Source organism: Natator depressus, chromosome 1 (assembly GCF_965152275.1).
Source record: "Natator depressus isolate rNatDep1 chromosome 1, rNatDep2.hap1, whole genome shotgun sequence".
Lineage (NCBI taxonomy): Eukaryota > Metazoa > Chordata > Testudines > Cheloniidae > Natator > Natator depressus.
In genome coordinates, this window is record NC_134234.1 from 2,612,076 (window position 1) to 2,684,164 (window position 72,089).

The 72,089-nt window shown below is 45.5% G+C and overlaps 2 protein-coding genes and 1 pseudogene across 2 annotated transcripts; all 3 read left to right on the forward strand.

Annotated features, from left to right (window-relative positions):
- Positions 1-14,270: 14,270 nt before the first annotated feature.
- On the forward strand, positions 14,271-15,269 carry LOC141997907 (olfactory receptor 52E4-like). Its single transcript, XM_074970517.1, has one exon. It carries the CDS (start codon positions 14,271-14,273, stop codon positions 15,267-15,269), a length of 999 nt encoding a protein of 332 aa, XP_074826618.1.
- A 26,945-nt stretch (positions 15,270-42,214) lies between these two features.
- Positions 42,215-43,213, forward strand: LOC141980858 (olfactory receptor 52E4-like). The gene has a single exon (XM_074942542.1). It carries the CDS (start codon positions 42,215-42,217, stop codon positions 43,211-43,213), a length of 999 nt encoding a protein of 332 aa, XP_074798643.1.
- A 23,373-nt stretch (positions 43,214-66,586) lies between these two features.
- LOC141980874 (olfactory receptor 52E2-like) lies at positions 66,587-67,524 on the forward strand (annotated as a pseudogene).
- The last annotated feature ends 4,565 nt before the right edge of the window (positions 67,525-72,089 follow it).

Below are 72,089 nucleotides of genomic sequence, written 5' to 3' on the forward strand. Positions count from 1 at the left end.
GACAGGTTGGCCTTTCCCCTTCCCCAACTCCCTCCATTCCCCCTTACCACTCTTGCCCCTTTCCCAAATGATGGGAGAAACTGTGGGTGGGGTCTCAATCTGGGCGGTGGCATGGTCACACCAACCCCTCCTCTTCTCTATCCCCTATCCCGGCCTGCTGCAACTGCTCTCAAACTTGGGGCACACATGAATTCATCCATCTGCTGCCAAGACCCTTGTGGTGGTGACCTGTGCCAAGCAGCTGTGCCGAGCTCCCATGGGTGCGCCCCCTTCAGAGGAGGGGTGGCCATCTTCCCTCCCAGTTCAGGGCCCCATCACAGATGCCATCATGTCCCACACCTTGGTTGTAGAGTTCCATGTGGTGTCTGGGCCCAGAGTCAGTGAGGTCTCCCCTCCTGTCACAATCCCCTCAGCCCCTGGACCCAGTCAAGAGATATTGCATCCCTTTGGCTTTGCTGCTGGGCTTCCCAGTCAAACTTCTGCCCCTGCTCTTAATCCCGTTCCTGGCCCCAGCCCCACTCCTGCCCCTGTCACATTCCTCATTTGTTTCCTTTCATCTTCTATGCTGCTGCCACTCAGGGGTTGTTTCATTTCCCCTGTCCTTGGACTAACCTCAGGGGGTGTTTTTTTTTGTCTCCATTCCCTGACTCTTTAGGAGCTGCTCTCTTCCCTCCCTATCCCTCCCTATCCCTTTCCGGGCACAGAGACAGTTTGCACAGAGCCACAGGTACAATCGCCGCACCAGTGGTCTGCCCCCTCTTTGCCCATCTCCATGGGCCACAGGGTCGTGACAGGGGCCCAGCGAGATGATGATCATGGGTCCGCAACCCTGTCCCCAACTGTGCTGCGGGATGAGCTTCACCATTTTCTGGTGGACACCTGTGGTTTCAAGCATAAGGTGAAGCTCCCTCTCCAGCACTGGGGAGACTTCTTTCTCATCGTCTGGGCCATGAGGGCTGTTTTGGAGGAGTGGAGGGTAACCGGGAGGCAGAACATCCTGGTCTACTGGTGGGCTCGCAACTTCTGTGACTTCCCCCTGCGTTTCAGGGATTGGTGCAAGGCCGGCTGGGGATCCTCCTGCCTGCAAGGATCATTCTCAGCCCTCACAATGAAGCCAACCATATTTTCAAAAATGAACACCAATTGAAAAAAAAAAAAGGAAATATGGAAAGGATAAAGAAAAACATAGAACCCCCTCTTCTTCTACAGGAACACCAAAACCAGCTGTCTCTGGAGTGTCAGGGCAGTTCACAGTCTGTCCCTCCCATGTCCCAGGCCTCTTGCCCAGGCCCTGGCTGTGCTGCAGGGGTGCTGTGGGTCAGACACTTGCTCTGTCAGTGGCCATATGTCTCAGGCTTTAGGCGGTAGGGCCCCTCTCCACAGCATCATCCTCACCCAACAGATTTACGATTCCCCTCCAATTCTGGCCTGCAAGGCCTCTTGACTAGGGGTATTTCCCTGCGCTGGTCCCTCTGCCCAGGGTCTTCCTTGCTCTCCCCAACTGTACACTGCACCCAGCCCCAGCCCCAGCGCTGCTGCTGCTCAGCCTCCAGCTCCCTGGGCTGCTTCTCTGGCCCCTCTGCTTCGGGCTGCTGCAGCTCTGCACCCAGCTCAACTCCCTGGGCTACTTCTCTGGTTCTGGTTCTGGCCGGCCTGTCTCTGCTCAGCTCTGCCCAGGCCCCTGCTGTCTCCTTAGTTCAAGCAAGCTCTGTCCCAGGCAGTCCCAGCTCACACAGACGACGGGAAACTCCTGACCTTCAAACTTCCTCCCTGATCTGCCTACCCTCTCAATCAGGCTGACAGGTAATGCTGGCCTCTCCTCAATGACTCTGGGGGCTGGTTTGGACCCTTCTCCTTCCTTTTGGGACTAGGAAAGGGCCAATCAAAAATCCTCACTGAATTTTAGTGAGCGGCCAGTAATTTACATTCCTCCTTACTATAATTCTGCCACAGCCAGAATCTTCACACCAGCATATTTGGGCCCCATATTATCAACATTTATATATTAAAAAAATACATTTGCAATGAATAAAAGAACATTTATCATACTTAACATCCCCTGTCCAATTCTTTATACTATAGATAATATTCACTAAAGACTACATAGAACCAATAACATGATCATCTCTAAGTTTAATGATCAGTACACCCTTAGTAGTTCTCTGGGACTTTCTTAAGACTGGTGGCTCATTACCCATATTTTCTGTTTCCTTGTCCCCAGGTCACACCAGGTCAATTTGAGGGATCAGTCTATTTTCATCAGGGTTTGCATTTGCCCCATTGGTTTCAGTCTCCTCCGGACATGATGCTCTGTGACTCCTGTGAGCCCTGGCTGGACTAAAAGTCCAATGTTTTAGCTGGTCCCCATGGACCACTCTCTCAGGACCTCCACATTCAGGCTGGATAGTGCAAACTGGCAGTGCAGGATTATTGTGAGTGACCACAATGTGGGCATTTGACTCCCACTTCCCTTGTATTTTATTATGACCCAGCATCTATGGTTACAAACTGGTACCTGCTTACCACAGCTTATGAGAGCCTCACTGGACTTGCGATCATAAGTCCTTTTCCTACTTTGGGCTGCATCTTTAGTTTTACTGAGAGCAACTTCAATGGCTCTCTTTGGGCTGTCATGGACACCTTTGACACAGTCATTGAAATTGATCACCTCATCCTTAGAAAAGACTCCTTGACGCTTTTCTGGCAGCACCCTCAGTTAGCCCCCTGTGCAGGAACCAGCCCTTGGAGTGAGGCTTGAACTGGAACTGGCAGTCTCCCGCCACATCTTTAGAAGACAAGTAACTTGTACTCACTTCTTCCTCCTTGTCACTCACAGCTCATTTCATAGAATCATAGAATCATAGAATATCAGGGTTGGAAGGGACCCCAGAAGGTCATCTAGTCCAACCCCCTGCTCGAAGCAGGACCAATTCCCAGTTAAATCATCCCAGCCAGGGCTTTGTCAAGCCTGACCTTAAAAACCTCTAAGGAAGGAGATTCTACCACCTCCCTAGGTAACGCATTCCAGTGTTTCACCACCCTCCTAGAGAAAAAGTTTTTCCTAATATCCAACCTAAACCTCCCCCAGTGCAACTTGAGACCATTACTCCTCGTTCTGTCATCTGCTACCATTGAGAACAGTCTAGAGCCATCCTCTTTGGAACCCCCTTTCAGGTAGTTGAAAGCAGCTATCAAATCCCCCCTCATTCTTCTCTTCTGCAGACTAAACAATCCCAGCTCCCTCAGCCTCTCCTCATAAGTCATGTGCTCTAGACCCCTAATCATTTTTGTTGCCCTTCGCTGGACTCTCTCCAATGTATCCACATCCTTCTTGTAGTGTGGGGCCCAAAACTGGACACAGTACTCCAGATGAGGCCTCACCAGTGTCAAATAGAGGGGAACGATCACGTCCCTCAATCTGCTCGCTATGCCCCTACTTATACATCCCAAAATGCCATTGGCCTTCTTGGCAACAAGGGCACACTGTTGACTCATATCCAGCTTCTCGTCCACTGTCACCCCTAGGTCCTTTTCCGCAGAAAATTTCCATTCTCTTCAAATGTTACCTTCACCCAAGGAACCACTTCCTTATCCCAGTGTACCTCTGCAGTTCTATTCTGAGAATGCAACCCCAAACACTTCACACGTGAGATTAGAAGACTCACCAGCACTCTTCCTTTGATGGCATTAGTCAGTAAATTGGCTGGCTGGAGCCTAGTTTGGCTTGCTCCAGATGTATGGTCTAGAAGGGCTCAAGATCCATTGGTGTTTCCTGGTACCCAGCAGCGTTCTTCAAGGATCTTCCCTCTCCAAGAAGGAATAACTGTCTTCAGCCTACTTTAACATTTCCAATCTGTCCTGCCTGGCCCAGAGGATGACTCTGTTTCTCCTTCTGAGCAAGTACTTTACTCAGCACAAAATTCTTTTTAGAGTGCACATGATGGTTCATCCTAGTAGTTCCTTCTCCTCGCAACTTTTTTTTGCTATTACTTTCTGAGTCTTTGGCTAGCTGTTCTTCAAATTCTTTTTTTAACCTTCTAAATTATACTCTTAAACTTCATTTGCCAGAGTTTATGCTCCTTTCGATTTTCCTCAATAGGATTTAAATTCCACTATTTAAATGAAGCCTTTTTGCCTCTCATAGATATTTAGGTCAGAAGGGACCATTATGATCATCTAGTCTGACCTCCTGCACAACGCAGGCCACAGAATTTCACCCACCACTCCTGCGATAAACCTCTCACCTATATCTGTGCTATTGAAGTCCTCAAGTCGTACTTTAAAGACTTCAAGGAGCAGAGTATCCTCCAGCAAGTGACCAGTGCCCCATGCTACAGAGGAAGGTGAAAAACCTCCAGGGCCTCTTCCAATCTGCCCTGGAGGAAAATTCCTTCCTGACCCCAAATATGACGATCAGCTGTACCCTGAGCATATGGGCAAGGTTCATTAGTCAGATACTACAGAAAATTCTTTCCTGGGTAACTCAGATCGCACCCCATCTAATCTCCCATCACAGGCCATTGGGTCTATTTACCATGAATATTTAGTTACCAAAACCATGTTATCCATCATACCATCTCCTCCATAAACTTATCGAGTTTAATCTTAAAGCCAGATAGATCTTTTGCCCCCACTGCTTCCCTTGGAAGGCTATTCCAAAACTTCACTCCTCTGATGGTTAGAAACCTTTGTCTAATTTCTCGTCTAAATTTCCTGGTGGCCAGTTTATATCCATTTGTTCTTGTGTCCACATTGGTACTGAGCTTAAATAATTCCTCTCACTGCTTCTTTTACTTTGCTGTTCAGCTACAGTGACACTTTTTGGTTCTCTTACAATGTTATTTTAGATTGGGGTATACATTTAAGTTGAGCCTCTTGTAATTCCCCCCTTCCTCCCTGGGTTACTCGGGAGCGGGCAACACTCACCTGTCTGCCTGATGTTGTTGACATTAAAGGCGATCCTAAACATTCCAGTGCTGAAATCCCTTTACTCCTAAAGGTACTTGAATTTGGCAGTGCTTGCACCTTACTAGTCCTGTACACACTCAGTGGCATGCCTTGGGAACCTCCAGAAATAAACCTATTCTAATAATATTAATAGTATTCTGTGGCCTGGGTCTGTAGTAAGAAGGAGGCCTCAAAGAGAAACCCTTGTATCACAGACCATGAGCGCACACCCACAAACATGAATCTACACGCACATACACACACACACACACGAGCGCACACACACACGCATGGTCGTACATGGACACACATGGACCCATGTGTACACACACACACAGAGACATTCACACATACATTCATGACCTGCAAGGCCCCATCCAGGAGGCATGGTCAGAGAACCCCTAACAGAGCGGGTTTGCGGGGCAGATGGGTGAGAGGAACATCTCGTTGGAGAAACCCACCAGAATTGAGGCCTGAGCAAAGACTCTGAGCAGCTCGTTAGCTGTGGAGCAGCATCAGCATTCAGGTTACTTTGTGCAGGCTACTGGTGGAATCCTTATCTCCTCAAAATATCCCCCAAAATATCCCCCCAGCCTCTTCACCCCCATTTCCTGGGGAGGCTTGAGAATAATATACCAACCAATTGGTTAGCAATGTGAGCATAGACCAGACCCTTTGTCCTCAGGACACTGAAAATCAATCAGGTTCTTAAAAGAAGAACTTTATTTGGAAACCAAAAAGTAAAACAATCACACCTGCAAAATCAGGGTGGAAGGTAACTTTACAGGGTCATAAAAAGATTTAAAACACAGAGGATTCCCCTCTACCTCAGCTTCACAGTTAGAAAAACAGGAATAAAACTACCTTTGTAGCATAGGAAAATTCACAAGCCAAAACAAAAGATAACCTAACACATTTCCTTGCCTTACTTACAATTTCTATAATTTTAAATGGATCATTCCAGGTATGTTTTCAGGAGATGTTGTACCTGCTTGGTCTCTCCCTCCATCTGGAGAGGGAACAAAGCAAGAGAGCCACAAACAAATCTTCCCCCGCCCCACCCGCCAGATTTGAAAGTATCTACTTTCCTCAATGGTCCTTCAGGTCAGGTGCCAAATAGGTTATTAGAGCTTCTTAACCCCTCAGGAATGCCCAGCAGGAGGAAGGTGGAGGGGTTGGTGAAATCGGTTGTGTTGGAATCTGACATGGAGTAGGGGAGAAGGTGTCCAACTCTGAAGTAGAGTGGTGTGTCTTATATGTGCTGTACATTCCCCTGATTTCTTGTATGTGCCCAGAGTCTAGGGTGATGGTCGCAATACAAATGCCTGGATGGAGAGACAATGTGAATATGAGACACTACATGGACTACTGGAGCCTGTTCTCGTTGGTGAAGCAGATCGTTCATTCTTCACACACTATTAATGCCAATTCCATATTTAATGGTGCTCCATTGGTCAATGATTCCTACAAGTCATGGTGTGGGAAACCTTCATGGGCACCAGCAGGAAAAATGTGTACGGGTACAGTTTATCCCTCATTCTTCCTTAACACGATGAAACCCAGGCAAAAGTGTCCATGCTGTATGGAGTTCCCCATTACCCGGCTGCGCAAAATATGAGAGTGGTAAAAAATGAAACCTCTGCCAAGTCACGTGCCAGGGGGAAACATCCCAACTAGGACACACGTCAGGGAAAAAGCCTCACTGATAGCAGCTCCACGGAAACACCTGCTCATTTGCAGCACTAGCCAGACAGCGACAATGTTTGGATGCCTACGGAATAGGCTGGAGAATAACCTGCTCTGGATATGTGCTCAATTTTGGGCACCCAATCTCTATAAAGCATTCAGCAGATAGAAAGGGGATTTCTGAAACAGGCTATGGGAATGGGGAATGCTGCCACATGCGGACAGACTGAAAAGTGTTGAGTTAAGAGAAAAGACAAAGAAGGTGGCATATGATAGAGGAGAGAAAAATAAAGAATGGAACGGATTACATTCACATGGACAAACAAAGAACAGTTCCCAACCAGTAATATCGATAGATATTTAGTGCTTCAAAAAGGGTAATTGCCCAAAGCTGAGGAAAATTCTCAGCAAAACTAATGGCAGGAAATTCAGAAAGAAAAATGGGAATGAAAACTGGGAGTTATTTAAGAGGAGTTTATTAGACAGCTAAAGTGCCAGGAGTCCACAGTCAAGGAGGTGGACAACTTTGACTAAAAATCCAGTTCAGTAGTGAAGGGAAGGTAGCAATTGTGGCGGAAAGCGATATATTACACTTGGGGTGAAAGGGAAAATGGACAGTAAGTAATACAAATTGGAATTTATTAAAACTGATAAGGGACTTTAAAGACTTCAGGGAAAAATCCATGTTTAGCATGCCTAAGGAAATGAAAAAGGAGGTTACTAAGTATATTAACATCAAAAGAAATCCTTGAAAAGCTTTAGGCCGATTACTTGACAGAGAAAGGAAACTTGTTAATGTTGCAGAAAAGGTATATATGTTCCATTTTTTTTCTGCATTCGGAAAGAAGCAGTATGACACTCATATCACATGATACAATGAAGTGCTTTCCAGGCCATTAGCTATCCAGGAGGGTGTTAAAGAGCATCAATAGTAGAAAATTAGAGTTATGAATACCAGAGGTATGAACTGAACAATGACCACGCATCTCACTCGGAAGCAGAAGTGTGCAATCAGGCAGCAGCAGAGCAAACAAAAAAGAAAAGGCAAATACAGGGCAGTACTGTGTGAAATGTAAAGGCTGTTGTTTTTTTTTAAAAAAGGGAAAGTTTTAAAAAAATATTTGACAAGGTTAGGAAACAATGGAAACAGTGGTCTGGGATTAGTTTTTAAAAAGTCCAGGAATATAATTAATAGCAGTCAACAACTTGGTTTATGAAAAACAGGTGTTGTCAAAAAAAACACAATGTCATTGTTTAATGAGAATACAGGTTTGGTTGATCAAGGGAACTGCACAGATGCAGTAAAATTGATTTCTCTGAGGCACTTGATTTAGCAGGGGAAACATTCCGATAATAAAAGGAACGCGCTACAATGTCAGTGGAGCGCACGTAAAATGGACTGAAAACTGGCTGGCGGATATCGGAAACCAGCTGTCAATGGCCATTGTCAGTGAATGGGGCTGTTTCTAGTGGGGTTCTGCAGGGATCATTTCTAGGCTTGATGCTCTTCAGTATTTTCTTCAAGGATCTGGAAGGAAAGAGAAAATCACTGCAGATAAAATTAGCGAATGTCCCAAAGGCTGGCAGAGTGGTTGCAATGAGGCGGCCGGGGCAGGCATAACATTTGATCTGGAACATTTGGTGAGCTGGGCCCATGCAAACAATATGTTTTAATAAAGACAAATGCAAAGTGATCCTCTTGGAACAGGGAATGCAGGCCCGACCCACAGACCAGGGCACTGTATTATGAAACGCAGAGACCCTGAAAAGCACTAAGTGATCACTGTGCATAACCAACTCATCATGAGCTCCCAGTGCGATGCTGTGGCCGAAAGGGCTTGGATGCATAGACAGGGGAGTAGTGAGTTGGAGCAGGGGAAGGAGTTTACCTCTGCACATGAGATTTACTGATCTCTGAGCCCATAGCAACAGCAGAAAATGCTCACGTCTCCCCTCGATCAGATCAGATCTGTCTGTCTCCTATCTATCTATCTATCTATCGATCTAGGCAATTATCCCTTATTTTCTTTCAAATCAACTATATTTTATAAATATACACAAATACACAAACAGCCAATTCTTCTCTCACTCAGCACAGATCCCAGGAGCTCTCATCTCCCTTTGGGACTGTCCCTTAATGAATGTTTACTCCTAAAGCTGAATAATTAGCACAGAAGAAGAGACATGCTTCACTGCAGCCTGTTTACATTCAGATGCTCTCTTCTCCCCTCGAGGCTGAGCGAACCCCACTGGGATTGCACAGAGCTATATTATAAACGGTGCACACCCTTGGATTGGCTCTCGGTGTGGCATGTTGCTGCAGATGCTGGGGTGAGAGAGGTTTGGGACACGGCTACCTGAGGGGGATTCCCAGGGAAGACGCTTCCATCTCAGTAATCACAGGTACCCATTTCTTGCTGAGGAGATCACCTGCTCGACAAACACCGAGCAAGGTGGACGTGATGGGACAGAGAGGACGTCTGGGGTCCTTTCCGCTCTGCACAACCATGACACATCCCAGGGCCCTTCCCATAGGTGATGAGTTTGCTAAAGAATCACTGGCCAAAACATCACTCTTTTCTGGGCACCCCTGGTCATCCTGCCTGATGGACTACCGCCCCGAGGTGGCTGCATTTCAGTGGCAGAGGGGATCCTTCAGAATGAAAGGTGTTAGTAGATGTACAATAGAAGACCAAATTCTGAATCAGTGGCCTGTACTTTGCTCAGGCCCCAGTGAGGCAAAACTCCCCTTGGAGTATGAACTGAGTAGAGACATCAGGGGCCAGCTGTGTGTTAACGCACAGACACGGTCACCCTCTCCTCTTGCATTTCAGGGCTCTGGCTGTTAATGGGGAAGGGGGACAGGGGCTGTTACCTGACTTTTAGCTGCTGGAAAGCTTGGGGGTGCTAGCTCTCCTCACTAGAACAATAATAAGAATTTGTCAACGTGGGAAACACATACTTTCTCCAAGTTTCATTCGAGAAGTCGGCTGAACTGTTATTCCTGAAACTTTCAAAAAACAATTCTGTTCAAAGCAGCCACCCAGCATGGGAAACTTCAGTCCAAACACCTAAAATTTGGCAAATTCATAAGCAACTGAAATGGGGTCTTTTATTCAAGCATCAGACGGCCTTAACTACAGGTGATGACAGCAACTCCACCGACAATGTGATATGGCTGTGAAAAAAGCTAATGCGGTCATGGGATGCATCAGGAGAGATATTTCCAGTAAGGACAAGGAGGTTTTAGTACCGTTATACAAGGCCCTGGTGAGACCTCACCTGGAATACTGTGTGCAGTTCTGGTCTCCCATGTTTAAAAAGGATGAATTCAAATTGGAACAGGTACAGAGAAGGGCTACTAGGATGATCCGAGGAATGGAAAACTTGTCTTATGAAAGGAGACTCAAGGAGCTTGGCTTGTTTTTAACCTAACTAAAAGAAGGTTGAGGGGAAATATGGTTGCTCTCTATAAATATATCAGAGAGATAAATACCGGAGAGAGAGAGGAATTATTTAAGCTCAGTACCAATGTGGACACAAGAACAAATGGATATAAACTGGCCACCAGGAAATTTAGACGAGAAATTAGACAAAGGTTTCTAACCATCAGAGGAGTGAAGTTTTGGAACAGTCCTCCAAGGAAGCAGTGGGGGCAAAAGATCTATCTGGCTTTAAGATTAAACTCGATAAGTTTATGGAGGAGATGGTATGATGGGATAACATGGTTTTGGTAATTAAATATTCATGGTAAATAGGCCCAATGACCTGTGATGGGATATTGGATGGGGTGGGATCTGAGTTACCCAGGAAAGAATTTTCTGTAGTATCTGGCTGATGAACCTTGCCCATATGCTCAGGGTACAGCTGATCGCCATATTTGGGGTCAGGAAGGAATTTTCCTCCAGGGCAGATTGGAAGAGGCCCTGGAGGTTTTTCACCTTCCTCTGTAGCATGGGGCACTGGTCACTTGCTGGAGGATTCTCTGCTCCTTGAAGTCTTTAAACTACGACTTGAGGACTTCAATAGCACAGATATAGGTGAGAGGTTTATCGCAGGAGTGGTGGGTGAAATTCTGTGGCCTGCGTTGTGCAGGAGGTCAGACTAGATGATCATAATGGTCCCTTCTGACCTAAATATCTATGAATCTATGAATCTATAAATGGCCAATCCATTTGTGAATCCCTTTCAGCTAAGCTGTTCACTCCAATAATGTCGGTAGCAAGGTGTTCTACAGGTCAAACATGGATTATGTTAGCAATTTCTTTTCGCGTTGTTATATGTTCAGACGTCCAATTTAACTAAATGCTCCCTTGTTCATGTTAGGAGACACATTAAACATAAATGCCTGATCTACTTTCTTTATCAATAGATCCATAGGGTTTAAGGTCAGAAGGAACCATGTGATCATCCAGTCTGACCTCCTGTAAAGCACAGGCCCATTAATTACAACTCAGCTACCTCTGTATTGAGCCGAAAGGCTTGTGTGTGACGAAGGCCTGATCTACACTAGGATTTTGCATTATAGAATGATAGAGCCATAGAGTTATAAGGGAAGGCAAAGGACAGCTAGTCTAACCCCCTGACAAGATGCAAAATTTGTTTTGTCTTAGTCATCTAAGACTGATGGCTATTCACACGTCTTTGGAAAACCTCCCCAGACGGAAATCGGTTGTGTTGGAATCCTCCACAGACGGAGATTCCCTGGGTGTCTGTTCCATTGGCCTCCCGTACTTCAAGTTAGGAAGATTTTCCTGAAATTTAATTTAAATCTGCTATGCTGGAGTTTCAACCCATTGCCTTTTGTCCTGCCTCTCTCAATGTAAGACAGAATAACTTTCCTCCACCTTTTTATGGCAGCCTTTCAAGTATTTGAAGTTCACTATCTTGTCCCCCATTAATCTCCACTTTTCCAAATAAACATACCGGTTCCTACGGCTTGCATTCCATCCTGTGCATAACCTTTGTCTCTTGCCTATGGATCCTTTCCAGTTTGTCTACATCCTTTCTATACATTGGTGAGCAAAATTGGACACATTACTATTGAGACCTAACCCCCATCGAGTAGAGGAATACGATTACGTACTGTGACTGGCATGTTATACCTCTGCTCATATAACCTAACATTGCATTTGCCTATTTTGAAACACCAAAAAAGTCCACACCCCAGAGAGATGTAGCTATATCATCCTAACCCTGGTGTAGACCCTTGAAGCAGATCTTCCAGAAGAGCATCCAGTCTCGATCTGCCAACATGGGGAGTTGGAGAATCCACTACTTCCCTTCTCAGTGTGTCTCAATGGTTAATCACCCTCATTGCTAAATATGTGGCCCTAATTTATAGCTAGAATTTGCCTGGCTTCAGCTTCCAGCCCTTCAGTCTTGATCAGCCTTTCTCTGGTAGATTACAGAGCCATTACTAGGCATGGATTTCTCCCCATGAAAGTTTCCACCTGATCATCTTTTTGATAAGTTATAGAGATATACATCTTCAAAATCTATACATCTTCAGAGGTAAAATCCTTCCCCTGCTCCAACTCACCTCTCCCCTGTTTATGTATCCGAGGACCCCATCATCCCTTTATGCTACAGCATCTCACTGGGCTCTCAAGATGAGATTGCTGTCCACAATGTCCCCTAAATCCTTTTCTGGGTCCTTGCATTCCATAATACAGTGCTGTCGTCTGTGGGTCGGGCCTGCATTCCCTTTTCCAAGGATTCTGCATTTGACTGTATTAAAACATTTTGTTTGCATGAGCCCCACATTCCAAGTGCTCCAAATCAATCGGTATGCCTGCCCTGGCCACCTCATTGCAACCACTCTGCCAATCTTTGGGTCGTCCGAATATTTTATCTGCAGTGATCTTCTATTTCCTTCCAGATCATTCATGAAAGTACTGAATAGCCTCAGGCATAGAACCGATCCCTGCAGAACCTGACTACAAACAACCCCGTTCACTGACGAAGGCCTCTCAACAACAGCTTTCTGAGATCCGTCACTTAGCCAGTTTTCAGTCCATTTTGCATGTTCTCTACTGATATTGTAGGGTGTTAATTTTTTTAACTCAATATTTTCCCCCACTGACTCAAATGCCTCTGAGAAATCAAGGTCCATTGCCTCTGCATGGTTCCCTTGATCCACCACATGTGTTCCCTTGATCCACAAATGTGTACTCTCCAAAAAGGGTGAAATCAGGTTTATTTGACAAGATCTGTTTTGTATAAACCCTGTTGTTGACTGGCATTAATTACATATCTAGACTTTTTTTTAAAAAAAACTGATCCCAGACCAGCTTTTCCATTGTTTTTTAACCTTGTCAAATCTTTTATAAAAAGCACTTTCCCTTTATTTTTTAATACTTGACATTTAACACAGGAATTGCCATAACATTTTTCTGTGATTTCTCTTGTTGTTAACATACTTAATAACCTCCTTTTTTGTTATCCTTAGCCCTGCCAAACGTGGAGTTTTCCCTGATGTCTTTAATGTCCCTTACAAATGGAAAGTTATGAAAATTGATATTCTTGGCTCTCTGGTTTCCCTTTTCCCCCTTTGCTACATATTCTTTCCCCCCCTAATTGCAGCCTTCCCGTTGCCACTGAAGTGGATTTTTACCCAAAGTTGCTCATTTTGTTGACTGTGGAATCATGACTTTTTCCGCAGAAGAACGACCAATTTTCATTCATATTTTTCTGTATAATTTTTCCTCCAATCAATTTTGCTGACAATTTTCTTCAGCTTTGGGGAATTAGTCCTCTTGGAGCACTCAGTGTCTATAGATAGTACTGGTTGGGAACTGTTCTCAGTTTGTCCATTGGAAAGTAAATCAGTATCATTTTTTATTTTCCTCTCCTCTCTCACACGTTCCCTTCTTTGTCTCTTCTGTAAACGAAAGAGTCCCAGACTTTTCTGCATGGTGTCAAGTATCAGGGGGCGTAGCTGTGACTTTTCTATCTGTTTGCATATGGCAGCCTCCCCCATTCTCAGAGCCTGTCTTGGAAATCCCTTTTAGATATGCTATATCCTGAATGGAGACTGGGTGACCAAAACTCAGCACATATCCAGAACATGGTATTGTCCATCCCATCTCTTAGTGATCTGAAGATTGCTTTTGTTTTGTCCACTGTTCTGAATCAGCAGGTGTTCCTCTTGAGCTGCTGTCAATGGAGCCCAGGTCTTTTCCCTGAGGTATGTTCTAATTGGGATGTTTCTCCTGGCATATGTCTTACAAAAGTTTGTTTTTTTCCACTCTCACATATCAAGCCACTTGATGAATGGGGAACTCCTACATCATGGAGTCCCTGTGCTGGCTCTCATTGCATTAAGGAAACATGATGGATAACCAGTATCCAGACTTGTGTTTCCTGCTGGTGCCTCTTAAGGTTCCCCCACCACTAAGTGTCAGATTTATTAACACAGGGAGCCCCATAAAATGTGGAATTGGCTTTAATATGGTCATTGTTCATAGTTGTTTCCTCTGAATAATTCAAATGTCATTTTTCAGTGAGTGAAGAGAGAACAATCTGCTTCACCCATGAGAACTGCCTCCAGTAGTGCGTGTAATATCTCAGATTAACATTCTCTCTCCATCCAGGCATCCTGGGCACACACAGAAAGTCAGGGGAACGTACGGTACATGCAGGAAACAGCCTACCGCCTCAGAGTTGGACACCTTCTCCCCTATTCCATGTCAGATTCCAACACAACCAACTTCAACAACCCCTCCACCTTCATCCTGCTTGGCATTCCTGGCTTGGAGGCAACCCACATCTGGATCTCCATCCCCTTCTGCACCACGTACACCATAGCTGTGTTGGGGAACTTCACCATCCTGTTCATTGTAAAGATGGAGCAAAGCCTCCATGGGCCCATGTATTATTTCCTCTGCATGCTGGCCATCACTGACCTGGTCATGTCCACATCCACCCTGCCCAAAATGCTGAGCATCTTCTGGTTCAATTCCAGGGAGATCAGTTTCAGTGCCTGCCTCACGCAGATGTACTTCCTTCACTGCTTCTCAGCAATGGAGTCTGGAATCCTCGTGGCCATGGCTTTTGATCGCTATGTGGCCATCTGCCATCCCCTGAGACATTCCAGCATCCTGACAAACTCTGTTGTGGCCAAGATCGGCCTGGCCGTGCTGCTGCGCAGTGGAATACTCGCATTACCCTACCCCTTCCTGGCAAGGGGGTGGCCATATTGCAGAACCAATGTCATCCCCCACACCTATTGTGAGCACATAGCTGTGGTGAACCTGGCCTGTGCTGACATCCGCATCAGTAGTTACTACGGCCTGTTTGATCTTTTCTCTGAGATTGGAATGGACGTGTTTTTCATCACTGTGTCCTATACTCAGATCCTCCGGGCCATCTTCCGTCTCCCCACAAAGGATGCTCAGCTCAAAACTTTTGGGACCTGCATCTCTCACCTTTGTGCCATCTTAGCTTTCTACATGCCAGGTTTCTTCTCCTCTCTCACACAGCGGTTTGGCCATAATGTACCACTGCACTTCCTTGTTCTCATTGCCAATATGTACCTCCTGGTGCCCCCCTTGCTCCACCCCATCATCTACGGGGTGAGGACCAAACAAATCCGGGGCAGGCTGCTCCGACTCTTTACTCCTAAAGGGACCTAAATGTTTTCTCAGACTGAGGTCAGTGCAGAGCTGGCTGGTGCATGGTGCTGGGCCCTCTTCCCTGAATCATTTATTGAATGCATCCGATGAAGTGATCTGTAGCTCACAAATGCTTATGCTCAAATAAATTGGTTAGTCTCTAAGGTGCCACAAGAACTCCTTTTCTTTTTGCAGATACAGACTAACACGGCTGCTACTCTGGACAGTCAAGAGACATTAAGCCCTTTCCTGTCCTTACTGTGCTGTGTCAGCATGATAAACTGGGGAATCAGTCTATGTGCAATTCACTGGGTTGCCACCTTTCCAATTGCTGGTAGTTGGACTCCTGAAATGGCAATCTTGCCCCATCTGTTCTGTCAAGGCTCCACCCGTGCTGTGTGTTTTCTCCCCAAGGCCCTACCCCTGTAACTTGCTCCTGTCTTCCCCTCCCGTTGCCAGTTACAGGTGAAAGGGTTATTCCTCTGGCCAGGAGGGATTTTAAAGGGGTTTACCCTTCCCTTTATATTTGTGACAATATATATCTGGAAAATAAATAAATAGTGGATCTAGTCACCGCTAAAAGTAACATGTTCTCACATCTTGTGGGTCGTCACCTAAGGGACACTGGTTAGTGTTAAAATTTTAATGTTTATTCTTACTTTGCTTCTACCTCTGTGGAGGGAGAGACCCCATCAGGACTCCTGGGATGTATCTCAGCTCTGGGAGGGGAGTGGGGTGTAGTGGGTTACAGCAGGGGGAGATACATCTGTTATATATTTGCAACAAATCTTTTAACAATAGGTCTTGTGAGGTGTCAATATAAAAGCTACAGTTTGCTGAATATGATTTTCTTATTTGTATGCACGTCTCGTTTTTTTATTTGCAGTTACGAATATTGACTATGTGTTTGCTCCTGTGGTAAATCCCACAAGGCAGTTTACATCCAGTGTATCCAGCACAATGTGAATGGACTATTCAAGTGGATGGCCCAACAATGAACAGCATGTGCCACACCTGATGGACTTACCTAGGGACATTCTGGCTAGAATATAGTTTATGGTCCCTGCTATGACTCACTGAAACATGCAGAGGCATGTGATCAGCTCATGTGACACAGGACTCCATCTTGTGCCTGTAGTTTTCGTGCAGAGGAACCAAGGAGACTCTCTTTCATTCCTTCAGCCGTTCCTAGCAATTTTTGCTTTTCTGTTAGGGCCCCAGCGGAACACTCTTTCTTTCTGCGGGCGGACACTTTCGCAGCCTGAGCTACACAGAAGAAATCGTTGCCAATTAGCATATCAGTAGGGTTATGGTCTGCTACCCTCACTGATAATACAGCTTCAGAACTATCAGTTTCTATGTGCACTTCAGCCAAAGGCATAAGGATTGTGTAACCTCCTCCTAATAAAAGCTCAGAAATCTGTTCTGGCAGCGTGTCACCTTCTTGCACTATTCCCCTGCTACCCACAGAAATTTCTGTCCCTGTAACTTCCCACCCAAGATGTTCCCTGCCGTTGATGCCAACAGCCTTGATGTGCTTCATGCCTAGTTGTTCAGAGGCTAATTTCACAAACCCAGTGTGATAAGTGACAGGCACCCGAGGGACTTCTGTGCTCAGGTGAAAGCATTCCCAAGGACTACCTGCTTCCTCCCAGCACAGGGTGTTTATTCCTCAGGTGATCAGAGGAATAATAATGGTTGCACCTTCTGGAGTCATCTGTTTTTACAGGAGATTTGGGTTGTGAATTAGAGGAATGAGGTAAAATGGAACCCTATTTCCCACCATGTTTAAACCCCTGTGTCTGTAGTTTAGTCAGACTAGATGCCTCTGTTTGCTCAAAATCATCAGAGAGAGAAGCCATCCTGTAACGAAGTGAAGACTCACCAGCGCGGCGCCTCCTGCTGGTTGTCCAGGGAATTAGCTCAACTCCAACTTCGGAGCACCACCCTGCTGGCCAGTGTCTCACCTGCCTCAGGCCCCATGTCCCTCCCAGACCCTGGTGCCCCTTACCCTGGGGTTCTGCCCACTGCAGTACCCCCACTCATTGGGTCTCTGCTCCCAGGGGAAACCTGAACCCTCTACACCTACCTTGCCTCAGATGCCAGTTGTCATCCAGCACCCATTCACTGGGGCTAACTGCAGTCCGTAAAGGCCACTCATGATTGGCAAGGGGGTTGGACCAGCTGCCTCTTCCTATCCCCGCACTACACCTCTGCAGCCCCAGTACCTGCTTGGGGCTTTATCCAAGGCCTCAGCCTGGGGAGTTGCCAACCTAGGCCCTTCTCCCTGCAAGGCTGGAGAGAGACTCCTGCCTTCTGGCCCTGCAGACTTTTTATAGGGCCCAGCCTGGCCCTCACTGGCTGCCACTCAGCCTTTTCTGATTGGCTCCTCAGCCCCAGCCCTCGCCAAGGGCTGGCTTTTAACCCTGGCTGAGCCGGAGCAGGGTCACTGCTCCGATACACATCGCATCCACAGTTTTCATCTTTTTCTCCCCTCGACACTGTTTCACATCATCTTTACATATGGTTAAGAAACGCTCCTGAGCCACAAGGTCCAACATTCCTTCAGAGTTTGTAACACATTTGCCCCTTGCCCGCTTCGCCATCAAATCTTTCATTTTGTATTCAGATTCCACATTACTCACACCAGCACCCCTCTTAAGATTCCTTGTCGGGGATTAGCCATTGCCCTTCCCCCTCTGGCTCGGAGGGAGCCCCCTCCACCTCACTATTGCAACCGGCCAGTTTTATTTGGCTGCCCTGCCGGCTGGATGCTGCTGCTGCTGCTTGGGGCGCCCTGCTGGCCTGCCCTCTGGAGAGAAGCAAGGACCCCACAACCATTCCTGGGTCCTTCCCTGCTGGCCCTGGAGTGTTGTATGTTTGCCTCCCACACCATAGCTCTCCTGGGTTGGATAGTTTGTCTGCCCCACCCCATCTTCCAGAGCTTGTCCCTATGGTTTTCCTGCCCTGCTCCCACAGGTTTCCAGTTTGCCCCTCTTTTTCCCTTACCTTCCATTGCTCCCCCCATCTCTTGGACCCCTTGCTTATGCACCCATGGCACCTCCCTAAACACTTGTGTCCCTTTTCCATAATGCCCCATTTCCCTGCCTCGGTCAGCCTCCCCACATCCCCTGTCATTGGGGGGGTGCCCCACTCCCCTGCACCAATCCTAGCCAGGAGGACAGATTGGCCTTTCACCTTCCCCAACTCCCTCCATTCCCCCTTCCACCGGTGTTACCTCTTGCACCTTTCCCAAATGATGGGAGAAACTGTGGATGGGGTCTCAATCTGGGTGGTGGCTTGGTCACACCATCCCCTCCTCTTCTCTATCCCCTACCCCGGCCTGCTGCAACTGCTCTCAAACTTGGGGCACACATGAATTCATCCATCTGCCGCCAAGACCCTTGTGGTGATGACCTGTGCCAAGGAGCTGCGCCGCGAGCCCATGGGTGCTCCCCCTTCAGAGGAGGGGTGGCCGTCTTCCCTCCCAGTTCAGGGCCTCATCACAGATGCCATCATGTCCCACACCTTGGTTGTAGAGTTCCATGTGGTCTCTGGGCCCAGAGTCATTGAGGTCTCCCCTCCTGTTACCGTCCCCTCACCCCCTGGACCCAGTCAAGAGGTGTCGCATCCCTTTGGCTTTGCTGCTGGGCTTCCCAGTCAAACTTCTGCCCCTGCTCCTAATCCTGTTCCTGGCCCCACCCCCACTCCTGCCACTGATCCTGTCATCTCAAATATGCTTAGGCTTTATCAGGGGAAGCTCAAGCCACAACTTGTGTAAAGCTCACCATCTCTACCATTAAACTGACCTAAGATTTCTATTCATGTCTGTATGTTTAGTGATCTTTTACCCAGTACTCTCTCTCTTTAAATAAATCTTAGTTTAGTTAATAAGAATTGGCTGTGAACGTACATTTGGGTAAGATCTGAAGTATTTATTGCCCTGGGAAGTAATGTGTGTGATCCTTTGGGATTGGTAGAAATTTTTATATGATGAACAAGATTTTCAGTAATCCTCATCATATTTTACTTAGCTGTCTGGGAGGCAGCCCAAGGCTGGGTTTCTTTAAGGGATCCAGCAGTATCCAGTTACTGCAGGGCAGAGGGAGGCATTGGGTCATTAACTAGGGCTGCCTCCTACATACAGGCATCCTCCTTGTCAGGCTGCAACAGCGGACTTAGAATCATAGAATATCAGGGTTGGAAGGGACCCCAGAAGGTCATCTAGTCCAACCCCCTGCTCGAAGCAGGACCAATTCCCAGTTAAATCATCCCAGCCAGGGCTTTGTCAAGCCTGACCTTAAAAACCTCTAAGGAAGGAGATTCTACCACCTCCCTAGGTAACGCATTCCAGTGTTTCACCACCCTCCTAGAGAAAAAGTTTTTCCTAATATCCAACCTAAACCTCCCCCAGTGCAACTTGAGACCATTACTCCTCGTTCTGTCATCTGCTACCATTGAGAACAGTCTAGAGCCATCCTCTTTGGAACCCGCACAGGACTCCAGATGAGGCCTCACCAGTGTCGAATAGAGGGGAACGATCACGTCCCTCGATCTGCTCGCTATGCCCCTACTTATACATCCCAAAATGCCATTGGCCTTCTTGGCAACAAGGGCACACTGTTGACTCATATCCAGCTTCTCGTCCACTGTCACCCCTAGGTCCTTTTCTGAAGAACTGCTGCCTAGCCATTCGGTCCCTAGTCTGTAGCGGTGCATTGGATTCTTCCATCCTAAGTGCAGGACCCTGCACTTATCCTTATTGAACCTCATCAGATTTCTTTTGGCCCAATCCTCCAATTTGTCTAGGTCCTTCTGTATCCTATCCCTCCCCTCCAGCGTATCTACCACTCCTCCCAGTTTAGTATCATCCGCAAATTTGCTGAGAGTGCAATCCACACCATCCTCCAGATCATTTATGAAGATATTGAACAAACCCGGCCCCAGGACCGACCCCTGGGGCACACCACTTGACACTGGCTGCCAACTAGACATGGAGCCATTGATCACTACCCGTTGAGCCCGACAATCTAGCCAGCTTTCTACCCACCTTATAGTGCATTCATCCAGCCCATACTTCCTTAACTTGCTGACAAGAATACTGTGGGAGACCGTGTCAAAAGCTTTGCTAAAGTCAAGAAACAATACATCCACTGCTTTCCCTTCATCCACAGAACCAGTAATCCCATCATAAAAGGTGATTAGATTAGTCAGGCATGACCTTCCCTTGGTGAACCCATGCTGACTGTTCCTGATCACTTTCCTCTCATGTAAGTGCTTCAGGATTGATTCTTTGAGGACCTGCTCCATGATTTTTCCAGGGACTGAGGTGAGGCTGACTGGCCTGTAGTTCCCAGGATCCTCTTTCTTCCCTTTTTTAAAGATTGGCACTACATTAGCCTTTTTCCAGTCATCCGGGACTTCCCCCGTTCGCCACGAGTTTTCAAAGATAATGGCCAAGGGCTCTGCAATCACAGCCGGCAATTCCTTCAGCACTCTCGGATGCAACTCGTCCGGCCCCATGGACTTGTGCACGTCCAGCTTTTCTAAATAGTCCCTAACCAGCTCTATCTCCACAGAGGGCTGGCCATCTCTTTCCCATTCTGTGATGGCCAGCGCAGCAGTCTGGGAGCTGACCTTGTTAGTGAAAACAGAGGCAAAAATAGCATTGAGTACATTAGCTTTTTCCACATCCTCTGTCACTAGGTTGCCTCCCTCATTCAGTAAGGGGCCCACACTTTCCTTGGCTTTCTTCTTGTTGCCAACATACCTGAAGAAACCCTTCTTGTTCCTCTTGACATCTCTTGCTAGCTGCAGCTCCAGGTGCGATTTGGCCCTCCTGATATCTTTCCTACATGCCCGAGCACTATTCTTATAATCTTCCCTGGTCATATGTCCAACCTTCCACTTCTTGTAAGCTTCTTTTTTATGTTTAAGATCCGCTAGGATTTCACCGTTAAGCCAAGCTGGTCGCCTGCCATATTTACTATTCTTTCGACTCATCGGGATGGTTTGTCCCTGTAACCTCAACAGGGATTCCTTGAAATACAGCCAGCTCTCCTGGACTCCCTTCCCCTTCATGTTAGTCCCCCAGGGGATCCTGGCCATCTGTTCCCTGAGGGAGTCGAAGTCCGCTTTCCTGAAGTCCAGGGTCCGTATCCTGCTGCTTACCTTTCTTCCCTGCGTCAGGATCCTGAACTCAACCAACTCATGGTCACTGCCTCCCAGATTCCCATCCACTTTTGCTTCCCCCACTAATTCTACCCGGTTTGTGAGCAGCAGGTCAAGAAAAGCGCCCCCCCTAGTTGGCTCCCCTAGCACTTGCGCCAGGAAATTGTCCCCTACGCTTTCCAAAAACTTCCTGGATTGTCTATGCACCGCTGTATTGCTCTCCCAGCAGATATCAGGAAAATTAAAGTCACCCATGAGAATCAGGGCATGCGATCTAGTAGCTTCCGTGAGTTGCCGGAAGAAAGCCTCATCCACCTCATCCCCCTGGTCCGGTGGTCTATAGCAGACTCCCACCACGACATCACTCTTGTTGCACACACTTCTAAACTTAATCCAGAGACACTCAGGTTTTTCCACAGTTTCGTACCGGAGCTCTGAGCAGTCATACTGCTCCCTTACATACAGTGCTACTCCCCCACCTTTTCTGCCCTGCCTGTCCTTCCTGAACAGTTTATAACCATCCATGACTGTACTCCAGTCATGTGAGTTATCCCACCAAGTCTCTGTTATTCCAATCACGTCATAGTTCCTTGACATCACCAGGACCTCCAGTTCTCCCTGCTTGTTTCCAAGGCTTTGTGCATTCGTATATAAGCACTTGAGATAACCTGTTGATCGCCCCTCATTCCCAGTATGAGGCAGGAGCCCTCCCCTCACAGACATTCCTGCCTGTGCTTCCTCCCGGTATCCCGTTTTCCCACTTACCTCAGGGCTTTGGTCTCCTTCCCCCGGTGAACCTAGTTTAAAGCCCTCCTCACTAGGTTAGCCAGCCTGCTCGCAAAGATGCTCTTCCCTCTCTTCATAAGATGGAGCCCGTCTCTGCCCAGCACTCCTCCTTCATGGAACACCATCCCATGGTCAAAGAATCCAAAGCCTTCTCTCCGACACCACCTGCGTAGCCATTCATTGACTTCCACGATTCGACGGTCCCTGCCCTGGCCTTTTCCTTCCACGGGGAGGATGGACGAGAACACCACTTGCGCCTCCAACTCCTTCATCCTTCTTCCCAGAGCGTAGCAGAGGGAGCCCAGCTGGTGTGGGGCTAGGAGGTGGAGATTGTGTCGGGACATATCCCTGCGGTGAAGCCTGGAAGCTGTTGGAACTACTGTATCCCTTAAATAGTTAGCTCTTTTGGCCTCTCCCCCTGCTTTGCTAGTGACACACAGCTGACCTTCCAGGCCCGTTATCATCCAACACAAGAGTAAATGATGCGACACACCCTACTGAGTTAACAGAGTGCTTTACCTAAGCCACTCATGGACCAGCAATGGAGGCCCCAGTCAATTCCCCAGCTCCACAGCCTTGCACCCCTACTGGAGTGTAAACCCTGAATTACACCATCTTGCCTTGCATAGCAATCTGGAAGGATGAAAGCTCTTTAAAAAATCTGCTCCCCCCTCGATTGGGGGAACATATGCAACCTTCTTTGTTTACAGAGCTAAGATACACAAACTCTTTACTCAAAAACACACTGGTTAAGATAAAGCATAAGCCAGGTTTATTAACTGCAAAAGAATAGGTTTTAAGTGATTATAAATTATAACAAACAGATCAAAGCATGTTACCTAGGAAATCAAACGAAGTCACAATTTAAGACTTGTACAAACTAGATAGAATTTGGATCAGCAATATCTCACACTTAATAATGACACAAGCAGGCTTATAGATTCATGAGATGCAGACTGCGTCTGCTTTGCAGCCTAGGTTCCCATCCCTTGTTTCAAGTCCTTTGTCTTCGAGAGACTCTTTCAGGTATTGAGTTGTTCGGAAGTGAAGACAAGTGATGATGTCACTCACCCTCTTTTATACTTTCTTTCAACTTGCTGGAAAGTCAATGCATGTGATGTGAGGGCTCCACCCCCATTGGCCAAGCATTCTCCATTCTCTCCTTGCTATCTCTGGGAAGGCTTCCTTACACTGAGTTCCTGTGTTAGTGGGAAGTTCCACAACTGACTGAGCTGCATCCATTTTCAAGGGCATACATGTCTTACCATCCTCACAGAGAGTCTGCGAGATACCATTATCGTGCTTTGTTAACAATAAACCTGGCCTGGTGCCTTTGTCAATTAATGGATCTTATGGCCACTGGGAAGTTCGCTTAAATTCTGCCATGCTAGCTGTCTGCACAGGGCTGAGGTGGCACACAGAGGGAACACGCAGCCAAACATCTGTCAACATCTCAGCACACCCCGGAGTCCTGACTTCCCTGTCATAACCATAGTTTCTCTTTCACATGAAGGAGGAAATGGCTTCCCGTTCTGGCAGAGGCTGTTCGTTGGATGGGATTAAGAGGAAACACTGGAAGGATACTGATCCTTCAGCATCCTCTTAAGCTGAATCTGAGGTTTTCAGAACTAGCTGCAGATTGTGAGCTCCCCACTCCTGGGAAGTGTGAACCCTGGGACTCCACTTCCACTCCCTCTCAGAAAGCTGCCAACAGATCACAGTCACTGCGGTTGATTTGGGGGAACAGACTCATAGAATCATAGAATATCAGGGTTGAAAGGGACCTCAGGAGGTCATCTAGTCCAACCCCCTGCTCAAAGCAGGACCACTCCCCAACTAAATCATCCCAGCCAGGGCTTTGTCAAGCCTGACCTTAAAAACTTCTATGGAAGGAGATTCCACCACCTCCCTAGGTAACCCATTACAATGTTTCACCACCCTCCTAATGAAAACGTTTTTCCTAATATCCAACCTAAACCTCCCCCACTGCAACTTGAGACCATTACTCCTTGTTCTGTCATCTGCTACCACTGAGAATAGTCTAGATCCATCCACTTTGGAACCCGCTTTCAGGTAGTTGAAAGCAGCTATCAAATCCCCCCTCATTCTTCTCTTCTGCAGACTAAACAATCCCAGCTCCCTCAGCCTCTCTTCATAAGTCATGTGTTCCAGTCCCCTAATCATTTTTGTTGCCCTCAGCTGGACTCTTTCCAATTTTTCCACATCCTTCTTGTAGTGTGGGGCCCAAAACTGGACACAGGACTCCAGATGAGGCCTCACCAATGATGAATAGAGGAGAATGATCACGTCCCTCGATCTGCTGGCAATGCCCCTACTTATACATCCCAAAATGCCATTGGCCTTCTTGGCAACAAGGGCACACTGTTGACTCATATCCAGCTTCTCGTCCACTGTAACCCCTAAGTCCTATTCTGCAGAACTGCTGCCTAGCCATTTGGTCCCTAGTCTGTAGCGGTGCATGGGATTCTTCTGTCCTAAGTGCAGGACTCCGCGCTTGTCATTGTTGGACCTCATCAGATTTCTTTTGGCCCAATCCTCTAATTTGTCTAGGTCCCTCTGTATCCTATCCCTACCCTCCAGAGTATCTACCTCTCATCCCAGTTTAGTGTCATCTGCAAACTTGCTGAGGGTGCAATCCACACCATCCTCCAGATCATTTATGAAGATATTGAACAAAACCGGCCCCAGGACCGACCCTTGAGGCACTACACTTGATACCAGGTTTCAGAGTAACAGCTGTGTTAGTCTGTATTCGCAAAAAGAAAAGGAGTACTTGTGGCACCTTAGAGACTAACCAATTTATTTAAGCATAAGCTTTCGTGAGCTACAGCTCACTTCATAAATTGGTTAGTCTCTAAGGTGCCAGAAGTACTCCTTTCCACTTGATACCGGCTGCCAACTAGACATGGAGCCATTGATCACTACCCGTTGAGCCTCACAATCTAGCTAACTTTCTATACACCTTATAGTCCCTTCATCCAGCCCATACTTCTTTCACTTGCTGGCAAGAATACTGTGGGAGACCCTGTCAAAAGCTTTGCTAAAGTCAAGGAATAACATGTCCACTGCTTTCCCTTCATCCACAGAGCCAGTTATCTCATCATAGAAGGCAATTAGATTAGTCAGGCATGACCTACCCTTGGTGAATCCATGCTGACTGTTCCTGATCACTTTCCTCTCCTCTAAGTGCTTCAGAATTGATTCCTTGAGGACCTGCTCCATGATTTTTCCAGGGACTGAGGTGAGGCTGACTGGCCTGTAGTTCCCAGGATCCTCCTTCTTCCCCTTTTTTAAAGATGGGCACTTCATTAGCCTTTTTCCAGTCGTCCAGGACTTCCCCGGATCGCCATGAGTTTTCAAAGATAATCGCCAATGGCTCTGCAATCACATCCGACAACTCCTTCAGCACTGTCGGATGCGCACATCCTGCCTTATGGACTTGTGCTCGTCCAGCTTTTCTAAATAGTCCCGAACCATTTCTTTCTCCACAGAGAGCTGGTCACCTCCTCCCCATGCTGTGCTGCCCAGTGCAGTAGCCTGGGAGCTGACCTTGTTCCTGAAGACAGAGGCAAAAAAAGCATTGAGTACATTAGCTTTTTCCACATCCTTTGTCACTAGGTTGCCTCCCTCATTCAGTAAGGGGCCCACACTTTCCTTGACTTTCTTCTTGTTGCTAACATACCTGAAGAAACCCTTCTTCTTACTCTTAACATCTCTTGCTAGCTGCAACTCCAAGTGTGATTTGGCCTTCCTGATTTCACTCCTGCATGCCCGAGCAATATTTTTATGCTCATCCCTGGTATTTGTCCAGTCTTCCACTTCTTGTAAACTTATTTTTTGTGTTTAAGATCTGCAAGGATTTTACTGTTAAGCCAAGCTGGTCGCCTGCCATATTTACTATTCTTCTACACATTGGGATGGTTTGTGCCTGTAACCTCAATAAGGATTCTTTAAAATACAGCCAGCTCTCCTGGACTCCTTTCCCCCTCATGTTATTCTCCCAGGGGATCCTGATCCCTGAGGGAGTCAAAGTCTGCTTTTCTGAAGTCCAGGGTCCATATTCTGCTGCTTTCCTTTCTTCCTTGTGTCAGGATCCTGAACTCGACCATCTCATGGTCACTGCCTCCCAGGTTCCCATCCACTTTTGCTTCCCCTACTAATTCTTCCCGGTTTGTGAGCAGCAGGTCAAGAAGAGCTCTGCCCCTAGTTCATTCCTCCAGCACTTGCACCAGGAAATTGTCCCCTACCGTTTCCAAAAACTTCCTGGATTGTCTGTGCACTGCTGTATTGCTCTCCCAGCAGATATCAGGGTGATTGAAGTCTCCCATGAGAACCAGGGCCTGTGATCTAAAAACTTCCATGAGTTGCCGGAAGAAAGCCTCTTCCACCTTTCCCCCCTGATCCGGTCTATAGCAGACTCTCACCACGACATCACCCTTGTTGCTCACACTTCTAAACTGAATCCAGAGACATTCAGGTTTTTCTGCAGTTTCATACTTGAGCTCTGAACAGTCATACTGCTCCCTTACATACAGTGCAACTCCCCCACCTTTTCTTCCCTGCCTGTCCTTCCTGAACAGTTTATATCCCTCCGTGACAGTACTCCAGTCATGTGAGTTATCCCACCAAGTCTCTGTTATTCCAATCACATCCTAATTCCTTGACTGTGCCAGGACTTCCAGTTCTCCCTGCTTGTTTCCCAGGCTTCTTGCATTTGTGTATAGGCACTTGAGATAACTCGCTGATCATCCCTCTTTCTCAGTATGAGGCAGGTGCCCTCCCCTCTCAAGCGCTAAGTAAAAGCAACACCAACAGAATGTTCCTATGGATAGAGTGCAGCTGGGGGCATGTCCTGGGGACAGAGGCTTCACCCTCCTCCCAAAGCTGCCCTAGAACAAGGGGTGTCCTGTAGGCAGGATAGAGACTGGATTAGTATTTGCAATGGATTTTTTCTCTCCCTCTTGGTTCATTTCCTCCCAGTGTCTCTTAGGTGGAATTGAAATTTAAGTTTCCAGACTGAGTTGCACTTTCCAGGAAAGCCCCAGCTGGAGGGCACTTGGATTCCCACAGCTGAAGTCTCTGCCTGCTCATCAGGTTCATCATGGTTATTTCTCTGGTGCGGGGTACCTGGGCTTTTAAGCACAGGAATGAGACTGAATGAATTCTCCTATCCAGGCTGAACCAGGGTACTGTCCCCACCTGTATTCAAGTTACTAACACTCTGTAGCTGACCAGCATGATTTGACCTTCATCTCTAGCTAAAGGTAAAGGGGTGGGGGCAGGCTCTGATTTGGCTGGATTATTGTGTTTAATATGTATGATCATTATTTGTATTGTTGCCCCGCTCCAGTTCAGGGCCCCTCGTGCTGGCCTTTTTGCAAATGCAGAAGGAGAAACAACTCCTGCCCCAAGGAGCATACAAATAAGATTAAGAGAAGACAGAGCTACTGTCATAAATATAAAGTGAAGGGTAAACACCTTTGAAATTCCTCCTGGCCAGGGGAAAGCTCATCTCACCTGTAAAGGGTTAAGAAGCTAAAGGTAACCTCGCTGGCACCTGACCAAAATGACCAATGAGGAGACAAGATACTTTCAAAAGCTGGGAGGAGGGAGAGAAACAAAGGGTCTGTGTGTCTGTCTATATTCTGTCTTTGCTGGGGATAGACCAGGAATGGAGTCTTAGAACTTTTAGTAAGTAATCTAGCTAGGTACATGTTAGATCATGATTTCTTTAAATGGCTGAGAAAAGAACAGTGCTGAATAGAATAATTATTTCTGTCTGTGTATCTTTTTTGTAACTTAAGGTTTTGCCTAGAGGGGTTCTCTATGTTTTGAATCTAATTATCCTGTAAGGTATCTACCATCCTGATTTTACAGGGGGGATTTCTTTATTTCTATTTACTTCTATTTTTATTAAAAGTCTTCTTGTAAGAAAACTGAATGCTTTTTCATTGTTCTCAGATCCAAGGGTTTGGGTCTGTGGTCACCTATGCAAATTGGTGAGGCTTTTTACCAAACCTTGTCCAGGAAGTGGGGTGCAAGGTTTTGGGAAGTATTTTGGGGGGAAAGACGTGTCCAAACAGCTCTTCCCCAGTAACCAGTATTAGTTTGGTGGTGATAGCAGCCAATCCAAGGACAAAGGGTGGAATATTTTGTACCTTGGGGAAGTTTTGACCTAAGCTGGTAAAGATAAGCTTAGGAGGTTTTTCATGCAGGTCCCCACATCTGTACCCTAGCGTTCAGAGTGGGGGAGAAACCTTGACAGCTACTGTGTGCAACAAACCAGAAAGGGGGCAGGTGGGGTGATGGGAGAGTAACAGCTCTAAGAACTGCTCATAGACTGCTGTGTGGGTCTGAAATGTACAGCCCTGCCTTTCCTGTTAGAAGTATGTCCGGGGCCTTTAAGAGCAGAACGCATTCAGGGGAACTAAACTGGGGCTAAAGAAAATGGGCCATTGAGTGCAGCTGCACCAGACACACAGCTGGGAGCATGTGGCTCTCCATTTGCTTTTGTAACTCTGCTTTAGTTCTAATCATGCCTCCCTTCTTAGAGTGGACACTGTGCCTCCTTCTTATGAATTCCCAACCCATGGTACCAGATGCGAGACCAGAGGAGAGGGCAGAGATAACAGGGCTGTGGTGAAGGAACAAAGAAGCCAGCAGAGAGATGGAACAACTGGAAAACCCCAAGGAGTTGAAACTCTCAGGTAGTGCATTGGTCTCCGAGAAAGGGATCCAGACAGAATTTTGAGATAGATCTATTCAAAGCTGGGCTTGGTGAGAAAGAAGACCAGTAGAAATTGAAATCTTCTTAAACATTGCAGGACTTGAGGCAGCAGGCTTCTTTACTAGCATGCAATTCAGGCTTTGTCTACGCTAACACTTTTGTCAATAAAACTTTTGTCAGTCGGGGTGTGAAAAAAGACAACAAAAGCACCAGTGTGGTGCATGCTACGTGACCAGGAAATCCTTGGTGGGGGTGGTGTAGTGATGTTGGTAGGAGAGGTCTCTCCCATAGGCCTAGAGCGGCCATGCGGGAGACCTTACAGCGGTGCATCTTCAGCGGTACAGCTATGCTGCTGTAAGGTCTCTGGTGTAGACATTACCTGCTCCCTCTGACTGACAGGCCATTACACATTTTTTTGCAGAAATTTGAAGAGCCTTGAGTACAGCAAAAGAGCAAAATATTCAAAGTGTAAAAGTTTCACCTTCGAAGAAAAAAGTAAAGTGAGTCCTTTCAAGAATTCCTAACAGATGTAAGGAGGTCAACTGTCCCACTCTTTTTGGAACTTTCCTGGCTTATGCACCACCCCAATGGATTTGGCTAGCAAAAGGATAAGAGTCCTTGCTCTCACTCCATTTACCCAGAGGCCTGCCTCACCTCGAGGAATCTAATTCTTTTTTGAATCCTGTTATAGGACTGGCCTTCAAAACATCCTCTGGCAAGGAGTTCCACAGTTGACTGTGTTGTTTGAAGATATACTTCCTTTTATTTGTTTTAAACCTGCTGATAACAAGAAAAAAGATCAGAACATGCAAAGGCACCTTATTTGCATTTCTAGTCTGTTGAGGTTCAGTAAAGAATAGAGACAACTGTGCATAATAGAGAGATTTACCAGCATTACATTATATATAAAAAAAAAAAAACAATAGCAAGAAAAGAACATTTAACATATTCAAAATACTATGTCCACTTCTTTATACTAAACATGATAATATTAATTAAAACACAACTTAGAACCAATAACAGATTCATCTCAATTTTAACAGTACACCCCTAGTAGTTCTCTGGGACATTCTTAAGAGTGTTGGGTTGAGTGGTGAGAGTGGTGGGTTGTTACCCATATTTTCCATTCCTCTGTCCCTAGGTACCACTAGGTCAATTTCAGAGATCTGGCCATTTTTGTTAGGGTTTGAGTTCGTCCCATTGGTTTCAGTCTTCTCTGGACATGTTGCTCTATGCCTCCATAAGCCCTGATCAGATTAAAAGTCCAAAGTTTTAGTTGGTCTCACCTTGGGACAGGCAGTTTGTGTTTGTGCTAGGTATGTGAATTGTGCTTGTCTTTGCGATCAGATGTATCATTGCTTTGTCTAGTGTTAACAGTGATGCCTCTGTAAAATGTTGCATTTTGGCTTCACAAATGCAACCTCAGGATCACAGTCCTCCTCATTTTCGCTGGCAGAACAGAACTGGCCTCAGAAAAGCAAAGAGGACGTTCTGTATGATTTTATGCAGCAATCCCTTGCTGAAAATCAAAAAATGCACAAGTGATGGGACAGTGAAAGGAGGGTACATGCCAGGAGAGCACAGATTGCTGGCAAGAAACCATGGAGCGGATCTTAAACATTAGGGAGCGCCAAGCAGACTTGATTCAGGTGCTTCTAATGCTGTATATGGAGCAACTCCACGCCTGCACCCCCCGTGCAGTCCTTGTCCCAAAACTCTTTCCCTTGTGCCCCTATGTCAGGGGTGGCCAACCTGAGCCTGAGAAGGAGCCAGAATTTACCAATGTGCATTGCCGAAGAGCCAGAGTAATATGCCCCTCGCTTCCAGCGCCTCCTGCCACTGGCAGCCCTGCTGATCAGCTCCTCCACCGCCCAATCAGCTGTTTTGTGGCATGCAAGAGGCTCTGGGGGAGAGGGGGAAGAGCAAGGGCATAGCAGGCTCAGGGGAGGGGTTGGGATGGGGTGGAGTGGGGGCAGGGCATGCGGAAGAGCCAGGGGTTGAGCAGTGAGCACCCTCTGGCACACTGGAAAGCGGGAGCCTGCAGCTCCAGGCCCGGAGTCGGTGCCTATACAGAAGTTAATATGCAGCTCATTGAAGAGCCGCACGTGGGTACAGAGCCACAGGTTAGCCACCCCTGCCCTATGTCACCTCCAACACTGCTTGGCCACTGTCCTGTTTCATATTGCCACCAGCTGCCCCAACACCTCCACCTTCGCCGTCCAGCCCTGCAGACTCCAACCGTTACCCACTTCACTCATCCTCCACCCACAGGCAGTTCAGCTCGGATGAAGTGTTGCACGGCGCTCCAGACAGCAAGGCTGCATATGACACCTGTATATACACAAATCTAGAATGATACTGGACCCCCCACCACCACATCCCTCCACTCTTCCCCCCCACTTCGCAGATGTGTCATCCCATGTCTGTCTCACTAACTTTTTTTTAAATGTTAATAAATGCATTTTTTTGTTTTGTAAGCATTCTTTATTGCATTAAGTGAAAGCAAGCATAGCCCAGAAAAGCAGCAGGCACGGCTCAACAGTGCATCATATGGATCAATCCCAGGCATCTAATAGCACTGGGACCACTGCACTCACGTGCATGGCACCAAACATTATTTGCTTTCAGCAGCAAATTGCTGCCTCAAGGCATTTCTGATCCTCACGGCCCTGCGCTGGGCCCCTCTAATAGCCCTGGTCTCTGACAGTTCAATTCAAATTCAGCCTCCAGGCACTGAGCCTCAGTGGTCTATGCCTGAGTGAAGCTTTCACCTTTCCCTTCACAAATATTATGTAGCTTCCCATACAGACTTCACCAGCGGGCTTTTAAAACAGCCAAAAGCACACTCAACAGTCATTCTGCACCAGCTCAACCTGTTGTTTAGCTGCTCCTTTCTGCTGTCAGTGCTTCCCATGTATGGCTTCATGACCCATGGCATCAAGGGGTAGATGGGGTCTATCAGGATCACAATGGACATTTCAGCTTTCCCTAGGGTGATCTTCGTATCCGGGAAAAAAGGTCTCGGCTTGCAGCTTCCTGAACAGGCCTGTGTTCCGAAATATTCGTCCTTCGTGCACCTTTCTGGACCAGCCTGCGTTAATGTCCGTGAAACATCCATTGTGATCCACAAGCTCTTGGAGAACCATCAAGAAATACCCCTTCCTATTAATGTACTTGGAGACTCGGTGGTCTGGTGTCAGAATTGGAATATGCGTGCCATCTATCCCCTCTCCGCAGTTAGGGAAACCAATTTGGGCAAAGCCATCCACACTGTCACACATGTTGCCCCGAGTCATGTTTTTTTTTTTTCTGAGAAGGATGTGATTAATGGCCCTGAAAGCTTGCATCAACATGAGTCCAACAATCGACTTGCCCACTCCAAATTGCTTAGCGAACAAAAGGCAGCTGTCTGGAATAGCCAGCTTCCACAGTGCGATCGCCATGCGCTTCTCCATCATCCGGGCAGCTCTCCTTCTCATGTCCTTGAGCCCCAGGGTGGGGGCGAGCTCCTCACACAGTCCCATGCAAGTGCCTTTTCTCCTACGAAAGTTCTGCAGCCACTTCTCATCATCCCAGACTTGCATGATGATATGATCTTCATTAACGATCTGGAGGATGGCGTGGATTGCACCCTCAGCAAGTTTGCAGATGGCACTAAACTGGGAGGAGGGGTAGATATGCTGGAGGGTAGGGATAGGATACAAAGGGTCTGAGACAAATTAGAGGATTGGGCCAAAAGAAATCTGATGAGGTTCAACAAAGTGCAGAGTCTCGCACTTAGGATGGAAGAATCCCATTCACCGCTACAGACTCGGGACCAAGTGGCTAGGCAGCAGTTCTGCAGACAAGGACTTAGGGGTTACACTGGACGAGAAGCTGAATATGAGTCAACAGTGTGCCCTTGTTGCCAAGAAGGCCAATGGCATTTTGGGATGTATAAGTAGGAGCATTACCTGCAAATTGAGGGACGTGATTGTTCCCCTCTATTCGACATTGGTGAGGCCTCATCTGGAGTACTGTGTCCAGTTTTGGGCCCCACACTGCAAGAAGGATGTGGAAAAAATTGGAAAACATCCAGCGGAGGGCAACAAAAATGATTAGGGGACTGGAACACATGACTTATGAGGAGAGGCCGAGGGAACTGGGATTGTTTAGTCTTCAGACGAGAAGAATGAGGGGGGATTTGATAGCTGCTTTCAACTACCTGAAAGGGGGTTCCATAGAGGATGGATCTAGACTGTTCTCAGTGGTAGCAGATGACAGAACAAGGAGTAATGGTCTCAAGTTGCAGTGGGGGAGGTTTAGGTTGGATATTAGGAAAACTTTTTCACTAGGAGGGTGGTGAAGCACTGTAATGGGTTACCTAGGGAGGCGGTGGAATCTCTTTCCTTAGAAGTTTTTAAGGTCAGGCTTGACAAAGCCCTGGCTGGGATGATTTAGTTGGGGAGTGGTCCTCCTTTGAGCAGGGGGTTTGAGTAGATGACCTCCTGAGGTCCCTTCCAAACCTGATATTCTATGATATTATGATCCCACCACCCCATGCTTGTTTCCTGAGCCCCCAAAATGGCTTTTCATTATGGTCAGCACGTCCGTGAATGCCACAAGCAATCTCATGTTGTCTCTACTAGGTGTGTCAACATCTTTGTCGGACTCCTCAGTCTCACTTTGCTGGTTAAGGAACAGCTGGGCTGCCATTCGTGATGTGCTAGTGAGAGCCATCAGCATATTTATCAACAGTTTGGGATCTGTTCCCGTAGACCGAAAAGGTGGACAGACCGTGCAGTACAAAAACTGTTGAAAGATGGCGCCAAATGCGGATGGAAGGGAAAGGATGGCTGGGATGCGAACCGATGAATGATGAGGCACTGGGACAGTTGCCCTGCAACCCCGCGACCCCTTCCCACAAAGCTTGGCAGCTGAAGGGGAAGGGGTGCTCTGTGGGAGCTGCCCAGGGTGCACCACTCCGAATGCCGCTGCAAGTGCCGGAAGTCTGGCCGTGCCATTGCGCTGGCCGCTGACAGTGTGAACACACAGCAGAGCGATCCCTGCAGCGCCCTCTGAGGGGGGGTTAACTCCCAGATCGTTACATCTGCAAGTGTGGACATAGCCTAAGTCTGGTTTCAGAGTAGCAGCCGTGTTAGTCTGTATTCGCAAAAAGAACAGGAGGACCTGTGGCACCTTAGAGACTAACCAATTTATTTGAGCATAAGCTTTCATGAGCTACAGCTCACTTCATCGGATGCATTGAACAGCCTAAGTCTGTTCCCCTGAAGCGACCACAGTGACCGTGATGCGTTGGCAGGTTTCTCAGTGGGAGCGGAAGTGGAGTCCCGGAGTTCCCACCTCACAGAAGCAGGGAGCTCACAATGTCCAGCTAGTTCTGAAAACTTCAGATTCACCTTGAGAGGATGGCAATGGCTCAGGCTCCCTCTTCCAGCCTTCCCTCTGCATCCCACCACACAAACAATCTCTAAAAGAGCGGGAGTCCATTTCCCTCTTGGTGTGACAGAGAGACTGTTGTTACAGCTGGGAAGTGAGGACTCCTGTGTTCTGTCTGTCATCGTGTCTCATTCTGTGTGTGACCTAGGTCAGCTCATATCTCCCCGTGCCTCGGTTTACCTATCTGTATACTGGGAATAATGACTTTCCTTTGCTAACTGTTTTGAAGATCCTTCAGTGAAGGGTTCTGCACATTATGAATATAGTGAGGAGATTTACTGATCTCTGATCCCATAGTGACAGCCCCATATGTCTGCAGAAAGTGCTCATGTCTCCCCTCAGTCATCTTTCTCCAGATTTGACCGTCTCCTATCTACCCACCCATCCTGGGCATTTACAAGATACCAGAGCCTGTGGACATCTAGGCATTACCCACTATTTTCTTTCTCATCAACTATATTTTATAAATATACACAAAACAGCCAATCCCTCTTTCACTCAGCCCAGAGCCCAGGAGTTCTCAACTCCCTTTGGGAATTTCCCCTAGTTACTACTTACTTCTAAAGCTGGATAATTAGCACAGAAGCAGAGACATGCTTGTCTGCAGCCTGTTTATGTTCAGATTCTCCCTTCTCCTCTAGAGGCTGAGCGAACCCCCCTGGGATTACACAGAGCTACATTATAAACTGTGCACGCCCCTGTGTCTGCTCTCAGCATGGGATGCTGCTGCAGATGCTGGGTTGAGAGAGCTGTTGGTCACAGATACCTGAGGGGGATTCCTAGGGAGGACACTTCCGTCTCAGAATTCACAGGTACCCATCTCTTGCTGAGAAGCTCACTTGATTGACAAACCCTGTGCAACGTGGGTGTGGAGGGATAGAGTGTAAGTCTGTGGTCCCTTCCACTCTGCACAACAATGACACATCCCAGGGACCTTGCCATAAGTGATGAGTTTGCTAAAGATTCACTAGCCAAAATCTCACTTATTTCTGTGTATCCCTGCTCATCCCACCTAATGGTCTCCAGCCCCAAGGTGGTGCATTTCAGTGGCACAGTGAATCCTTCAGGACAGAAGATGTTATTAGATGTGCAATACAAGGCCAAATTCTGAGACCACGACCCGTGCTGTGCTCAGGCCCCAGTGAGGCAAAACTCCCCTTGGAGAAAGAACTGAGCTAAATGTCAGTAGCCAGCTGTGTGTTAGCGCACAGACACTGTCACCCCCTCCTCTTGCATTTCAGCGCTCTGTCTGTTAATGGGGCGGGGGATAGGGGCTGTTACCTGACTTTTATCTGCTGAAATGCTTGGAGGCTCTAAAGTTGCTCAAAAGAACAATAATGAGAATTTTTTCGACATGGGTAACACATACTTTCTCTGAGCTTCATTCGAGAAGTTGTTTGAACTGTTATGCCTGAAACTTTCAAAAAACAATTCTGCTCAAAGTAGACACCCAGCATTCGAAATTTCAGTCCAAACACCTAAAATTTGGCAAACTTGATGCCACCTGCCGCACCTACAATGGCCAATCCATTTGTCAATTCCGTTCTTCTATGCTTTTCCCTCCAATAATGTCAGTAGCAAGGAGTTCTACAGGCCAAATATGAATTATGTTGGCAATTTTCTTTTCTCAGTGTTATATGCTCAGACTTTCAATTTAACTAAATGTTCCATTGTTCACATTAAATATAAATGCCTCGTATAATTTCTTTATCAATAGATCCAAATCAATAGGGTTTAAGTTGAAGGGACCATTTGATCCTCCAGTTTGACCTCTTGTAAAACACAGGCCCATTAATTACAACTCAGTTACCTCTGTATTGAGCCAAAATCTTGTGTGTGACTAAGGCCTGGTCTACATTAGGATTTTACATCACAGAATGATAGAGCCACAGAGTTATAAGGGAACGCAAAGGACAGCTAGTCTAACCCCCTGACAAGAGCCAGGATTTGTTTTGTCTTAGTCATCTAATATGACAGCTATTCACACATCTTTGGAAAACCTCCTCAGAAGGACCTTCTATGACTTCCCTGGGAGTCTGTTCCATTGGCCTCCTGTACTTAAAGTTAGGAAGATTTTCCTGAAATTTTATTTAAATCTGCTATTCTGGAATTTGAATCCATTGCCTCTTCTCCTGCCCCTCTCTGGTGAGAAAGAATAACTTTCCTCTATCTTTTTATGGAAGTGTTTCAAGTATTTGAAGACCACAATCATGTCACCCATTAGTCTCCTTTTTCCAGATAAACATACTGGTGCCTTCAGCTTGCACATACAGCTTCCTTTGCATCCCTTGCATAACATTTATCACTTGCCTATGGATCCTTTCCAGTTTCTCTAAATCCCTTCTACATATTAGTGAGCAAAATTGGACACATTTCTCCAGCTGAGACCTAACACGCACCGAGGAATACCATCACGAGGAATGTGATTTGCATATTATACTTCTGCTAATATAACCTAACATTGTATTTGCCTATTTTTAAACAGCAAAAAAATCCACACCCCAGAGCGATGTAGCTATATCATAGAATCATAGAATCATACAACTGGCAGGACAAGAACCATCTATAAAATCCCTACACAGGTATTTGTCTAAGCTGCTCTTAAAATTCTCCAATGATGGAGATTCCACAACCTCCCTAGGAAATTTATTCCAGTGCTTAACCACCCTGACAGTTAGGAAGTTTTTCCTAATGTCCAACCCAAACTGCCCTTGCTGCAATTTAATTCCATTGCTTCTTGACCTATCATCAGAGGTTAAAGAGAATATTTTTCTCTTTCTTATAACAACCTTTTAGTTATTTCAAAACTGTTATCATGTCCCCGCTCTGTCTTCTCTTTTTCAGACTAAACAAACCTAGTTTTTTCAGTCTTCCCTCATAAATCATGTTTTCAATACCCTTAATCATCCTTTTCTCCAGTTTTTCCAGATCATTTTGAATTTTTATTGTATTCTCCAAAGGACTTGCAACGCATCCCAACTTGGTATCATCTGCAAACTTAATAAGTGTACTCTCTATGCCATGATCTAAATCGTTCATGAAGATAATGGAAAGAACCAGACCCAGAACTGATCCCTGTGGTACCCCACCAGTTATGCCCTTCCAGCATCACTGTGAACCATTTATAACTACTCTCTGGGAGCGTTTTCCAACCAGTTATTCACCCACCTTATAGTAGCTCCATCTAGGTTGTATTTCCCTAGTTTCTTAATGAGAAGGTCATGCGAGACTGTATCAGAAGCTTCACTAATCTGTAAAAATACCACATATACTGCTTCCTCTCATCCACAAGGCTTGTTACCCTGTCAAAGAAAGTTATCAGGATGGTTTGACATGATTTGTACTTGACGAATTCATGCTGACTATCGCTTATCACCTTATTATCTTCTAGGCATTTACAAATTGATTCCTTAATTATTTGCTCCATTATCTTACCTGATACAGAAGTGAACCGGATTAGTCTGTAATTACCTGGGTTGCCCTTTTCCCCCTTTTTATAGATAGGCATATGTGCTCTTTCCCAGTCTTCCATGACTTTTCAAAGATAATAGCTAATGGCTTAAATATCTCCTCAGTCAGTTCCTTCAGTTTATTGAAGGATGCATTTCATCAGGACCTTAAGAGTTGAAGACATCTAACTTGTCCAAGAAACTTTTAACTTGTTCTTTCCGTATTTTAACATCTGAACCTACCCCCTTTTCACTGGCATTTTCTAGGTTAAGTGTCCAAACACCACCAACCTTTTTGGTTAAAACAGAAACAAAAAATTCATTAAGCACTGTCATAAATATAAAAGGAAGGGTAACCACCTTTCTGTATACAGTGCTATAAAATCCCTCCTGGCCAGAGGCAAAGTCCTTTTACCTGTAAAGTGTTAAGAAGCTCAGGTAACCTGGCTGGCACCTGACCCAAAATGACCAATGAAGGAACAAAATACTTTCAAATCTGAAGGTGTGGGGAAAGGGCTTTTGTCTGTCTGTGTGATACCTTTGCCGGGAACAGATCAAGGATGCAAGCCCTCCAACTCCTGTAAAGTTAGTAAGTAATCTAGCGAGAAAATGCATTAGGTTTTCTTTGTTTTAGCTTGTGAAATTCACTGTGCTGGTTTGAATCTGACTGCCTGTAAGATCATCTTCCATTCTGATCTTACAGAGTTGTTCTCTAATCTTTTTATGTTCTTCTAATAAAGTTCTGGTTTTTTTAAGAATCTGATAGGGTTTTTTGGGTGTTAAAAATCCAAGTCTGGTCTGTGCTCATCTTGTTTATTCTCAAGCCTCCCCAGGAAATGGGGTATAAGGGCTTGGATGGATATTTTGGGGAAATAGGAACTCCAAGTGGTCCTTTCCCTGTCTGTTGTCTAAATCACTTGGTGGTGGCAGCATACTGTTCAAAGACAAACCGAAGTTTGTGCCTTGGGAAAGTTTTTAACCTAAGCTGGTAAAAATAGGCTTAGGGGGTCTTTCATGCAGGTCCCCACATCTGTACCCTAGAGTTCAGAGTGGGGAAGGAACCCTGACAAACACCTCTGCCATTTTCACAATTTTTTTATTATAATTTTTCCCTCTTCATTTAGTAACGGACCTACCCTGTCTTTGGTCTTCCTCTTTCTTCTAATGCATTTTCAGAATGTTTTCTTATTTTCCTTTATGTCTCTAGATAGTTTGATCTCGTTTTGTGCCTTGGCCTTTCTAATTTTGCCCCTACATACATGTGTTATTAATTTATATTCCTCCTTTGTCATTTGACCTTGTTTCCATGTTTTGTAGGCTCCTTTTCTGTTTTTTAGATCATTCAAGATCTCCTGGTTAAGCCATTGTCATCTCTTGATAGACTTCCTTTCTTTCCTACGCAGAGGGATAGTTTCACCTTGTGCCCTTAATAACGTCTCTCTGAAAAACTGCCAGCCTTGCTTCCCATGAGATTTTTCCTACCAACTCCCTGAGTTTGCTAAAGTCTGCCTTCTTGAAATCCATTGTCTTTATTTTGCTGTTTTCCTTCCTATAGTTCCTTAGAATCGTGAACTCTATCGTTTCATGATCACTTTCCCCCAAGCTGCCTTCCACTCTCAAATTCTCAACCAGTTCCTCCTTGTTTGTCAAAATCAAGTCTAGAACAGCCTCTCTCCTAGTAGCTTTCTCCAGCTTCTGGAACAAAAAAATGTCTCTAATACATTCCAAGAGCTTGCTGGATAATCTGTGCCCTGGTGTAGACAGCATGAGATGAATTCTTCCATCCACCTAGCTACCACCTCTCGGGGATTACCTCTGCTGATGGGAGAACCCCTTCCATCTCTGTAAGTAGTGTCTATATTGAAGCACTATGGCAACACTTCTGTAGCATTTTAAGTGTAAACAACGGTTGAAGGAGATCTTCCAGAAAAACAATCGGGCTGGATCTGCCAACATGGGGTATTGGAGAATCCAGCACTTCCCTTCTCAGTATATCCCAGTGGTTAATCACCCTCAGTGCTAAAATTTTGGCCCTAATTTTGAGCTGGAATTTGCCTGGCTTCAGCTTCCAGCCCTTCGGTCTTGATCAGCCTTTCTCTGGTAGATTACAGAGCCTATTACTAGCCATGTTTTTCTCCCCATGAATGTCTCTGTTGATCACGTTTTTGATACGTTAAAGAGATATACACCCTCAAGTCTAACAGTCAGGCTTTTTTTTCTATCCTCCAATATTTATTATGGCTCTTTTCTGCCCCCTCTCCAAGCTTTCAACATCTTTATTTCAAATGTAGACCCCAGAACTGGATGCAGTTTGTTTCTCCAATCCCATATGCAGAGGTAAAATCCTTCCCCTGCTCCAACTCACCACCCCTCTGTTTATGCATCCAAAGACCCCATCAACCCTTAATGCTACAGCATCTCACTGGGTGCTCACGATGAGTTGGTTGTCAACAATGACCCTTTTCCAGGTCCTTGCATTCCCTAATACAGTGCTGTTGTCTGTGGGTCGGGCCTGCATTCCCTGTTCCAAGAGGATCATTTTGCATTTGATTGTAATACAACATTTTGTTTGCATGGGCCCAACTTTCCAAATGTGCCATATTACCTGGTATGCCTCCCCTGGCCACCTCTTGTATCTGCTCTGCCAATCTTTGGGTCATCGCAAATTTTATTTGCAGTGATTTTCTATTTTCTTTCAGATAATTGATTAAAATATTGAATAGCATCAAGCGTAGAACTGGGTTGCCTGCAGAACCCCACTACAAACAGCAGCATTTACTGACGAAGGCCTATTGACAATAGCTGTCTGAGATCCATCAGTTAGCCAGTTTTCAGTCCATTTTACATGTTCTCTACTGATATGGTAGTGTGTTAATTTTTTTATCTCAGAATTTTCCCCTACTCAATCAAATGCCTTTGAGAAATCAAGGTTTGTTACATCTGCGTGGTTCCTTTTGATCAATCAAATAAAAGAATGAAATCAGGGTTATTTAACAAGACCTGTTTTGCATAAACCCTGTTGGTCCTGGCATTACTTACATTTCTAGATGTTTTTTGAACTAATCCCATACCAGCTTTTCCATTGTTTCTTTACCTTGTCAATTTTTAGAAAAAAACCTTTCCCTTTATTTTTAATACTTTGCATTTAACACAGGAATTGACATAAATCTTTTCTATGATTTCTCCTGTTGTTAATATACTTAATAACCTCTTTTTTGTGATCCATAGACCTGCCAAACATGAAGTTTTCCATAATGTCTTAATGTCCCTAATCAATTTAGACAACTTCCAATTTCTATTCTTAGTTACATATTGCTTCTCCCCCGCCCCCTGCCTTCACTTTACCACTGAACCAGGTTTTTACCCAAAGTTGTTCACTTTGTTGACTGTGGAATCATGATTGCTCTCTAATAAAATCTTATCAAAGAACTACCAATTTTCATTCATATTTTTTTGTCTACATTTTTCGTCCCAAGCAGTTTTGCTGACAAGTTTCCTCAGCTTTGGGGAATTAGTCTTCTTTGAGCACTAAGTGTCTATCAATAGTACTGGTTGGGAACTGTCCATTTCAATGTAAATCAGTTTTATTTTTTATTTTCCTCTCCTATATCATATGCTCTCTTCTTTGTCTTTTGTATAATCTAAAGAGGCCCAGACTTTTGTATATGTTAGCATATGGCAACCTCCCCCATTCTCAGAGCCTGTCTCGGAAATCCCTTTTATATATGCTATATCCTTAATAGAGACTAGGTGACCAAAACTGAGCACATATCCAGAACATGTTATTCTCCATCCCATATCTTAGTGATCTGAACGTTGCTTTTGTTTTGTCCACTGCTGCGAATGAGCAGGTGTTTCTTTTGAGCTGCTACCAATGGTGTCAAGGTCTTTTTCCTGATGTTTGTTCTAGTTGGGATGTTTCTCCCAGAACATATCTTCCCAAAAGTTTGTTTTTTTCCACTCTCAGATTTCTAGGAACTGGATGAATGGTGAACTCCTTACGTTATGGACTCCCTATCTTGGCTCTCATTCCATTAAGGAACAATGATGGATAACCAGTATCCACACTTGGCTCCTGCTGGTGCCTCCTAAGGTTCCCCCACCAAAATGTGTCGGAATTATTAATGCAGGGAGCACCATAAAATATGGAACTGTATTTAGTAGGCTCACTATTCATAGTTATTTCCTGTTTATGATGAAAATGTAATTTTTCAGAGTGTGAAGAGTGATCAGTCTCCTTCTTGCATGAGAACAGCCTCCACTTGTGCATATAGTATCTCATTATTAATGTTGTCTCTCCATTCAGGCATTTCTACTGTGACCATCACCTGAGATCCTGGGAACACACAGAAAGTCAGGGGAATGTATGTTACATGCAAGAGGCACCCTTCTGCCTCAGAGTTGAACAAGTTCTCCCCCACTCCATGTCAGATTCCAACACATCTGACTTCCCTAACCCCTCCACCTTCATCCTACTTGGTATTCCTGGCCTAGAGGAAGCCCATATCTGGATCTCTATTCCCTTCTGTGCTATGTACGCCACAGCCATGTTGGGGAACTTCACCATCCTGTTCATCGTGAAGAGGGAGCCGAGCCTCCACACGCCCATGTTCTATTTCGTCTGCATGCTGGCTGTCACCGACATTCTCACGTCCACATCCACAATGCCCAAAATGCTGAGCATCTTCTGGTTCAATTCCAGGGAGATCAGTTTCAGTGCCTGCCTCACCCAGATGTACTTCGTTCACTCCTTCTCAGGGATGGAGTCTGGAATTCTCGTGGCCATGGCTTTTGATCGTTATGTGGCCATCTGCCATCCTCTGAGACATTCCTCAACCCTGACAAACTCTGTTGTGGTCAAGATAGGCCTGGCCGTGGTGCTTCACAGTTGCATACTCGCATTACCCTACCCCTTCCTGGTGAGGCGGTTGCCATATTGCAGAACCAACATCATCCCCCACACCTATTGTCGGCATATAGCTGTGGTGAACATGGCCTGTGCTGACATCCACATCAATAGTTACTATGGACTTTTTAATCTTTTCTCTATGATAGGGATGGATGTGGTTTTTATAGCTGTGTCCTATACTCTGATCCTCCGGGCCATCTTCCGTCTCCCCACAAAGGATGCTCAGCTCAAAACTTTTAGGACCTGCATCTCTCATCTTTGTGCCATCTTAGCTTTGTACATCCCAGATTTCTTCTCCTCTTTCATGCAGAGGTTTGGCCATAATGTGCCCCACCACTTCCTTGTTCTCTTTGCCAATATGTACCTGCTGGTGCCCCCCATGCTACACCCCATCATTTATGGGGTGAGGACCAAACAGATCTGGGGCAGGTTGCTCCGGCTCTTTACTCATAAAGAGAACTAAATGTTTTTTCCTTGTGGTCTGGCTCTCAGATTGAGCTCTGTGCAGAGCTGGCTAGTAGATGGTGCTGGGCCCTCTTCCTTGAATCACTTATTGGACAGTCAAAGTGAGATTAAACCCTTTCCTGTCCTTACTGTGCTGTGTCAATGTGATGAACTGGGGAATCAGTCGTGTACATTACACTGGGTTGCCACCTTTCTAATTGCTGACAGCTGGATCCCTGAAATTGCAATCTTACCCCATCTCCTCTCTCAAGCCTGGACCCTGCTGTGTGTCTTCTCCCCAAGGCCCTGCCCCTGTCACGTGCTCATGTCTTCCCCTCCCATTGTCACCTGTGACACAGTCATCTCTAAAACCAAGAAGTTCTCACATCTTATGGCCCGTCACTTAAGGGGCACTGGTTAGTGTTAAAATTTTAAAGTTTATTCTTACTTTGTTACTAACTCTGAGGAGAGAGAGACCCTGTCAGGACTCCTGGGATCTATCTCAGCTCTGGGAGGGGAATGGGGTACAGTGTGTTACAGGAGGAGGCAGATACATCTCGGGTCTAAGATCAGAATGGCCACAAAGGGTAAAACCAGTGGCCCATGTAGCCCAGTAGCCTGGCTTCTGACAGTGTCCAGTGCCAGGGAATGAACAAAACATGTTAATTATCATGTGATTCGTGTGGAGCAGGGGAGGGGAGAGGGGGAAAGAAGCCCTACTCATTTTGTCCGCCCATCTTCCACACCGCTGCTTCCTCATTTCCCCTGTCCTTGGACAAACCTCAGGGAGTGGTTTGTCTTCCCTCCCTGACCCTTTAGGGGCTGCTCCCTTCCCTCCACCTCCCTTTCCCTTTCTGGAGAAAGAGGCTCGTTGCAAAATGCCACCAGTATAATCACCGCACTGGTTGTCTGCTCCTTCTTTGCCCATCTCCGTGGGCCAAAGGGTCATAACAGGGGCCCAGCCAGAGGATCATCATGGGTCCGCTACTCCTTCCCCCACTGTGCTGCGGGATGAGCTTGACCGTTTTCTGGTGGACACCTTTGGTTTCAAGGGTAAGGTGTAGCTTCCTCTCTAGTGCTGGGGAGACATCCATCTTGTCCTCTGGGCCACAAGGGCTGTTTTGAAGAAGTGGAAGGGAACAGAGAGGCAGGACATCCTGGTCTACCAGTGGGCCTGCAACTGCTGTGACAAGCCTTTCAGGTTGTTCAGCGATTGTTGCAAGGCCGGTTGCGGAACCTCCTGCCTGCAAGGGTCCTCCTCAGCCCTCAGAATGAAGCCAACCATCTTTTCAACTTGAACACCAGAAGCTCTAGGGTGGGTATCTCCTGTTGCCAGGTGCTCTCCTTCGTTTGTGACATAGGGTACTCTGTGGTTTGCCTGCAGGAAACCAACAAGGATCCAGCCCCTGAGAGTAGTAAGTGGCTGGAATGGGGGGACATGGTGTATGTTAGACACTTCAGTGCTCATTTGTCTTGGGTGGCCACCCTCTTCTCCCCTGACATTCATCCTCAGATCCTGGGAGTTGCTGAGGTCGACCCAGGTAGCCTGCTGAACGTCCAGGCCTGTGTGGAGGGGCTGACATTGAATTTGTTGAATGTCTACCCACAAATGCAGACGCGGAGTGGGTGTGTTTCTGTCAACAGGCATCTGCCTTCCTCAGCATCTTGGATCCCCACTAGTGCCTGGTCCTGAGTGGGGATTTTAATACCATCTTTGAGGACCAGAATCGCTCAGGGATCAAGAGCAGCCAGGCCACTGCAGGCATCCTCAATGAGATCTTTAATCATCACTCCCTGGTGGATGTCTATCGCAACCAACACCCGGATGACAATTCCACTTTTACCTATGTCCAGGTGGAGGTAGATCGGTTTTGCTACTCTTGGTTGGACCCCATGTATGTATTTTGTTTCCATCTTCCACGGGCCCACTCCTACAGCATTCAGCTGGCTCAATTCTCAGCCCACCACTCAGTGGCCATGATGGTATCTTTCATCTCGGAGCTCACCTGGGGCTCTTCACACTTCAGACCACACTGTGCATACACCAGGAGGTGGGGGCCACCTTATTTTCTACTGCTCGGATTTTCCTTGAATGGGTCCAACAAGAGGGTGCTCCCCATCCACTCCTCTCCCCAGGACCTCTGCAATTCTTGATTGGGCTCCTGTCCCTTAAATTCCCTGAACGCCTCCCTTGAATAACCCGTGAGGTCTGCAAGCCCTGCATCCGGTTCATTTCTGAATTCCGCCAAGGGAACAAGTTCACATTCTCATGCTCCACATGCTTCACTTCCTCAGATGCCCTGACACCAAGTGGCGGGACCTAGTGCCTCCTTTGGAGGGTGAGAAAAGCCAGTGGGTTAGAAGTTAACAGTGTGCGCAAAGGATTCCTGTCTAGAGCTGTATTCCGTTAATTTAGAGATGAAAAGGAAATATTATTAAATGGAACTTGGGTGCAATAATATCATTTTCTATACATCTCTTTAAAGTTTCTGGGGAACTCTCTTTAACTGCTTAATGAATAATAACCTGATGTTAATCTGGGTAGTTAATCACAGGTGATGTTTAGGAAAGAGAAGGTGACTTCAGAAGCCTATTGTTCACCCAAGGACTGCTGTGCTGCCCAAGAACTGTGAAAAGGACTCTTAGAACCTGATACTTTTAATCTCAGATCTGATTAAGCATCATCAGGGGAAGCCTGAGTCACAAGATTCTGGTTTCCTGATATACCCTGGATCACCCTGATAATGAATATTTCAACATTGGACTATAATCTCTCGATAATTCTGAAAGAACTCTGTTGAACTCTGAATCCAGCCATCTCGACTATGAAACTGACTTTGAAATTCTAATCAAGTGTCTGTGTATAATTATCTTTTAACCAACATTCTCTCTTGCTTAATAAATCTCAGTTTAGTTCATAAGAATTGGCTCTAAGTGAATATTTGGGTAATATCTAAAATATTCATTTACCTGGGAGGTGATATGTATAATCCTTTGGTATTGGTAGATCTTTATTATATGATGAACAAGGTTTTCAATAATCATTGTCGTACTTGACTTGTCTGTCTGGGTCGAAGCCCAAGGCAGGGTTGCTTTAAGGGAATTGTGTTTTGGCTTCTGTGTAAGCAGTAAAGCATTGCAAAAGTTTTTTTGATGCTGACTTGGTTAGTCCAAGTATTAGAATAACCACCCATTTTGAAGATTGTCATCCCCTTTCTTTGCAGTTTGCCCTAATTGAGCAATCTCAGAGTGGGACCCCCTGGAAACCCATTCACAGGTTGCTAAAACAACTCATCTACCTTAGGCAGCAGAAGAGATACCCAGATCCAGGTAAACACAACACAACATCTGCACACCATTTCCTTCTTCAGTGAACTTAAGAACGGACATGTTAGGTTAGACCAAAGGTTCATCTAGCCCAGTATCCTGTCTTCCAGCTGTGGCCAATTTCAGATGCTTCAGAGGAAATGAACAGAACAGATAAATTATTAAGTGATCCATTCTCCATCACTCTTTCCCAGCTTCCAGCAAACAGAGGGTAGTGACAACATCCCTGCCCATCCCGGCTAATAGCCATTGATGGACCTATCCTCCATGAATTCATCTAGTTATTTTGAAAGCTGTAATACTCTTGTCTTTCACAACATCCTGTAGCAAAGAGCTTCACAGGTTGACTGTGTGTTGTGTGAAGAAATACTTCTTTTCGTGTGTTTTAAACCACTGCCAATTAATTTCATTGAGTGACCCGTACTTTTTGTGTAATGAGAAGAAGTAAATAGCATTTCCTTTTTTACTTTCTCCACACCATTCATGATTTCATAGACCTCTTTCATATCCCCCACCCTTAGTTGTCTCTTTCACAAGTTGAAAAGACCCATTCTTATTAATCTCTCCTCATATAGAGGCTGTTCCATATCCCTTATCATTCTTGTTGCCCTTTTCCATAATTTTTTAAAATTCCAATATATCTTTTTGAGATGGGATGCCCAGATCTGCACGCAGCAGTTTAGGTATGGGCATACCATGGATATAGATAGAGGCAATATGTTATTTTCAGTCTATTATCTTTCCCTTTCTAACTGATTCCCTGCTGTACATTGAGTAGATGTTTTCAGAGAACTATCCATAATGATGCCAAGCTCTCCTTTCTGAGTGTTAACAGTTAATTTAGACCCCATAATTTTATATGCATAGTTGGACTTATGTTTTCCTATAGCCATTTCTTTGTCCACACATCCCTGGAGGATAATTTGTCCCTCCTGCAACTCATGACTTCTCCTGTATCTGGAGTCTATCTCTCTTCTGCAGCCAAAGCCCTGCAACCCAAGATTCCTCATTGGCACCCTTGAGCCCCTCCCCTGCCCCAGCTTCTCCTGATTCATCCAGTCTCTCTGGTTTTGAAGGGCTGAACAACACTTCCTCTATCTGATACCTCTTCTGGGGAGGTTCCATTTCCTCCATGCCCACTTCTTAGCAGAGAAGCTGGAAGAAACTGGTTTAATCTAGAATGCAGTTAGTCTTTTCTTCTGTCCAGCTGAGATCTTGTTAGGGCTGATAATCTTCAAGACAAACCTATTTATAGACAGATGCCTCCACCCCAAACTCCTGCCTCTGATCAACAGGTGTGTGAGCAAAGAGAACAGAAGAAGACAAAGATCTAAGGATAGAGACAGTTCATGCAATTAGACGTGCATTAGTAGGGTTAAAATATCTCATCAATATGCAATGGCAAACAAAAAAGCTAACAGAATGTTTGGAGTCATTAAGACTGCTACGTCCACGCATTGATTAGTGTGTGCATATCTGGCCTCCCCATCTTAAAATAGAAAGCTTGGAATTGGAAAAGGTACAGAGAAAGGCACCAGAAATGACTAGGGTATGGAACACCTATGTTCTATTGATAGGTCAATCAATGGCTGTTAGCCACGATGGGCAGGGATGGTGTCCTTAGCATTTGTTTGCCAGAATCTGGGTGTGGGCGACATGAATCACTTGATGATTTCCATGTTCTGTTCATTCCCTCTGAGGCACATGGTACAGGGCACTCTCGGCAAACAGGATACTGGGCTAGATGGGCCATTGATCTGACCCATTATGGGTATTCTGATATTCTTATGTAGTCCCAAGATTTATCTGCGCCTCCCCTGACTGGAACCCACTCTCCTTCCTTAGCTGATATAGAATCCGAGAGTCCTGACAGGGTCCCTCTCTCCACGGAGTTAAGGATCTACATGAAAATTTTATACCTAACCAGTGTCCTTCAAGTGACTTGCCACAGAATTTCAGGACATGTTAGTACTAGAGCTGAGGGGGGGGGATTCATTATTCATTAATATTCTTTCTTTATTTAGGAATTAGATACAGTCCTTCTGCCAAAAAACTTGAGTTTTCAAAAGTCAAAGTAGTCGCTGGACTCACAGTTAAAGTTGCCACCCCTATCAAAAACTGAAATGTCCCTCTTGCAGCTTGGGGTCAGGGGAGGGATGTCAAAATAATCCAGCAAGGGACAGGGAAGCAAAGAGAGGAGCAAACGACAAGGGCAGGCCTTTGGGGGAGAAGAGGCAAAATGGGTGGAGTCTTGGCAGAAGAGTTGGGGCAAGGGGCAGGATTTTGGAGGTCCAGTTAGCAGGAAGAGGAAAGGTGGTAACCCATTATATTGTACATAGACCGGTACCTCAGCTTGTCATGCTGACACAGCACAGTGAGGTCAGGAAAGAGATTAAAGTGTTTCTTACTTTCTGGAAAGTGACTCAGGGAAGAGAGCCCAGCACCCTATCACCAACCAACTTGTCAAAGAACTCACTCTGAGATCTGAAGCACCAGGAGAAAACTTTAGGTCCCTTTATGAGTAAAGAGTAGGGGCAGCCTGTCCCGGATTTGATGGGTCCTCACCTCATAGAGGATGGGGTTCAGCATGCGGGGCAACAGAAGGTAGCCGTTGGCAATGAGAATTTGAAATGCAGAACCACATTGTGGCCAAACCTGTGCATGAGAAAGCTGAAGAGAGCTGGGATGTAAGAGGATCAAATCACACAGAGGTGGGAGCTGCAGGTCCCAGAAGTCTTGAGCAGGGCGCCCTTTCTGGGGAGGCTGAAGATGGCCTTGCAGATGTGGATATAGGACACAGCAATAAAAAACACATCCAGACTGATCAAACAGAATGCTCACATTACAAGTGGGGGATAATGTTTGTTCAACAATAGGGCCACTGCGTCACCAGGAAGGGATAGGGCCAAACAATCACACTGTCATGCAGCACCACATCCAGGCCCATCTTGGCCACCACACACAGAACACAACACTTAGGGAAGGATGGACCTAAACAGGACCAAGTCAGTGACAGGCCCGTGGAGGCTCAGCTTCCTTCTGACAATGAACAGGTTGGTGAAGTTCCCCAAGACGCCTATGGCGTACATGGTGGAAAATGGGATGAAGATCCAGACATGGGCTGACTTCCAGGCCAGGAATGCCCAGCAGGACGAAGGGGCAGGGGTTGGTGAAGTTGGTTGTGTTGGAATCTGACATGGAGAAGGGGAGAAGATGTCCAACTCTGAGGCAGAATCGTGTCTCCTGTATGTACCGTATATTCCCCGACTTCCTGTATGTGCCCAGGGATGGTCTCAATATAAATGCCTGGATGAACAGACAATGTTAATATGAGACACTGCATGCACTACTGGGGGCTGTTCTCATGGATAAAGCAGATTGGTCACTCTTCACACACTGATAAATGACATTTTCATTATTCAGAGTAACAAATTATGAATAATTGATACCACTAAAGCGAATTCCATATTTTATTGTGTTCCATGCTTCAATAATTCATAGACATCATGGTGTGGAAAACCTTAATAGGTACCAGCAGGGAACATGAGTGTAGATACTTATTATCCATCATTGTTCTTTAATGCAATGAAACCTAGGCTAGAGAATCCATGTTGTACTCCTTTTCTTTTTGTGAATACAGAGTAACACGGCTGCTACTCTGAAACATGTTGTTAGAGAGCTTATTCCTTCACTCTCCCACTTCCCTGGTCCTTCTCGCATGAACAGAGAGCAACAATACCCAAAGTCCGAAGGTGCAAACAATTCGATGTTTATTGGGGTGAACTTCCAGCAAGCTTAAATCCAAGTTCGTTTTTCCTTATTTTCGAATCCCAACTTACTTCCTGTTTGCCCCTAATTTATATAGTAATATTCTTAGCTATCCCTTAACCAATCATTCTACTGAAATTTAACTAACCAATCCTAACATATTGTAACATGATTAGCTAACCACTTATATCCCACCACCTTAATTAGTTTACACCCAGCAAAATTAATTATACAGCAGACAGAAACAATCACAGAACCAGACAGAGACCATGCAAATAAACAATAGCAAAGTGGGAACTCTAATGACAAAACAAGACACCAAAGCTGAGGCAAATTATCAGGAAAACTGATCAGGAGGAAAAATTTAAACACAAAAAAGGGAATGAAACATGGGAGTTCTTTAAGAAGAGATTATGAGATTGTCAAAAAGCCACGATTCCACAATCAAGAAAATGGACAACTTTGGCTAAAAACCTGGTTCAGTGGCAAAGTGACACAGCAATTAAGGAGGGAAAGCAACATATAATACATGAGAAAAATGGGGAAATGGATGGCAAGGAATACAAATTGGAAGTTATGAAAATTCATAAGGAATGTTAAAGGCATCAGGGAAAAATCCATGCTTGGCAAGGCTTAGGATAACATTAAGGAGGTTATTAAATATATTAAGAACAAAAGAAATCCATAAAAAGGTATAGGACAATGAGAGGGAGAAAGGAAACTTGCTAATGTGGCAGAAAAGGTAGATGTGTTCATGAAATCATTTTGTTCTGCATTCGGAAAGAAGCAGTATGAGGTACTCATATCACCTGAGGTGATGAAACACTTTCCAGTCCATTAGGTGTCAAGAAAGGTGATCAACAGTGTTTACAGTCGAACCTTAGAGTTATGAACATGCAAAGTGACCAATAGAACTGACTGATCCACCACACGTCTCATTCAGAACTAGTAGTATGCAATCAGGCAGCAAAACCAAAACCAAAACCAAAACCAGGACAGTTGTGTGTTGAATGTAAAGTATTAAAAATATAGGGAAAGTTTAAAAAAACAGATTTGACAATGTTAGTAAACAATGGTAAAGCTGCTAAGGGATTAGTTCCAAAAAAGATGAGGAATATAATTAATGCCAGTCAACAACATGTTTATGGAAAACAGATGTTGATTTCACTGAAGTATTTGATTTAGTAGGGGAGAACATTCAGTTAAAAATGCACAATATACAATATCCGTAGTGTATACAGTAAATGGACTAAAAGCTGGACTAACTGACAGATCTCAGAAAACATTTGTCAATGGGCCATCATCAGTGAGTGGAGCTGTGTTTAGTGGCGTTCTCCAGGGATCAGTTCTAGGCCCAATGATATTCAATATTTTCAACAAGAATCTGGAAGCAAATAGGAAATCATGACAGATAAATTTTATGGATGACTCAAAGACTGGCAGAGTGGTTACAATGAGGACGCCAGGGCAGGCATACAGACTGATCTGGAGCATTTGGTGAGCTGGGCCCATGCAAATAAAATATTTTTATCGCGTGAAACAGACTAGAGCATAGTATTATGGAAGTCAGGGACCCTGAAAAAGATTTAAGGGTTTTAATGGACAACCAACTCATGAGCTTCCAATTCAATGCTGTGGCCAAAAGGGCTGATGTGATCCTTGGACACATAATCAGGGGAATGGTGAGTTGGAGCATGGGAAGGATTTTACCTCTGCACATGGCACTGATGGCACCAACTGCATCCAGTTCTCGGGTCCACATTTAAAAAATGATGTTGGAAAATTGGAGAGGTTGTAGAAAAGAGCCACAAAAATGATTGGAGACTGGACAAAATGCCTGACAGCGGGAGAGAGACTGAAAGAGCTTCATCTATTTACCTTATAAAAAAGACAGGGGTTTCAACATAGCACAGCAGATTTCGGTGAAATCTCAGGAGAAACTCCATAACTGAAAGAACAGGAGGACAGTGGAACACACACCCGGTAGGTCATGGAAGTTCCTTCAGTGTGAATTTTCCAAAGGAGGCTGGATAGTCGTTTAACTGGGATGGTTTAGATGCAACAAATTCTGCATGTTGACAGGAGATTAGGCTAGCTGACCCTTGTGGTCCCTTCTCATCCTGTGGGTCTATGATTGTATGCCATAATATCATTGTGTAGACCAGGCTTTAGTCAAACACACGTTATGGATTTCAATACGGGGGTAACCGTATGAAATTAAATGGCCTGCATTTTCCAGGAATTCAGACTGGATGATCTAATGGTCTTTTCTAGCCTGACACTCTATGAATATATCAATAACGAAAGTAGAACAAGCATTTATATTGACTGTGTCTCATAACAGACAAACAAGAGAATATTCAGTTACACTGAAAGCCTGAACATACAATACTGATAAAAGAAAATTGTTTACATAATACATATTTGGCCTGTGGAACTCCTTGACACAGACATTATTGGAGCAAAGTCCTTAGCTGAATGGGATTCACAAATGAATTGGCCATTGTAGGTGGTGCTGGTTGCACCACCTTTAGGTAAGACCATCTGAAACTTTCAATTAGGAGATTTCATTTTCAGTTGCTTATAGTTTGTCAAAATTTTAAGTGTTTGGACTGAAATTTCCTACGCTGGGTGTCTGCTTCTGGCTCAATAGGATTTGAAAGTTTCAGGTGTAACAGTTCAGCCGACTTCTCGAATGTAGCTGTGAGAAAATATGTCTTGCCCATGTTGAAAAATTTTTATAGTTGTTCCAGTGTGGAGCCCAAGCAGCTCCATGTTTCCAGCAGATAAAAGTCAGGAAACCACTGTGATGGGTTGGATCACAGAAACCCCCTGGGGGTTGCCAACTGATGTGCCAAGACTATTTCTGCCCCTGCTTTTCTGCCCTGGCAGCTTGGGAGTCCAGAGCCCTGCCTGGTGTGAGCCAGACCCGCTAGCCTGCAGCAAATGTGGAGAGTGGACTAGATGATACATCTGAGGGAAGGGAACAGAAGGAGTCTCCGCTGGTTGGAAGGCATGAGATGCACTCTCCTAGGGATGGGGGTTCCACGACCACCGCTCCCAAGAGAAGGAGGCAGGTGGTGGTGGTCAGGACTCTCTCCTCAGGGGAACTGAGTCATCTATCTGCCGCCCCAATCGGGAAAATCAAGAATGTCTGCTGCTCGCCAGGAGCTAAGATTCACGATGTGATGGAGAGACTGCCGAGACTCATCAAGCCCTCGGATCACTACCCCATCCTGCTTCTCCACGTGGGCACCAATGTTACTGCCAAGAATGATCTTGAGCGGATCACTGCAGACTACATGGCTCTGGGAAGAAGGATAAAGTAGTTTAAGGTGCAAGTGGTCTTCTTGTCCATCCTCCCCATGGAAGGAAAAGGCCAGGGTAGAGACCGTTGAATCATGGAAGTCAACCAAAGCCTATGCAGGTGGTGTTGGAGAGAAGGCTTTGGATTCTTTGACCATGGGATGGTGTTCCAAGAAGGAGGAGTGCTAGGCAGAGATGGGCTCCATCTAAGAGAGGGAAGAGCATCTTTGCAAGCAGGCTGGCTAACCTAGTGAGGAGGGCTTTAAACTAGGTTCACCGGGGGAAGGAGACCAAGCCCTGAGGTAAGTGGAGAAGTGGGATACCAGGAGGAAGCACGAGCAGGAGAGCGCAAGGGGGAGGGCTCCTGCCTCATACTGAGAAAGAGGGATGATCAGCGAGTTATCTCAAGTGCCTATACACAAATGCAAGAAACCTGGGGAACAAGCAGGGAGAACTGGAAATCCTGGCACAGTCAAGGAATTAGGATGTGATTGGAATAACAGAGACTTGGTGGGATAACTCACATGACTGGAGTACTGTCATGGAGGGATATAAACTGTTCAGGAAGGACAGGCAGGGCAGAAAAGGTAGGGAAGTTGCATTGTATGTAAAGGAGCAGTATGACTGCTCAGAGCTCCAATATGAAACTGCAGAAAAATCTGAGAGTTTCTCGATTAAGTTTAGAAGCGTGAGCAACAAAGGTGATGTCGTGGTGGGAGTCTGCTATGGGCCACCGGACAAGGGGTGTAAGGTGGATGAGGCTTTCTTCCGGCAACTCACGAAAGTTACTAGATCGCAGGCCCTGATTCTCATGGGAGACTTCAATCACCCTGATATCTGCGGGGAGAGCAATACAACAGTGCACAGACAATCCAGGAAGTTTTTGGAAAGCATAGGGGACAATTTCCTGGTGCAAGTGCTGGAGGAACCAACTAGGGGCAGAGCTCTTCTTGACCTGCTGCTCACAAACCAGGAAGAATTAGTAGGGGAAGCAAAAGTGGATGGGAACCTGGGAGGCAGTGACCATGAGATGGTCGAGTTCAGGATCCTGACACAGGGAAGAAAGGAGAGCAGCAGAATACAGACCCTGGACTTCAGAGAAGCAGACTTTGACTCCCTCAGGGAACTGATGGGCAGGATCCCCTGGGAGAATAACATGAGGGGGAAAGGAGTCCAGGAGAGCTGGCTGTATTTTAAAGTATCCTGATTGAGGTCACACGGACAAACCATCCTGATGTGTAGAAAGAATAGTAAATATGGCAGGCGACCAGCTTGGCTTAACAGTGAAATCCTTGCTGATCTTAAAAACAAAAAAGAAGCTTACAAGAAGTGGAAGCTTGGACAAATGACCAGGGATGAGTATAAAAATATTGCTCGGGCATGCAGGAGTGAAATCAGGAAGGCCAAATCACAGCTGGATTTGCAGCTAGCAAGAGATGTTAAGAGTAAGAAGAAGGGTTTCTTCAGGTATGTTAGCAACAAGAAGAAAGTGAAGGAAAGTGTGGGTCCATTACTGAATGAGGGAGGCAACCTAGTGACAGAGGATGTGGAAAAAGCTAATGTACTCAATGCTTTTTTTGCCTCTGTCTTCAGGAACAAGGTCAGCACCCAGACTGCTGCACTGGGCAGCACAGCATGGGGAGGAGGTGACCAGCCCTCTGTGGAGAAAGAAGTGGTTAGGGACTATTTAGAAAAGCTCGACGAGCACAAGTCCATGGGGCTGGATGCGCTGAATCCAAGAGTTCTAAAGGAGTTGGCGGATGTGATTGCAGAGCTATTGGCCATTATCTTTGAAAACTCATGGCGATCGGGGGAAGTCCCGGACAACTGGAAAAAGGCTAATGTAGCACCCATCTTTAAAAAAGGGAAGAAGGAGGACCTGGGGAACTAAAGGCCAGTCAGCCTCACCTCAGTCCCTGGAAAAATCATGGAGCAGGTCTTCAAGAAATCAATTCTGAAGCACTTAGAGGAGAAGAAAGTGATCAGGAACAGTCAGCATGGATTCACTAAGGGCAAGGCATGCCTGACTAATCAAATTGCCTTCTATGAGAAGATAACTGGCTCTATGGATGAGAGGAAAGCAGTGGATCTGTTATTCCTTGATTTTAGCAAATCTTTTTGCTTTTGACACGGTCTCCCACAGTATTCTTGCCAGCAAGTTAAAGAAGTAGGGGCTGGATGAATGGACTATAAGGTGGATAGAAAGTTGGCTAGATTGCCGGGCTCAACGAGTAGTGATCAATGGCTCCATGTCTAGTTGGCAGCCGGTATCAAGTGGAGTGCCCCAAGAGTCGGTCCTGGGGCCGGTTTTGTTCAATATCTTCATAAATGATCTGGAGGATGGTGTGGATAGCACCCTCAGCAAGTTTGCAGATGACACTACACTGGGAGGAAAGGTAGATACGCTGGAGGGTAGGGATAGGAGACAGGGGGACGTAGACAAATTAGAGGATTGGGCCAAAAGAAATCTGATGAGGTTCAACAAGGACAAGTGCAGAATCCTGCACTTAGGATGGAAGAATCCCATGCACTGCTTCACACTAGGGACCGACTGGCTCGGCAGCATCTCTGCAGAAAAAGACCTAGGGGTTACAGTGGATGAGAAGCTGGATATGAGTCAACAGTGTGCCCTTGTGGCCAAGAAGGCCAATGGCATTTTGGGCTGTATAAGTAGGGGCATTGCCACCAAATCAAGGGACATGATCGTTCCCCTCTACTCGACATTGGTGAGGCCTCATCTGGAGTACTGTGTCCAGTTTTGGGCCCCACACTACAAGAAGGAAGTGAAAAAATTGGAAAGCGTCTAGCGGAGGACAACACTAATGATTAGGGGACTGGAACACATGACTTCTGAGGAGAGACTGAGGGAACTGGGATTGTTTAGTCTGCAGAAGAGAAGAATGAGGGGGGATTTGATAGCTGCTTTCAACTACCTGAGAGGTGGTTCCAAAGAGGATGGTTCTAGACTGTTCTCAGTGGTAGCAGATGACAGAACAAGGAGTAATGGTCTCAAGTTGCAGTGGGGGTGGTTTAGGTTGGATATTAGGAAAAACTTTTTCATTAGGAGGGTGGTGAAGCACTGGAATGCATTACTTCGGGAGGTGGTTTAATCTCCTTCCTTAGAAGTTTTTAAGGTCAGGCTTGACAAAGCCCTGGCTGGGATGATTTAGTTGGGGATTGGTCCTGCTTTGATCAGGGGGTTGGACTAGATGACCTCCTGAGGTCCCTTCCAACCCTGATATTCTATGATTCTATGAGATGACAGGATCAGGGCCCAAACATTCTTTTAAAGACCAGTGCTGCAGGCTATTATGGTGAAGAATAGTTGCTTTGAAGTAGAATTGCATGTTTCCTATAGATACACAGAGAACTAATTCCATTCATCAGCATAAATTAATTATCCATTAAGTGGTTCATAGCAGTTTACTACAAGCTTTAAAGAGATGTAGAGACAATGAAATTATTTTACCCAAGTTTCATTTAAATGTTAATATTTCCTTTTGATCTTTGAATCAAAAGATATAGCAACAAACAGGAACCATCTGTTTACATGGTTAACATCTAACAAGATATAAATAAACACAATAACTTCCAATTCTCTAACCATATATGTTTGCATTTCAAAACACTAGTCCATTTACAATGGCTATGCCAGATATTTAAAAGGAATAGCCCTAATTACCATTTATGTACTTCTCTGATGTCTTTAAAGGCTGAATATGGGTAAATTACCCTGCTAGTTGCATAACCCTTTCTAACCCTGTGTCACACCTATTAGCTCATGATCGATTGTATGAACTATCCTTATGACTAGATCCTTATATCTTTACACTATTCCGGTACTCTTTGCTCACATACGTTCTACTCAGAGGCAGGAATCTGGAACTATATGAGGGGGCTGATGAAGGCTGAGGAACACTGGGATGACATTTTCTATGTTTGTGTTCTCCAACATCTGATTCATATCATGGGGTACCATAAGATGTGGAGTAAGGATATTCGAAGCTGAGCCCAGAAACCACCCCTATTAGCTGTGTCTATTTTAGCAGTTGTCTTGCTACGGACACATTGCAATAGTGAAAGACCAGCAAACTCTGAAGTGAACATACCACAGAATGCCACGATACAGTCATCGATCATTTGGACACCAAAAGATTCTGGTGGCATTGCAAGACTGCCAGGGATGGACATAAGCCGAATAGAAAACCCAATGACCTTCAGCACTTTCCGAGAGATTGACCCAGGCAATGCTTGGTTTGCAAGGATGCTTGGTTTGCAAGGATGCTTGGTTTGCAAGAACACTACTTTCCTTTGGGGTTTGCCATAAAGATCTTGATGGTAACTGATGGGATTAATGGCTCCCCAGATACTGAGGGAAAAGGTCTGTTGATCCAGTAATGTGTGTGAGGCTAAGGTCTGAAAAACAGAAGTGCAGGTGACATTTGCTGAACAAGGAAAGTGAGGGACATTTTCAGGGGGTCATGAATTATATGTGTGATGGGTAACAGGGAAACACTCTCTCATTTTCCTTTGCTCTCTACCTCAACTTGCTTTTCTCCTGTGGTACAGACCAGAATGTAGTCATACATAGATGTATGTCTTATACAAAAATAAAAATTTAGATCTTACAGAGCACTATTTCTATAGATATATTACTATGATACTCTGTATCCCAAAACAATACCCTGGAACCTCCATATTACATGAACACAGTGAACACAATGGGTCATGGAAGAAGCTTATCGCCACTTAATCAACTTTCCTGTGGACATTTAAGCCAGAATAGGGTAATGGCTCCTACTATGATTCATTGACACATGCAAGGGCATGTGACCAGTTCATGTGACCCTTGAGTCCATTTTGTGCCTGAACTTTTCCATGAGCTGTGCTGTTCACCGTATGAGGAGAGATTAAAAAGACTGGGATTTTTCAGTTTGGAAAAGAGATGACTAAGGGGGGATATAATTGAGGTCTATAAAATCATGACTGGTGTAGAGAAAGTAGATAAGGGAGTGCTATTTACTCCTCATAACACAAAAACTAGGGGATTCTTGAAGGATTGGACCAAAAGAAATCTAATGAGGTTCAACAAGGACAAGTGCAGAGTCTTGAACATAGGATGGAAGAATCCCATGCACCACTACAGGCTGGGGACCGACTTGTTAAGCAGCAGTTCTGCAGGAAAGGACCTGGGGATTACAGTTGACGAGAAGTTGGATATGAGTCAGCAGTGTGCCCTTTTTGCCAAGAAGACCAACGGCATATTGGGCTGTATTAGTAGGAGAATTGCCAGCAGATCGAAGGAAGTGATTCTTCCCCTCTATTCAGCACTGGTGAGGCCACACCTGGAGTATTGTGTCCAGTTTTCATCTCCCCAATACAGAAAGGATGTGGACAAATTGGAGAGAGTCCATCGGAGGGCTACAGAAATTATTAGGGGGCTGGGACACATGTCTTATGAGGAGAGGCTGAGGAAACTGGGGTTATTTAGTCTGCAGAAGAGAAGAGTGAGGGGGGATTTGATAGCAGCCTTCAAGTACCTGAAGGGGGGTTCCAAAGAGGATGGAGCTCAGCTGTTCTCAGGGGTAGCAGATGACAGAACAAGGAGCAATGGTCTCAAGTTGCATTGAGGAAGGTCTAGGTTGGATATTAGGAAACAATGTTTCAGTACGAGGGTGGTGAAGCACTGGAATGGATTACCTAAGGGGATGGTGGAATCTCCATCTTTAGAGGTTTTTAAGGCCCATCTTGACAAAGCCTTGGCTGGGATGATTTCTTGGTGTTGGTCCTGCTTTGAGCAGGGGATTGGACTGGATGACCTCCTGAGGTCTCTTCCAACCCTAATATTCTGTGATTCTATTCTTCTACATGGAATGCCACTACATGGCCAGTGATCACTGCTCAAATATATAACCAGAGCTCCTTAAGCACCTTCCTAGAGATAGATCCAGATAGTGCTTGGTTTGCAAGGAGGCTATCCTCTTTTGGGATTTGCCATGAAGATGGAGATGGTGACCTACGGGATGAATGGCTCTCAAGATTCTGTTTCAAAAGGTCTGGTGTTCCAGTAATGTGTGTGAGGCTAAGGTCTGACAAACAGTAAGATCAGGTGACATTTGCTGAACAACGAATACGAGACGGACATTTTAAAAAGGTCACTTATTGCACCTGTGATGGGTAGCATTGAAATCATTCTTATATTTTCCATTTATCTATACTTTGGCTTGTTTTTCTTTTGTCGTAGAGACCAGAATGCACTCTTTTCCAGGACATGGATTTATGTTTTATATAAAAATACAAAATTAGATCTCACAGAGCTCTCGTTTTTTTGATATATTGCTGTGATATGCTGTAGCCCAAAGCAACACCCTGGCACTCCAGATTTACCTGTGTTTTAAATTGCAACAAATCTTGTCCAAAATCTGTCATGTGAAGTGTCAGTGGAAAAGTTAGCATTTGCTGAACATGCTAACCCCATCTGTATGCATGTACCATTTTTGAATCTGATGTTATGTATATTGACTCTGGCTCTGTATTTCAAATGCGTCTGCTCCTTTGGTAACTGCCACAAGATACTTTACGTCCACTCTAGCCAGCACATTGTGGATGAACCATTCAAAGTATTGCCCCATTAAGAAACAAAATAAGCAGTTGAAGAAGCCTGTACACACCTGATGGATTTTCCTTTGACTGTTCTAGTCAGGATATGGGAATAGCCCCTGCTATGACTCATCAGAGCATGTAAGGGTATGTGACCAGCTCATGGGACACTGGACTCCCTCTTGTGCCTGACCTTATTCACTAAGTGTGCTGGGGGCTTTGTTTTGGCCAATGAAGTTCCCTCCACAAGGCAGAAGTTATAACAGGGAAAATCAACATCATCGCCTTGCTGCATTCCCCAAGAACTCAGCACCTGGAAACACCGTTGGAACAAAGGACTGAACTGAGGCTGTGGTCCCAGGCTGAAGGGATTTCTAGCCTGTGTATGAAAGACGGGTGGACTGTTTGTCCCATCAGGGTGAGACACTTCTTGATTCAAATTCTGTCTAGTGTATCAAACTTAGATTGCAATTTTATTTATTTCATAGGTAGCCAACTTCGATCTGTTCTCTATTACTTATAATCACTTAAAATCCATATTGCCATAGTTTTTTTATTAATTATTATTATTATTATTATTATTTTATTACCTATACCAGTGTGTTTGAAATGCAAAAGGGAAATCTGCTCAGGAACCAGGGCTGGTGAATTGGCCTCTCCACACTGAGGAAGATGGAGAGTGGGCAATAAACTTACACCCATGAGGCTTCTGACCAGGTCAAGACTATACAGCTCTGGGGTCCTCAGCTGGGAGCTTGAGGGAACTGGCTTCAGACTCTCTATTGTTGGTTCATGAGTTGCTAGTGAAAGCATTCATGTACCTGCAGCTGGGTGTGTCCCTGTCTGTGTATGGCTGTGTAAATGCAAGACCTGCAGATGTTTACAGCTTGTCACAGCCCCACGTGTGAGAGGGGGCCCAGATTGCTATGCCAGAGGGTTTAGCAGTACCCCAGTTCCAGGTTCCACCCCAGGGAAGTCCATCACACACACACAGTGAACAGGCCCGGCTAGACTGCGAGTCTATTTCCTTCTTGTCATGCACTCAGTTATTGATGGAAAGTCAGTGGTTATGGAAGGGAGAACAGGACTCCTGGGTTCTCTCTGTCATTCTCTCCTGGCCTCAGCCAAGTCATGTTTCCCTTTGTTTTAGTTTTCCTATCTATATAATTACTTTTCTTTGCTAGGTGTTTTCAAGATCCTTCAATGAGAGGTGATGTAAAGTATTGTGATAGTTACTGTGACTAAGTGGGAATGTTCTTAATGTTTTCTCTGACTACTGTGTGAGTGCCTCAGTTTCCCCTATGCATTTCTTAAGTATCTAGGTGGTGAGATAGGGGTGTGTGATTGTTGCAGAGCCCTAGAGGGCTAGTGTGATGCCGTCTGCACAGAAAATTGCCGACACCCTGTCCCCTGGCAGTTAATGGCCTTGGCCCCTCCCCTGCAAGGTGCCAACTGAAGGTGTTGTGGAACAAAGAGATTAGGTGGCCTCCTGTCCTGGGAAAGAGACAAAGTCCAGAGGAGGGGCTGGAGGGAGTTTCATTTTGGAGCTGGCTGGGGAGACAGGGGTGGGGGAAATAAAGAGGCCCAGAACCGGTCTAGGCTCCTCATCCCTCTTCTGTTTTACTGGCTGGCTGAGAGTCATGGTGAATCATAGGAAGTTGGGTGAAAGGCCCTGACTCCCCCACACTCCGTGACAGTTACTGATGAGAATTACTTATCTCTGATACCGTAGTGATTGCCCCATGTGCCTGCAGGAAGTATTCATGTCTCCCCTCATCCTTCTCCAGATATCTCTGTCTACTATCCACACATCCATGCTGGTCATTTACAAGGTGCCAGATCCAATAAAGAGCTAGGCATTATCCCTAATTTTCTTAATAATCAACTATCATTTTTAAATATACAAACAAATGCAAAGAGCCAATTCCTCTGTGACCCAGAGTTCTCATCTCCCTTTGGGAAAGTCCTTTAATTAATGTTTACTTCTAAAGCAGGATAAAAGATTCCAGAAATGCAGACAGGCTGGTCTCCAGTTTCTCTCAGAATCTCGTGTATCCACTAGAGACTAAGCGAATCCCACTGGGATTGCACAGAGCTATATTATAAACCGTGAATACTCCTGTGTTGACTCGCGGTGCAAGATGCTGCCACAGATGCTGGAATGAGAGAGGTGTGGGACACAGCAACCGGAGGGGGATTCCCAGAGAAGACGCTTCCCTCTCAGAATTCGCAGGTACCCATCTCCTGCTGAGGAGTTCACCTGCTCAACAAACACCATGCAACGCGGGCATCATAGGATAGAGTGTAAGTCTGGGGCCCTTTCTGCTCTTCACAGCCATTAAACATCCCAGGGACCTTGCCAGAAGGTGTGAGTTTGCTCCAGTATCACTGGCCAAAATGTCATTCCTTTCTGTGCACCCCCGCCTGACCCAGCTGATGGCCTCCAGCCCCCAGCTGGCTGCATTTCAGTAGCACAGGGGACCCTTCATGTTTAAAAGTGTTAGTACATGTACAAATAATGTCACCTCCTCTTCTTGCGTCTCAGGGTTCTGTCTGTTAATGGAGGTGGAGAGGCGGTAGAGGAGGAGGGTGTTACCTGGTTTTACCTGCTGGAAAGCATGGAGGTACAAGGAATCCTAACTGAAACAATTATAAAAATTATTCAACACGAGTAAGACATTTTCTCTCCTAGCTTTATTCGAGAAGTTGGCTAAACTGTTATGCCTGAAGCTTTTTTAAAAAAAACAACCCTATGCAGCTGGAAGTAGACACCCAGCGTGGCAAATTTCAGTCCAAACCATTAAAGTCTGGCAAACTTATAAGCAACTGAAAATCCGGTCTTCTAATTGCAGGTGTCAGACAGCCTTATCTCGTGGTGCTGCCACCTAAAATACCCAATCCATTTGTGAATCCCATTCAGCTATGCACTTTGCTCCAATAATCATAGAATCATAGAAGATAAAGATTGGAAGAGATCACAAGAGGTCATCTAGTCCAAACCCTGCTCAAAGCAGGACCAATGCCAACTAAATCATCCCAGACAGGGCTTTGTCAAGCTGGGCTTTGTCAAGATAACCCATTCCAGTACTTCACCACCCTTCTAGTGAAACAGTGTTTCCTAATATCTAACCTAGGCCTCCCCCACTGCACTTTGAGACTATTGCTCCTTGTTCTGTCATCTGCCGCCACTGAGAACAGCCGAGCTCCATCCTCTTTGGAACCCCCTTTTAGGTAGTTGAAAGCAGCTATCAAATCCTCCCTCATTCTTCTCTTCTGCAGACTAAACAATCCCAGTTCCCTCAGCATCTCCACATAAGTCATTATTCACTAGGAGGGTGGTGAAGCACTGGAGAACATATCCAAAGCTTTGCTAAAGTCAAGGTATATCATGTGCACCGCTTTTGCTATATTTACAGACACAGTTATCTCATCAAAGAAGGCAACCAGGTTGATAAGGCATCCAAATATTGCATCAGCCCTTTTTGCCACAGCATCGTGCTGGGATCTCATGATGTCCACGGTGACCCCAAAATCCTTTTCAGGGTCCCTGTGTTCCATAATGCAGTGCCCACGTCTTTGGGTTGGACCTGCATTCCCTTTTTTTAGAGGATAACTTTTCATTTGACTGTCTTAAAACATATTGTATGTATGGGCCCAGCTGTACAAACACTTCAGATAAATCGTTAATCCTACATTGGCCTCCTCCTTGTAACCACTCTGCCAATCTTTGGGTCATCACAAATTTTATCTGCAATGATTTTCTTTTTTGCTCCCAGGTCATTGATTACAATATTGAATAGCATCTGGCCTAAAACTGATTTATGTAGAACCCCAGTGGATATATCTCCTTTTGCTGACAATGGCCCATTGACAACTGCTTTCTGAGATCTATCAGTTAACCAGTTTTTTGTCCATTTTACATGTACTTTATTGATATTTTACAGTGTTTATTTTTTATCAGATTGTTTTCCGCTACTAAACAAATATTTTCAGAAATCAAAGTCTATTGCATCTCCATGGTTCCCTTGATCAACCATATGTGTACTCACATTAAAGGATGAAATGGGGTTGATTTGACAAGACCGGTTTTCCATAAACGCCATTTTTGGCTAGTATTAATTATATTCCTAGGCTTTTTTTTCAAATATTTCAGCTTTTCCATTGTTCCTTAATCTTGTCATTTATTTTAACTTTCCCTTTATTATTTTAATACTATACTTTTAACTCAGTACTCTCCTGTATTTTTTTTCTCATTCTGCTGCTGCCCGATTTTGTACTTCTGGTTCAAAATGAGATGTATTTTTGATCCGTCAGTAAGTATTTCTGGTGTTCGTAACTATAAGGTTGTACTATAGATACTGTTTAACACCCTCGTTGACCGCTGATTGACTGGAACGAATTTCAGCACTTCAGGTGATGTGAGTACCTCATACTGCTTCTTTCCAGAAAAGAACAAAGCTGTTGGGAGTAGAATTGAGAAAAAGGGAAGGATCCACTCAGAGGCTGGACTTTTCAGTCAAGGTACCACTGTTTATTGAATCAGAGTTGCTAGAACCTTGCAAACTGTACTACCCATTCCCCTGCCTCCCTAACCCTGAGGAGTCAGCCCAGATGTTTACTTGTGTTACCCCTTTATTGTAAGCATTAGCCCTCCCTCTACCCAGGTGGGCAGAACCAATCTCGGTCTTGGCCCAATAAATGTTTTTTAATTACGCTGCCACATTCTTTGTGCCTGTTGATTGTTTATTCCTGTCCTGACCAGTTTGCCTTATGGGGATAATTTCTGAGCACTTGGATTTGATCTTGTGCAGGTGTGCATGCATCACAGGACTTTCCGTGCTTGTGTCTGCTGGCCCTTACCAGGCAGACTTGAGCATTTTGCCTTTTATCAAGCTGTGATTACAGGGCTTCCTGTTATGCACCTTCTGCTAGCGGCTTGCCAGCCAGCATTTACTCTTGACAGTTTACCAGATAGGGCTCATACCTGACCAAAGCAGCCCCCCACAAAAACTATTTCTTGAACATTTTTACCTTTTCTCCATCATAAGCAAGTTGACTTTTCCCTTTAGAAATTGGTATGATCATTTTATAGAATTTCTTTAGTTCTTTATCTTCTTAATAACCTCATTTTTGTGATCCTTAGCCCTAACAAGCATGGATTTTTCCCTGATGTGTTTAACGTCCCTTATCAATTTTCATAACTTCCAATTTGTGTTGGTGGCTATTTACCCTTTCCCTCATGTATTATATATTGCTTTCCTGCTCCCCCTTGCCTCTAATTGCAGCCTTCCCTTTGCAAATGAACCCAGTTTTTAGCCAAAGTTGTCCACATTCTTGACTGTGGAATCATGGACATTTAGCTATCTACTAAACTCATCTTAAAGAACTCCCAAGTTTCATTCCCTTTTTTCTTTCTAAATTTTTCCTCCCAGTTTTCCTGACAATTTGCTTCAGCATTCAGGAATTAGCCCTTTTGCAGCATTCAGTCTCTATAGATATTACTGGTGGGAAATATTTTCTTTTTGTCCATTTGAATGTAATCAGTTCCATTATTTTATTTTGTTCTCCTATATCATATGCCTCCTTCTTTGTCTCATCTCTAAACTAAACAGTCCCAGACTTTTTGGTCTGTCCATTAATGACAACCTTCCCCATTCTCACAGCCTGTCTCAGAAATCCCCTTTCTATCTGCTACATCATTTATAGAGACTGAGTGCCCAAAACTGAGTGCATGTCCAGAGCAGGTATTCTGCATCCCATTCCTTAGGCATCTGAACATTGTCTTTCTTTTGGGCACTGCTGTGAATGAGCAGGTGTTTCTGTATAACTGCTATCAAATGACGGCCAGGTCTTTTCCCCGATGTGTGTTCTAGTTGGGATGTTTCCCCCAGCACATGTCTTGGAAAAAGTTTTTTTTTTCCACTCTCAGATTTTGAGCAACCAGGTGAATGGGAAACTCCCTACAGCATGGATTCTCTAGCTTTGTTTTCATCGGAACAATGATGAATAAACAGTATCTACATTTGTGTTTTCTGATGGTGACTATTAAGGTTTCCCAGACCACAATATGTAGCAATTATTGATGCGTGGAGCAGCATCAGATATGGAATTGGCATTAGTAGTCTCGGTTGTTCATAATTCATTTTTTTGAATGAATGAAAATGTCATTTTTCAATGCATAAAGAGTGACCAATCTGCTTCACCCACGATATCATCCACCAGAAGTGCATGTAGTATCATATTTATATTGTCTCTCCATCCAGGCATTTGTACTTTGGCCGTCACCATAAACCCTGGGCATATAGAAGAAGTCAGGAGAGGAGATACCATTCTACCGCACGTGTAGGAGACACCATTCTCTCTCAGAGTTGGACACCTTCTCCCCTCCTCCATGTCAGATTCCAACACAACCGACTTCACCAACCCCTCCAGCCTCATCCTGATGGGCATTCCTGGCATTGAAATGGTCCATGTCTGGATCTCCATCCCCTTCTGCACCATGTATGCCATAGCCATCTTGGGGAACTGCACCATCCTGTTCATTGTGAAGAGGGAGCCGAGCCTCCATGGGCCTATGTACTATTTCCTCTGCATGCTGGCTGTTAGTGACCTGGTCATGTCCACGTCCACCTTACCCAAAACACTGGGCATCTACTGGTTCAACTCCAGGGAGATCGATTTCAGTGCCTGCCTCACCCAGATGTACTTCATTCATTCCTTCTCAGTGATGGAGTCTGGGATCCTTGTGGCCATGGCTTTTGATCGCTACGTGGCCATCTGTGATCCCCTGAGACATTCCACTATCCTGACACACCCCATGGTGGCCAAGATTGGCCTGGCTTTCATGCTCCGCGGTGGCTTGCTCATATCCCTTGCTGGCAAGGCAATGGCCATATTGCAGAACCAACATCATTCCCCATACATACTGCGAGCACATGGCTGTGGTGAAGCTGGCCTGCACTGACATCCGCATCAGTAGTTACTACAGCCTCTTTGTGGCACTCTCTGTGACCAGTCTGGATATATTTTTAATTGTTGTGTCATATTCAGATCCTAAGGGCCATCTTCAGCCTCCCCAAAAAGGATGCCCGGCTCAAGATCTTTGGGACTTGCGGCTCACACCTCTGTGTCATCTTAGCCTTTCATATCCCACGTCTCTTCTCCTTTCTCACACACCGATTTGCTCAGAATGTTCCCTTTCATTTCCGCATTCTCACTGCCAACGTGTACCTCCTGGAGCCCCCCATGCTAAACCCCATCATCTATGGGGTGAGGACCAAACAGGTCCGGGGCAGGCTGATTCGTCTTTTTACTCATAAAAGGACTTAAAAGTTTTCTCCTGGTGCTCTGGCTTTCAGATCAAGCTCCCTGCACAGCTGGCTGGTAACATGGTGCTGAGCCCTCTTTCCTGAGTCACTTATGAGACAGTCTTACTGTGCTGTGTCAGTGTGACAAACTGGGGAATCAGTCTGTGTACAGCTCCTTAACTCAGAGGGTTACCACCTTTCTAATTGCTGGTAACTGGACCGTGGAGGCCCTGCCTTCTCTCCTGACTCTTCCCCAAGGTCTCACCACTGTTGCTTCCTCCTCTCATCCCTCTCTCACTGCCTGGATCATCTCCACCTCTCTCCCCCCCACACACCCTAGTGGAGCTCCTTCTGCTCCAGCTTTGGACAGGGGCTGCTGCAGCCTTAGCAGGAGCCTGCAGTGTGTGCAGCAAGGATGTGGTGACAGGGCAATCAGGAGCAGAGAGGGAAACCAGGAAGCCATATAAAAGCAGCTGAGGTTTGGGAATAGAGTTATGAAGCAGGCAGGTGAGATTGTGCATCATACAGTTTGTGGGCCCTAAAGCTCAGCTACAAAGTCCTGAGGGAAGGGGGAAGCTTGTTTGGCTTATTTCTTTAACTTTCAGTTCCCTTTTGTTCCTCCTGACTGGGGGCCTGTAGCATCCCCTGTAGCCTGCAATGGGGATGGTCTGGGAGCCCTTTGCCCTGAGCCAGGCCACAGGGGAAGGGCAAGGGATCAGCTTTGAAGCTAGGAGAACAGCTGAGAGAGGCAGAAGGATAAGCCCCTGCATCAGCTGGGAAGGCGGGATGCTGGGCAGAGTCCGGGGTGACTTTGGTAGCTCATAGGGAGGGAGCTAAACAGCACACCTGCCATCAGCCAGCTATTTACACACGTACACAGCATCTTATCTGGAACTACAGGGGCCCCCATTGCCCAGGGGCTGAAGCTGAACAGTGAAGCTGAGTCAAACATGTGCTTCTCATGTTGCTTTTTATCACTTCATCTCACAATTCTTTAGCTTGTCTGCTAGCAGCGTCCTCCCCATGTCGTGGGTGGACTGAAACACGCAACAATAAATTGATTTACCCAAGGCCACACAATGAGTTGGTGACAGAGCTGAGAATAGGAACCAGGAGTCCTGAAACCCCAGCACCATTGCTGTGGCCATGAACTGCCATTGCTCTTTGCTAAAGGGATTTCCATTCACTCCCCTCCCCCCCGCCCCCGGTTCTCGTCACGCAGACAGAAAGCAGCAGCCTGAAGTGCAGGCAATGCAATGTTTATTGGGGTTGGTTCCAAGCAAACATATCCAGAGCTCTACACGCCGCCAGAGTCTGTTTCCCAGGGTTCTGCTCCCAGCTCTGATGCCTTGGACTGTTTACCGCATGCTCCCCTTCTCAGCTCTGATCATGCAAAGCCTGGTCTGTGTCCCTATTGCCCATTCCCTAATCCCATTTCCCATCTCCTCCTCCACTTCCTCACCAGGCCCCAAATATACAAGCAATGCACGCCCTCTGTCCAGCCCCGTGCAACTTATTGTCATGTTGCCTTTTGGAGGGTTGTGAGTCTAGTGTTGTCATCCCACCTCTTTTGTATCTCATGGGAGGGATGAGGAGTGAGGTTGTGCTGCGGTCAGGGACAGGCATTTCTTTGGCCTTTTATTGTTTTATACCTTCCCTCCCATATTCCCTTGCCCCTCCCAACTGGTTGCTTGACCTTGCCTTGAAAGAAGAGCCAGGCAGCATTCCCGTGTGTGCTCATATATTCCATTCCACCCTACCCTGTAACCCTTTAGTGCCATCTCTTAACTCTTTTCACTCCCTCTGCTTGTGGGCATGTCATAAATATAAAGGGAAGGGTAACCACTTTTCTGTATACAGAACTATAAAATCCCTCCTGGCCAGAGGCAAAACCCTTTCACCTGTAAAGGGTTAAGAAGCGAAGATAACCTCGCTGGCACCTGACCAAAATGACCAATGAGGAGACAAGATACTTTCAAAAGCTGGGAGGAGGGAGAAAAACAAAGGGTCTCTGTCTGTCTATATGCTGCTTTTGCCGGGGACAGAACAGGAATGGAGTCTTAGAACTTTTAGTAAGTAATCTAGCTAGGTATGTGTTAGATTATGATTTCTTTAAATGGCTGAGAAAAGAACTGTGCTGAATAGAATGACAATCCCTGTCTGTGTGTCTTTTTTGTAACTTAAGGTTTTGCCTAGAGGGATTCTCTATGTTTTGAATCTAATTACCCTGTAAGGTATTTACCATCCTGGTTTTACAGAGGTGATTCTTTTACTTTTTCTTCAATTAAAATTGTTCTTTTAAGATCCTGATTTCTTTTTCATTGTTCTTAAGATCCAAGGGTTTGGGTTGGTGTTCACCTATGCAAATTGGTGAGGATTTTTATCAAGCCTTCCCCAGCAAAGGGGGTGTAAGGCTTGGGGGGAAGCCATCTCCAAGTGGGCTCTTTCCCTGTTCTTTGTTTAACAAGCTTGGTGGTGGCAGCATAGGGTTCAAGGACAAGGCAAAGTTTGTACCTTGAGGAAGTTTTTAACCTAAGCTGGTAAGAATAAGCTTAGGGAGGTTTTCATGCAGATCTCCACATCTGTACCCTAGAGTTCAGAGTGGGGAAGGAACCTTGACAGGGCAGCTGTAGCACATGGTGTCTTTGTCCTTTGTTTACACATATTAATATAAGATATAAGAGTGTCAACAGGTCACACCCAAAATTCAAACAGATTTATATACTAACACTCCTCTGAGTTGTGTTAGACACAGTGAGTCTATTTGTGTGGCATGATCAGTGGAGTTGCCGTCCTTCTTAAATAGGAAGATGTTATTAAAGAAACAGTTGAAAATGACATCCACAAAAACAGGTTTCCACACAGCTCAGTCTTCAGCCTTGTCTTGCTTGTTTACCAGGGACCACACTCTGGCTGGAATTTTAAATAATGCATAGAGCCCAAGGATGTGTTGCAGGGTATCAAATCAATGCAGCGTGTGATTCTACAGCCCTGATTAGGGCCTTTTCGTAGCAGCACACTAGAAATAATAAATAATACTCTTCATTTAATGCCTGTAGAGGTTGTGGTTCAGAGGGAGGAAGTGACTCTGGTCACCCAGTGAGAAGGTCACCCAGTGAATCCATGGCAGAGCTGGGACTCTTCGCTACCAGCTCACTGGTCCCTGCTGATTCTTTATCTCCAGTTCAATGACTTGAGCCAAATCCTCAGCTGGTGTAAGTTGGTGCAGCCCCATTGAAATCAGGGGAAATTCCCTCAATAGAAAAATAAAGGGAAGAAAAAGAAATCAGCTGTTTCCACCAGCTATCTGAAAATATATGCCCAGACCTCTTACCTCCTACGATGCAGGATTCCAGTCATGTTCTTAAAAAATGTAAATTTATTTTAAAAAAGAAAAAAACAGGGAAAGGAAATACATCTGGGAAATCAGGCTGTTGCTAGATATTAAAAGAGCCACTGAAAGGATTAAACACCAAGAGTAGCTATCCTGGGGTCCAGCTGAAAGCTGACAAAAACACCTGTGTGTTTAGCACAGAGAAATCCACAAGGCCAAAATAAGGAAATAAACCTGATCGTGTTTAACTAAAAGAGTTGGGGGTACCCCACAGGAAGGAATTCCCAAGTGCACCTTTCTGGGCTCTCAAAGGGATGGTGGCAGCATTTGCCAACCCAAGGCCTGGGGGATCTGCAACCTTTGGAGTTTAATACCAGCCTGGAGTGGCCAGTATTAATTTTCAGAACCCTTGGGGGCCCCCACCTTCTGCACTTGAGGCGCCAGAGTGGGGAATCAGCCTTGAAACATACACATACCAGGAATTGTCCTTTGCAGCCTGGGACCACCTCCCCAGTCAAAATCTTCTTCTTCTAGCCATGTTTTCAGGTGTTCAGTTTTGGGGGGATGGGAGTGAGGCCAACTGGTGATGTCACTTCTCACGGTTACAGCTTCTGCCATGTGGAGGGAACTTCATTGTCCCAGACAAAGCCCCCAGGACATTTAGTGGAAAAAGTACGGGCACAAGATGGAGTCCACTGTGACATGAGTTGGTCACATGCCCTTGATCGCTTCAATGAGTCATAGCAGGGGCCTTTACACATATTGTGGTTAGAACATCGCCACAAATGGCCATCAGGTGGGGATAAGCATCTTCCATGGCCCATTGTGTTAACTTGAATAATTCATTCACAATTTGCTGGCTAAACTGGTTGTAAACACCCGTGTGGGAGTTACCACAGGAGAAAACATGTTTGAAATACAGATACATAGTCAGTATTCTCATAACTTCAGATACAAAAATGAGACATCCATACAAATAGGATAATCATATTCAGCGAACCATAACTTTTCCATTGACACCTCACATGACATATTTTGTACAAGATTTGTTGCTATTATATAACAGTGATGAATATGGAGTTCTCAGAGTGTTGCTTTGAGGTACAGAGTTTCACAGCATTATATCTGTAGAACTAGAGCTCTCTCAGATCTAATTTTGTATTTTTACCAAAGGCATACATCCATGTCCTGAAAAAGACTGCAATTCTAGTCTCACCACAGGAGAAAAGCAAGCAGAGGTACTGAGCAAAGGA

What these genes read in the sequence shown, in the direction of transcription:
- LOC141980858 (XM_074942542.1), top strand. Translation starts at nt 42,215, where the DNA reads ATGCAAGAGGCACCCTTCTGCCTCAGAGTTGAACAAGTTCTCCCCCAC.
- LOC141997907 (XM_074970517.1), top strand. Translation starts at nt 14,271, where the DNA reads ATGCAGGAAACAGCCTACCGCCTCAGAGTTGGACACCTTCTCCCCTAT.